Genomic DNA, 72089 nt, shown 5'->3' with positions numbered 1-72089 from the left:
CCAACCCTATCCTGAAAACTAACCCCATCCTTAATCCTAACCCCAACCAAACTCTAACCTTAACCCTAACCCTAACACTAACACTAACCCTTACTCAACCCCTAACCCTAACCCTAACCTGAACCCTAACCCTAAGTTGAACCCTAACCCTAACCCTAAGCTGAACCCATCTGTAACCCTAACCCGAACCCTAACCCTATCACTAACCCTAACCCCTAACCTCTTACCCTAATCCTAATCCTAACCAAACCTGAACCCCCACCCTAACCTGAACCCTAACTCTAACCAGTAACCCTAACCTGAACCTGAACCTGAACCCAAACCCGAACCCTAACCCTACCCCTAACTGTAACCTCAATGGTAACCCTAAATCTAGCCCTAGCCCTAACCCTAACCTCTAACACTAACCCTAATCCTAACCAGCAACCTGAACCCTAACTCTAATTCCTAACCCCTAGTCCTTATCCTCTCTCACTCTCACTCTAGCCCTCAAACTAACCATCACCCTAAACCTTAACCCCTAACCCTAACACTTAACCCCTGAAGCCTAACCCCTAACCTTGAAACCTAACCTTCACTCTAACCCTTTGGGACCTAAACCTATGACATGTGTTTATTTGATAAATTTTGCTACAATGATTTCTCAAATTTTGTGTACCCATAATTTATGTGAACAACTCTCAGAACTGAGAATGTGGAAATAAAATGAACTTTATTAATGAGTTCCTGGGGCCTGGAGTTTGGCCGAGAGGTAGAGTGCTTGGTCTAGCGTGCACGAAGACCCGGGTTCGATTCCTCGGTACCATATACATAGGAAAAAAGAAGCCGGTAGTGGTGCTGAAGCTCAAGTGGTAGAGCTCTAGTCTTGAGAAAGTCCATGAGCTCAAGCCCAGGACTGGCAAAAAAAAAAAAGTACATTAATACGTTCCTGGTTAACGTTTATAAAGATCCTGGATCCCCTACCCAACCCTAAAACATGGTTTAGGATGTGGAAGTTGAATTTCCTTTCTTGTGAATGTCTTTGGACGGTGTGAGTCTCAAGACACTCAGTGATGGTGTGTTCTTGATGTATTGATCCACTCCTATCTGGAGCGTCCTCCCCTCCTGCCCAGATCTGCCCTGGACCCAGAACCCCGGACTCCCTCCTCCTGCACAGATCAGCGCTAAGCCCAGGCCCACCCCTCAGGCCCAGGTCCTTGGAGCAGCTGGCATTACTACACTGGGCTGTTGCTGGCCCCTAAAGCTGTCTTTGCAATCTTTGTAGGCAGCACGCTGGCCCCCGAGTCTCAATCTGTCTGAGCAAAAGGAACGGGGACCAGCTCCTAGTCAGACATCAAGTGCCAAAAATCAAAAGGTCCCTCCAGGAAGACTGGCATGGGATCAGGGCTGGGCCTGCAGGCCCCTCACATGCATTTGCTGAGTGGTCTGTGTAGGGATGAAAAATAATTACCCCCAGACCCCAAATTATTCCCCTTCCAGTAGGTGGAATAGAAACTCAGCTTGACTCATAGATAGGAGTTTCAAACCCAAGAAAGAACAGTTAATAAGTCACCTTATCTGAAAGGAACTTCTGGACCATAATCAACAGTTTGTGGTTTTTGCAACTGTAGAATGCCCCCCCCAACTTGCCTAGCAATTGTTTGTGATTTTTGCCTTTAAATAGACTGTGTAAAGCCTGACTATCTACTCCTCCCGGCCTCGCTGCCCAGTGCCTGCAGACGAGTTCCCTGACTGGCTTGTATCCTGCAATAAACCCTTGCTGTTGCATTTCGGACCCCTCGATCTTGGTGGTCTTCTTTGGGGGACCCCTCCTCTGGGCACAACATTTGCGGGCTTGTCCGGGGTCCCCCAGGAACCCCACCAGGACCCTCTGAGGCCCGAAAGGTTTGTTGCTCAGTAAATGGTAAGAGCGCTCGCTGTTTGTCTGTGTCTGCGTTGTTGCTGTTTTCACTTCCACTTTGTAGCGGTCAGTCAGTCGCATTTGTGTCTGGCAGGTCTCACTGGGATAGATGTGTCTGGACAGTGATCCTGGAGGGAACAGGAGATGTCCCGATCTCCACTCTGGGCAAAGGGTCCAATTTGGACCCCAAGCCATCTGGGGGCACTGGAAGGGTGTCCGTCTGGGCAAAGGGTCTTTGGACCCCAAGCTGTCTGGGGGCACCAAAGAGGTGTCCATCTGGTTTGATACAATGAGTGGAGTGTGTTTGGGCAGCTCCCGAGTGAGAATAAGGGGTGCCATTTGGTCCCAGGAACTTTCTGTGAAATTTGTCTCTTTGAATTTGTTGGTTGTTACCTGTTATGTGTTTGTCTCTAGTCTACTTCTTTTCGACTTCTTTAAGATGGGGAATAACACCTCTTCTCCCCTAGATCTGACCCTTACACGTTGGCAGGATTGTGCAAGAGATTGCCAGCAACAACAGTATAATAATTAAAAGGAAAATGTGGGTCACTCTCTGCTCTTCTCCCCTCAGGACAGGGGTGATACTGAGTCTTGCCAGAAATTAAAAACTCTTGCCCCCCTGATAGCAGTTTTTGCAGGTAGGATGGCCTTGGCCGGCTGGCTGCCAGACAATGGAAATCTCCATGGGGAGGCACACCCTGAGAGTTTTCAGGGCCCCAGGTGTCTTCCTTACTCTGACTGCTGCCAGGCATGCCATCAAAATTTGGGGGTACTTAAAGGTTTCTGCTTCTGTCTTGTTTTTGAGGTAAATTGGTACCAATCCTAAATATGGATCCTTGTGAGTTACTTTGGAGCTCAAAGTGGCAGAGTGCTAGCCTTGAGCTGGAGAGCTGAGGGACAGTGCCCAGGCCCTGAGTTCAAATCCAGCAACCAACCAAGTGAAATGCCAATGGGATGGTTATCCCTGTGTGGAGAGACACTACTGGGACAAAAGAAATAAAGCATCCAGATGCAGTAAGCCACTGCTTGGATGGCAGAGATGGTGTCAGATCCTAGAGTCACTTGTGCTTAGCCATTCAAAATTAATCAGAGCCGGGAGGTCAGAGAATAGTTTGTAAGTGTGCCTTACTACTGCCCATGTCTATTTACTCCATAACTGGGAAGGAACTTGTCAGGCATCTGTAATAGTAGGTAGTTTACAATCCTGAACCCCATGTTTGCTCAAAGCCCTAACTGAATGAATTTTCAATTGACACCAGCCACAAAATTCAGGAAAATTTGTGGACCTGAGGCTGTGTCCCTATTGATAGCATTGTTAGGGTCACAGAGCTTAAGATCCCCAGACAATCAGGAAAATGCCTTTGCAAATGGGTGTTAAGTAAACTACATTGTTGTAGCCAAAGAAAAAGTTTGTGTAGTTGTTAAATGTTTTATATGATCTCCAGTTTAGAGTAAAATATTGCTCCTAAAATGTAATCCTGGCAACCCCTTGGTACAATAGGCTAAGCTTTTTAGGCTAAGCACGAGACAACGCCCCTGAGTCAGCCTGAAGAAATTATAGAAGACGAATCTTCGCCATCAACCCACTTAAGATGAAGGGACCAGAGTCATTTTTGGAAAGTGAGATGGAAAAGAGTAGTAACAGATGTGCAAGAGTAGAGACTGCACTTGTGGGAATGGCTACAGGGTCAAGTCTTCTATACCTGTCTAGAGAATCCTAGCCTCGTTTAAAGGAAATCTGGTTACTAAAAGTTGTCACCCTGGTATTACTTTGGAATCTCAACACTATACTGTCCTAAAAACCAATGGGGTGCCAGCCTGCAAAAATGAGTGTGCTCAGGAAAAACAACTAGGAAATCATTGGAAGGCTTCACAAGGTCAGGCCTTAGGGTAAGCTTCTCTAACCAGTCTGTGCAGAAATTTGCAGGTGACCCAGCAGGAGGTGTGACATTCCATTGGAGCTGCTGAGAGACAAGGTTGATGCTACACATCCTGTCCTGCCTGATTCCACCACCCCACAGCTGCTTCCTAAGAGGACTGGAAATAAACCCTTGGTGGTGGGACATTCTATCTGTGCTAAGTTCAAAGTCCCCTAGGTTTTTGCAGTCATTATGGTGGCCCAGGATGGATGAAGGGAATTTTCCCTTCTGAACAGCCTAGAGGTGAGAGGTGCAAATGTAAATGAGGGCTATAGCCAAATAAAAAAGAGAGAAAGGTTAGTAAAGGTTTTGGGAGAGGAGTTGGAAAAAAATGGTTTATGAAGGATAAGAAAGGATCTGAAAGGAATTAAGTTATAGAAGGTTTGAGTATGTAGCCAATGGTATGAGTATGTCTTGAGTAAAGTTGGTATGCAGTTAATGCAGTAATATAAATAGAGTGCACTGATGTGGGGGGTTGCTATGCTTGGATGTATATTTCCTAATTGTGAGGGTTTTCTTGGGTGCAGAACTAGGAAGGCAAACTGTATGCTCCTCCAAACCAAAGAATGCTATCTACCGGAGTCTGATAACAATTGTTGGCACCCCCCAGCCAGGTGTTATCTCAGCTGGCACTGTTAACTATGATTTAATCCAATCCTTACAGGCCTTATGGGGACCCACAAAAATTGCCATCATGCACTGTCCCAGTCATCAAAAAGGGATTAACGCAGTGACCAGAGGATGATTCTGCCTCTGTCCCTACCCCCGGTTTGTTCAGACCAGGCGACTGGGTTCTCATCTGGAGACACAATCCTAAGATTCTGGAACCACGGTGAAAAGGGCGCTACGTGGTATTGCTGACGACCCCCACTGCTCTCAAAATAGACGGAGTCAAGCCTAGGTCCATTACTCGCAAGCCAGACCGGCAGATCCCTTTGCCCTGAAGGAAGATTATCGTGGAGATAGCTGGAAGGCCAGCAGACACCTCTCCAACCCTTTAAACTCTTTTCTTTTGTCTAGTTAATGGTAATCCACATCTCCCTTGGAACCAGATCTGGCAGGAGAATTTTGGAATCCCTGGGATAGGACCCGAACTCACTGTTTCTATGTCTGTCCAGCCCACTCCCCATCCCCAAGTCAGATTCAAAGTATGGAGGAGCGGGAGATTCATACTGCGCTAGCTGGGGGTGTGAGTTGACTGGACATATATGGTGGGCACCCCCCCAGTTAAATTGAATCCTCTATTTCCCACCTCCAAGAATCCCTTAGTTCCCTGATTGAAGTAGTTATGCAAAACAGGAGAGGACTAGATTTATTATTTCTACAGCAGAAAGGCCTCTGCGCAGCCCTCAGTGAGGAATGCTGTTTTTGTGTGGACCACTTGGGGGTAGTTAAACAAACTATGGCCAAGGTTAGGGAAGTTTTGCAGAAACAAAAAAAAAGGGAACTGGAGGCCCAGCAAAGCTGGTTTGAAGCCTGGTATAGTAAGTCTCCCTGGTTCACCACTCTTATGTCTAGCTTATTAGGAAGGACCCTTAGTGATATTGTTACTTTTACTAACTTTTGGACCTTGCATTCTTAACAGGCTTGTGCAATTTATGAAAGAAAGGCTAGGAACCATTCAGTTAATGGTCGGGAGGAATTACTCCCCTGTAGGTGAAATAAACGAGGAATATGATTTCATAGAACTGAAGGAATAGGATCCAGGATTGGCTCCTCCTCCTGCGGAACAGCTGAGGGGGAAGTGTAGGGATGAAAAATAATTACCCCAGACCCAAAATTATTCCCCTTTCAGTAGGTGGAATAGAAACGCAGCTTGACTCATAGATAGCAGTTTCGAACCCAGAGGATACATAAACAGAAAAGAACAGTTAATAAGTCACCTTATCTGAAAGGAACTTCTGGACATAATTAACAGTTGTTTGTGGTTTTCACAACTGTAGAATGCCCCCCCACCAACTTCCCTAGCAACTGTTTGTGGTTTTTGCCTTTAAATAGACTGTATAGCCTGACTATCAACTCCTCCTGGCCTCGCTGCCGAGTGCCTAAGGAAGAGTCCCCTGCCTGGCTTGTATCCCGCAATAAACCCTTGCTGTTGCATTTCGGATGCCTCGATCTCGGTGGTCTTCTTTGGGGGACCCCTCCTCTGGGCACAACAGTCTGCTCTGCAGACTGTCTTCACCTTCAACCCCCCCCACCATTTCCTTTCTACAGAGACTCCTCCAGGGGCAGGGAGCACCCTAGAGTCACTGAACACGGGGTGCCCTACCAGCCCTACCTGCCTGAAGAGCCCCTTGATACCTCCAAACACTGTTCTTCAAGGGCACCGAGCACAGGAATATAAGTGGCACGATCTAGTCCGGCTGTCCCAGAGCCACCCATCTCTACCCACCACAGACAGAAGGAGCAGACAGAAGGTGGTGCAGAGGCTGGAGCTGGGCGGGGCTGAGGCTGGAGCTGGGCGGGGCTGAGGCTAGAGCTGGGCGGGGCTGAAGCTGGAGCTGGGCGGGGCTGAGGCTGGAGTTGGGCGGGGCTGAGGCTGGAGCTGGGCGGGGCTGAAGCTGGAGTTGGGCGGGGCTGAAGCTGGAGTTGGGCGGGGCTGAGGCTGGAGCTGGGCGGGGCTGAAGCTGGAGCTGGGCGGGGCTGAAGCTGGAGTTGGGCAGCGCTGAGGCTGGAGCTGGAGCTGGGTGGGGCTGAAGCTGGAGCTGGGCGGGGCTGAAGCTGGAGTTGGGCGGGGCTGAAGCTGGAGCTGGGCGGGGCTGAGGCTGGAGCTGGGCGGGGCTGAGGCTGGAGACTGACACTTGGTGAGAAGTCAGGAGGAGGCCACAAGGGCGAGGCCAGGAGCCCCGGCACCTGGGGAGGAAGCCAGGGTCCAGGGCTCAGGGCGCAGCGAATTTGCACCTGGACCCAGTGGATCCCAGTTGGAAGCTCGGACGTCTATGGGCAGAGTCGAGAGTCCGGGCATCTCTGGTAGGGGGAGTCGAAGGCTGGGGACCCATTAGCGCTGATGGCGGAGTCCATTCTGACCCCAGGTCCTCCTGCCAGATCAGCCTCGGCCCTCCCCTTCCCCACAGATCTGCTCAGATACCTGGAGTCCTGCTCTCCTCCACAGATCCGCCAGGACCCTGGATGAACCCCCTCCCCTCCCGCCCCAGATCTGCCCCAAACCCTGGAGGCCCTTCCCCCCCTCACAGATCCACCCCTATCTGGAGCGTCCTCCCCTCCTGCCCAGATCTGCCCTGGACCTAGAACCCCAGACCCCCTCCTCCTGCACAGATCAGCGCTAAGCCCAGGCCCACCCCTCATGTCCAGGTCCTTGGAGCAGCTGGCATTAGTACACTGGGCTGCTGCCTGGGGCTGTTGCTGGCCCCTAAAGCTCCTGCTGAGCCGAAGAGCAGACCCTGAGCTGCATGGCCAGGTCCCGGATCCTAGGCAGCAAAGATGGAGTTTCTAGAGCTGAGGACCCAGCCCAAGACAGAACTGACCCAGACCAAGCAGGGAGCTCCTGGTGCCCCTCCTCTGAGGATAACAGACTCTGTGGGTCACCCACCACAGTGGACCTGAGCAGTGGTGACAGGACAGGAGACAGAGCAGACTGCTAATCTACAGGCTCTGACCCCGGCTTTCCCAGAGAATACTGCCTTCCAGGCTCCCCTCTGGCTTCCAGCCCTGCCTGATAGAAGCACAACCCCCCTCAAAGATCCCTGTCTGGCTCCCCCAACTTCCTACCACAAGATGACCAGACATCCTTCCATAAGGATGTGGCTGCTCTTTGGCTGACAGAAGATGAGAGCACCCCAGGGGGCTGGGACTATGTCATCTTTTGCCAGCCCTGGTCCATCTCTGCCATATCATACCTGGAGTTTCTGCAGCCACTCCGACTGCTAGGCACCAGACATGACCCCATTACACCTCTCACCCCACCACACTACCTCTGCTGCCTGGTAGAAGCCCTCGCTGCTACTGGTTCATTCCTCTTGAGCATCCTGGGATCCTGTGAGATATCTAGTTACACACACGTACACACCTGCCCTCTAGCTCTCAGTCCACCTTACTTAAGTCTCACAGTTAACTTTCTCCTCCTCAGGCTCCCAGATTTTTCAGGGCCCAGCCCACAACTGGCCAAGGCGCTGCAGACCAGCTGTGTCCCAAACTCCCAGACAGATGAAGACTCCCTTTCCCAGCAGTTTGAACTCCCTGATGCTACCACTCCCACAAAGAGGTAGCAAGAGGGAACTGTGAAGTTCAGCTTCCTATCTGTTGCTGGACCCCAGGTACTGAGAGTGAGGGTCAGGTGGAACAATAAAGACCTGGAAATAAGAGGTACAAAATTTGGAGCTTGGGGTGTGCTCAGTGGAAAAGCACTTACTAAGAATGCCTAATGCCTTGAAGTTGACCTCCAGTAACTGGGGAAAAAAACTGAGACTTATCTGCTCTGGGCCCTTAGGTAAGGGAGTAGCCCTCTAATTGTCAGCTACTTTGTAAAAGCACTGGATGCAACTAAACAGGCTGAGTGTTCTTGGTGAGACCATTCTGTGGTCTTACAAGATAGGGTCGTGGGGTGTGTGGGTTTGGATTGCTTAGTGACTGTGGGGACTGGTCTCTTTCCCCTCTCTGAGTTGCCTCCTTTAATCTCCTTTCATCAAGGAAAACACAAGGCCTTGCCAGCTCGAGCCTTCTTGTTGACCCCAGCTGAGAACCTTCAAACTTTTGTTAAATCCATCCTCTGTATGGGCAAGGGGACACGCTCCAGCCCAATGGCCACCTCTGGGAGGTCCTTGGCTACTGAAGACAGCCAAGGAAACGAGTGAGGACAAGGATGAGGGGCTAGCTGAGAAAGCCACGCTGTGGGCAAGTCCCGGAGGAAAGGGAGCCAGCCAGTGACACCTCCCTGGTCCCCGGCCTGCCTCAAGGTGAGGGAGATCTTGGATGTCATTTCCTTGCACTGCTTCCAGCACATGGTGGCCGTGGAGGTGAACACAAGAGAGGCATGTCTCCTGGATGCCCTAGGTGGGTACCTGGTGTATGGGGCTAAGGTCACACCAAGGGCATTTCATGTGCCCTGCCTTCCCCCTTCCCTGTCAGGGCTGTGAGTGGCTCATCCATACCATCAGAAAGCAGTCATGGAGCACCAGCTTCGTGCCTGCACTTCCACATAAGCTGCTCCCTGTTTGTCTTCACTAAAAGGCATCCACAGTAGATTTCCTGTCATGTTTTTGCTGGTGGAAACCCTTAGGTGACCCCTGTCACACCACTTCCACTGTCTGCAGGAATCCAAAGGCTGATCAACCAGGATCAAAGGCACTACTATGGTGTGGTGGCCAGCTGGTCACCTGCTCAGCACCGGTTCCTGTACACCTGCTGCATTACACACTTCTTGTCTTCCTTGGTGAGGGAGAGCAAGAGCAGTGGACTCAGGACATCCAGGCCTATCGCTAAATGCTAGATCCTTGGTGGCCCAGAGTGGATAGATGTTGAGAGTGGAGTCATGTTCAAATGCCCATTGCTGAGAAGGTCCCATCCCACACCATTCCAGCCAATGCATGGCAGTGAGCTCCCTGCCATGGGAGGAACAAGAAGGAGTACTTGCTGTGTGTCTTTGAGGACAGCCTGTTTTTATCTCCCAGGCACATGTGGAGATTAGTCTGGTCTTTTATGGGACTGAGCCAGTGCAGGCCATGTGAGGCCCTAAGCGGGTGGTCTTTTAGGGGATTCAGTCAAAACATGATGGTGAAGTGATCAGTCAGGTGACTGAGGGGGAATGGGAGCTGGTGGGTAGCCATGTGGGTGGGGCCAGGACAGAGGAAGTCCTCCAGTTGCAAGCCTGTGAAATCAGTCTTCCTCGGCATGGCTTTGTAACATTGCACTTGAACCCATTTCTTCCACTGCCGGGGGTATTAATAACCCAGATTTCCATTTGCATGTGTAAACAGCCTCATTCATTCTAAGCAGATGAGACATTTGTGATGCTGGAATTCTGGGTTGGGGAATGGTGATTGGGGTCCTTTGAGTTTTCAGTTTGGGGTTTTGCAGTTGGAACATTGTTGGGAGCCAGAGTGGAATCAAATTGTACCTTGATTTGCATCAGACAATGGCTTTATTGTCTTATTGTTTTATGGCCTTATTCTTTTTAAATGACCTGAGATTTACCATATGAATGTAACAGCTGGAAGTTCCCTGGTTTCAAGAAGGGATATAAGCCTGGAGTTGACAATAAACGAGGCTGCAGTTTTTACCTGGGCGGCAGACCTCCCGGACCCGATGTGTTTGTCTCTCTTCTATTTTTTCCAGTCCCTGCCTCCTATTTCAGGAACCCCAATTTGCTGCCAGTAGGCCCCGGCAGAACATCCTTGAAAGGCATGTCATTAAGAGCATTCCTATGTGTCTTTAGTGATATACCTGGGGAAAGGTTCTGCTTCACTTTCACCCTGCTGCACAGGTAAAAATAAACTAAAAGCAGAGAAGACATCCCACTGCCCCTGAGACCAGGAGGACCGGTGTTGATCCCCACCTGAGTGTAAGCTGGTGGGATGAGGAATGAGTACCCTATCCCTAACCCGAACCCTAAACCTAACACAAACTCTAAACGGATCCTAATCCTAGATCCACCCTAACCCCAACACTAAAACTAACCCATACACCTAACCCTAGTCCTAAACCTAACTCTGCCCTTAGCCCAAAATCTAATCCTGAACCTAAACATAACCCTAGCCCTATACCTGGCTAGTCCTGATATCCCAATCACAGAGAAGGTAAGAGCGTGGTATTCTGCTTCAGACAGTAAATGTATCATCAACATAGTTTTCATCCAGCACCAGATCTCTAGTCTTATGTGTTTGTTGAGTGGAAGAGTTCCCTTTGGGGTAGTAATAGGCCTTGTGAGAAAAGGCGGGAGACACCAGTAAGCTCATCCCTGACTCTTGTATCTTGAACCCCAAGCCTGAATCTTAGGTCTGACCTTAGACCCTTGGCTTTGAGCCAGTAAGGCTTAGAAGTTGTCTGGTACCAGGTCTTTCAGCAGGAATAAGGAAAGATGGTACTGTGAGCGAGGATATGTCACCACAGGGATTCCCAGTCCCCTTACCCGGTGTGAATGGAGACTGGTGAGTGTGGATGTGGATAAGCACTTGGGGGCCAGGAGTCACTCGAAGGCCATTGTTGGTCTGGCAGAAGTCCGAGCATTTGGGAGCTAGGTTCCCAGAACGGCTCATATTCCCTGAAGGGAAGAGCAAATTCCTGAGAGGACACGAGCCCCACATTGGGTGCTAAATGTTAGAGAATATGCAGACTGTGTCAATAACCACACAGATGTCCAGGCACACAGAACAAAACAAGAAGTTTAATGCCAGGGAGGAAGGGACCAGAAGACTCCTCACATATGTGTGCACATGAGAAGCAGCACCAGCTTGGATGCCCTAGGGTGGATGTGAGGACTCGGGGCTTCATCATGGTGGAATAGGATGATGGATGCTGTCCAAATGGTAGATGAGAGGTCTGCAGTTGCCCTGACCTGAAGGTCACTCCTGTGACCCAAATGGTTTATAGCTACCAAGGGGAGTGTCATTCGAGATAAAGGGGTGGGAGCTAGTTACTTACTGCCCTAATCAGGGTTGGCGTTGTTTGTGCAGGGCATGGTAAACTATAAGCTAAACTATGGGAAGGGAGGCCCTGGGTCCACACTATCACTAACCCTCACCATAACTACTCATCCTAAACCTAACAAATGAGACCATTTGCAGCGTGATCAATGTGTTGAAATTTTATTGAGCAAAGGATAGACTGATACTCGAGGAGTTCACCTCAAGATCAGGATCTCAGCGTGCAGCCTCGAGCAGGTCTGAAGTTATAAAAGCAAAAACCACACACAGGTTGCCAGGCAGATTCTGTTTAAGCAAGTAAGGAGTGACAGAAATAAAAGTTTGGAGTTAGCCTTGTAATTTTGGGTAACATAAACATATTTTTCTCAGGGCTTCCTTATTTATCTTAGTACAGCTAGAAGGCCATATAATATAGAATGTTTTCTTTCTTTGAATAATCTCAGATAGCCTTCAGGTCCTTCTAGCCTTGTTGTTGAAGCCCCTAATTTCTCAATTTTTACTAATATGGATTAACTTTCCAATTAACTATTAACTACTTACTTTATGTTGGAATTGGTCAGAGGTAAAAATGACTTACTTGTCTACATTTCTCCCTTTTACTTTTGTACCAAATAAAACCTCCTGTGGTTCTTTAATAAAGGTTCATATACTGAGATTGTAGGATCATTAATTTTACAGTTATCTCATCCTTCTATATAATTGACTAAAGCATTAAGGATACAGGGCTCAATAGCAATGCCAATTTGTGGGTTTATTACTAACATTTTTACAGCCTGAACTCTATCTTCAATATATTTTGTTAAGCAATTTACAAAACAAGAGCCAACAGTTGTAATAGGAAATAACAGTATAATAGGGCCCTTAAAAGCTGAAATCAAAGTAGCAGTAGCCCAAGGATACCAGGAAAACCAATGACAGATACCAATTTTCACCCTCTTGTACTGTTAAATTTACACATCTTTTTTTTTATAAGGGCCAGCATCCCCAAAGTCAATTATAAGGCCTGAAAGGGCTGAATTAAATTATGGTTAGTAATATTTAACCACAACCTGGGCTGTTTCTGACTTGGTGGGGAACACTTTTACAAACTCTGAAAAAAAACACACAGTGAAGTCAGTCTCCAAGAGAGCTTGGAGACGTAGCCCGGGACTGAACTCCTCCCAAGGGTCGAGTTGTCCCTGAGTTTACCTGCTGGCTCCCAGCTTTGCACTCAATAATTCCTTTAGAATTGAGAAATATACATCAAAACACACTACCCTTCAGGTGGACATAAGGAATAGCTCCACATCAGTGCACCAATCCTGACTCTATTTACATTACTGCAGTTTAACTGCATACCAACTTTACTCAAGACATATTCACACCATTGGCTACATACTCAAACCTTCTATGACTTCCATGAACATTCCATAGTTCTTAATTTCTCCCTTTTGAGCAGACATTTAAGACAATACTTTTTAAATCCCTTCTAATCTAAAGGAAACAATTTTTCTGTTTCCACAATTCTATTTCCGAAGTCTTTCTTTATAGAGTTTTATAAGTCCTGTCTTACAAAACTGAACACATTCTCCCCTCTTTCTTTTTACTTCTTCATCTCATTAACAACTTTCTGGCTGTGTCTGTGCTGGGCAGGATGGCCTTGGCTTCTTCCTCAATGGTGTCCTGAGTAAGGGCTGTTAAAGAGGCAAAAGACTGATGAGCTCAGGCAGATGAGCAATGTTTTGATGGGATTTTTAAGGTCTCTGCTGTCTCTGTGTTAGTCAGAGGCATCAGCATCTGATATGGCCTTGATCTCAGATTTTTTTTGCCAGTCCTGGGCTTTGAACTCAGGGCTTGGACTTTTGGGTTTTCTCAAGTCTATAGCTCTACCACTTGAGCCACAGCACCATTTCTGGCTTTTTTTCTATGTATGTGGTACCGAGGAATCGAACCCGAGTCTTTGTGCATGCTAGGCAGGCACTCTACCACTAAGCTAAACTCCTAGCCCCTCAGATTCTTTTTTACAATAATATTCATAATACCCCTGGGCCTCCTCAAGACCATTTTTTCTTTTTCTTTTACATTTATCACAGAAAGAATGTCTCATAAAAATCCTAGTTTCTGCAGATACAAAGCAGCCTTCACCAGGAAGCAGTTACAGATGATGGAGTCAGGATGACTCAGGATGTCTGTCAGGTCATCCTTGAACCTTTTCCAAGTGGGATGAGAAGCAGCAGCAGTAGTATCTCCCAGCAGCTCCAATAGATTGCCACATCTCCTGCTTGGTTGCCTGCAAATTTCTTCACAGACTAGTTAAAGATATTTAACCTAAGGCCTAACTTCAGTGAAATCTGATATTTTCCTGGTTGCTTTATCTGAATACATTGGCTTTTGTAGGCTAACACCCCATTTTTTAAAATGTATTATTAGGTAGAAGCCCCAGAGTAATTTACCAGGGTGATGACTCTTAGTAACCACTTTCTTTTAAATAAGGCTAGGATTTCCTAGGCAGACAGAGTGGACATGAGCCCATGACCATTGCTCACTAGTGCAGTCTCCATACTTGCACTCTTGTTACCACTGTTTCCCATTCCTCTTTAATTTATCCTGCCTCATTTCTAGGGGAGTTGGTAGGCGAAGACACAGCTTCTGTAACTTCTTCAAGCCAATCTTACCCAGCCAAAAACCTATAACTTCAACATATTTTACTAAGGGGTTACTAGGACCAGATGTCATTTAAAGCAATATTTTACTCCAAATTGGAAATTAGAAACAACCTTTAACTTTCAACAACTGCACAGATGCTTTTTGAGTGGGGCTACAGCAGTGTAGCCTATTTAGCACTTTAGTTTACAAAAGCTGTTTTCTAACTGGGGAATCTGAGCTCTGTGACTATAACAATACATAAGTTACCTGTGCAAGCCTTTGTAAAGATCATGGGGACATAATCTCACATCCACAATCCACAACTGGGGAAATGTTAACTAAAAAGAGCCCAGGCCCAGATGGTTTCACTACAGAATTCTACAAGACTTTTTTTTTTTGCCAGTCCTGGGCTTGAGCTCAGGGCCTGAGCACTGTCCTTGCATTTTTCTCAAGACTAGAACTCTACCACATGAGCCTCAGCACCACTTCTGGTTTTTTCTAAGTATGTGGAACCAGGGAATTGAACCCGGGTCTTTGTGCATGCTAGGCAAGCACTCTACCGCTAGGCCAAACTCCCAGCCCCTCTACAAGACTTTTAAAGATGAATTAATACCTATACTCTTGAAACTCTTCCAAGAAATAGAAGCAGAAGGAGCCATACCAAACTCATTTTATGATGCTAATGTCACACTAATAGCCAAACCAGGGAAAGACCCAACAACAACAAAAAAGAGAACTACAGATATATCTCTCTAATGAACACAGACACAAAGCTCCTCAATAAAATACTAGCCAACAGAATCCAGAAACAAATATTAAAAATTACACAGTACAATCAAGTAAGATTCATCCCATGATGCAAGGCTCGTTTAACATTTGCGAATCAGTTAATGTAATACATCATATCAATACAGCTAAGGTTATGAATTATATAATTTCTCTGGATGCCAAGAAGGCATTTGACAAAATACAACATCCATTCATGTTGAAAGCACCAGAAAAAATAAGAATAGGAGGTACGTTCCTTAAAATAATTAAAGCCATATATGACAAACCTATAGCCAGTATCATTACTAAATGGAGAAAGAATAGAACCATTTACCTTAAAATCAGGAATTAGACAGGAATGCCCACTCTCTCCACTTCTCTTCAGTATAGTGCTGGAACCCTTAGCCAGAACAATAAGGCAAGAGAAAGACATCAAAGACATCCACATAGGGAAAGAAGAAATTAAACTACCCCATTTGTAGATGACATGATCCTATACCTGAACTGTTGGGAGCTGTGTAAAATCATGTCCTAATCACTCTCTGCTGAGGCTTGTAATGCCTCCGAAGCGCAGGTCACTTCGGCATGGTGGGGAGTCACTGAGGAACCTCACAGGAGTCTCTGGCCAGAGCGGTATAAGGGCGAGGCAATAAGGGGTTCGGAAAAAGAACTGGGATAAGGGGTTTAGAAAAGAATCAGAATAATGGGTTCAGATGTTTCTAAGAACTGGATGGTTAGAGTTATAAAAGAGTTTTACTTAAAGCTAATGGTACTGCAGTAAAAGGAGCCACGGTTGAGGCTTATGTGGATACGATAGCAAAAGGAAGTCCTTGGTTTTTAAAAGAAGGACTTCTTAATGTGCCACAAGGGGATCTACATAAATTAGATTTGGAGAAAGCACTGAAACAGGGAGACCTCCCCCGAGGAACATTTCCTATGTGGCAACTTATACGGGAATGTTTACTTTTATCCAAACAAACCGTTAAAAAACAGGTGCAAAGAAGCGCAGAGACGCTTGGATGTCTACTTGAGAGAGAATCGAGTAAGCAGGAGGAGGAAGAATTAAGTGGTAGTGATTTAGAAAGTCTGTGCTCGGGTGCGGAATTACAAAATAGGGGGGTGGGGTTTTCCAGTGTTTCAGGATTAAAATCGGGTGAGATTTCATCAACCAATAGATTTTAAAACTGTTAAGCAGCTAAAGGAATCAGTTATGGCTTATGGACCCCAAGCGCCTTTCACTATTAGTATGTTAGACTCAGTGGCAAATTTAAATTTGGTTCCTGATGATTGGAAAAAATTATGTAAGGCAGTGCTGAGTGGAGGACAATATTTGATTTGGAAGACTGGCTGGCAGGAGTTTTCTTTAGAAATGACATGTAGTAATGCTGCGGCTGGTTTCCCACAAAGAAATATTGAAATGCTTACAGGAGAGGGTCAATATGCCGCATTAGAGGCACAGCTCCAGTATGAACCAGGAACATATGCACAGACTGTGATTATACAGGTGAAATTAAAATTATGGTGAGTTCTCCCCATGGTATCTTGGTCATCAGTCCAGGAGATAGAATAGCCCAATTAATCTTACTTCCAGGTATGCATATGCCTCAAAACAGAATCCAAGGGATTTGGGCCAACTGGGAAAGAACAAATGGTTTGTTGGGTGCAGGATTGTTCAATAGGGCCTCTGCTCAAATTACTTGTGCAAAGAATGACCATTGAGGGTCTCCTTGATACTGGGGCAGACATATCATTATCGATGCTCAACATTGGCCTAAGCAATGGCCTCTTCAGAAGGCTGATTGCACGTTGAGAGGGTTAGGATTTTCACAAAGTCCTGATCTGAGTGCTCAAGTTTTATCCTGGCAGGATGAGGAGGGACATAAAGGCACTCTTCAGCCTTATGTGTTGGCATCATTGCCTATCACGTTATGGGGCAGAGATATATTACAGCAAATGGGAGTACATCTTACCACAGAACCTGTCAAAGACAAAGAATCCTGGATGGCAAAACTGAATCAGGAGATTATCCAGGTAAGAGGGCTTGGACAATGATGCATAAACAGGGTTACCTGGAAGGGAAAGGTCTAGGAAAACATCTTCAAGGAAATCCTCAGCCTCTGCCCATGACTCAAAAAAATGACCACTGAGGAGTTGGTTATCCTTTTTATTAAGGACCACTGCAAAATCACCATTAAAAATAACATGGAAATCTGATAATCCTATTTGGGTCCCTCAGTGGCCCTTGTCAAAGAAAAAACTCCAAGCAGCCCAAAAGTTAGTACAAGCACAATTGCAAGCTGGCCACATTGAGCCTTCTGCTTCTCCTTGGAATGCCCCTATTTTTGTAATAGAAATCTGGAAAATGGTGACTTCTTCATAATTTGAGGGTTATTAATAATTATATGCAACTTATGGGTAAATTATTACCCCTTATACATTTCAACAATTGGAATATTTAATTGGAAATACCAGTGAATGGGCCATTATATGATGCTCTACTCAAGCCTGCTTTGATAATCATCCTCCCAAATCTAGTTTATTATCATTCTGTTTAGAACATCCTGTTATATTTCCCACTGTAGTTAAAAAGGATCCCATCCCAAAGGCTTTGACAGTATTTACAGATGGATCTTCTCTTGGCATTGCTGCTGTGATTACTAGAAGTACAGTACTTACACATGTTTACCCCTCATAAGTCTGCTCAGTTAGTAGAACTGGAAGCTATCATTGTAGCCTTACAATGCTATCCTTATGTTCCTTTAAATATTTTTTCTAATAGCTTATGTATTGTTCAACTTTTTCCTTCTCTGGAAACTGCTGGATCTATCTCACCACAAACTCTCACCTTTTCTATGTTTTTCCAAATTCAGAAAATTTTGTGGAAATGTAGTGATCCTGTTTTTATTGGGCATATATGAACTCACACAGGATTGCCAGGCCTGCTAAGGGAAATCAATTAGCTGACTTGGCTACAAAAACTATTTTCATTTTTTCAGTAATGGAACAGGCTACTCATTTTCATTCTCAATTCCATGTTAATAGTATGACCCTTAAACAGCGCTTTAATATTACAAAGGAGCAAGCCCGAATGATTGTTAGACAATATCAAAAGTGTGCTCACTCCCTTCCAGTGCCTCATCAGGGTATAAATCCAAAATGTTTACAACCCAATCACATTTGGCAAATGGATGTTACTTATGTGCCTAGCTTTGGTACTCTGCATGTGCATGGATCTATTGATACCTGTTCTGGATTAATATTTGCTTCCTCTCATGCTGGAGAAAAGGTTAAGGATGTCATATCTCATGTGCTGCATGCATGTGCATCTGTGGGGATGCCTAAAAGTATAAAAACAGATAATGGTCCGGCATATACACCTGCCTCCTTTGGTCAGTTTTGTGCTACTTTAAATATTGTTCATAAAACAGGTATTCCTTATAATCCTCAAGGACAAGGAATAGTAGAGCGTGCACATCTGACATTAAAATTGTTGCTTTTAAAACAAAAAGGGGGAGACTGGAAGACTCCCAAGTATAGACTTGCTATAGCTCTTTTTACTTTAAACTTTCTAACTCTTGATGCTGAAGGACGTTCTGCAGGAGATAGACATTTTAATCCTTCTAGAAGTCATAAACCTTTAGTATTGTGGAAATATAGTCTCTCTGGAAACTGGAAAGGACCAGACCCAGTCCTCATGTGGGGGCGAGGAAGTGTTTGTGTTTTTCCACAGGATGCTGACAGTCCCATTTGGGTGCCGGAGAGACTGACACGTCAGATGGTGGAGACTCCTCGGAAGCATGTCGGTCAAGATGAAGACTCTTCTACGAGTGCGGTTCCCCGAGTGAATCCACGCAGCAATGATACACAACCCTATCAATGTCGCTGAGGATCACACTGCTGGGACCTGAACAGTCTTGGCCACTTCCTCTAACCAATACTTCTTCAGTATTCCTATCCTTGTTTTCCACTAATTCTTCCATTGCCCTGCTATTCCCTATGACACAGTTTGCTTGTGTGATAGTCTTTGTTTTTCTATTGGTTTCCATCTCTATGTTGTTTTGTTAGTTAATGTTGGAATGCTTCCCTGTTTTCTCTAGCTGTAGTCAGAACCCCTCAGTATATACCAGTATATACCAGTGCCTGTACAGGTGGAGGAGAATGCTTTCCCACTCATCAGTAAAAAAGACTTTGATATTTTCCTGGCCATGGTGGTGACCATTGCCACATTTGTAGCTGCTGTTATTGCCGCGAGTATTGCCCTTGCCACTGAGGTTCCTACAGAGAATGCTTTGAATACTGCATTGCAAACCCCAGAATCCATTAATCTGCATGTGAGGACTGGAATTGTTATGCTTGATCAATGAGTTGATTTATTGCAAGAACACTTGAATATTCTGGAGCAGGTGATGAGCACCTTTTTTGTAGCTGCTTATTCCAGATTTTGCTTGACAGGAGTATCATATAACGTTTTCAGTTGAGTGACTAATCTGTCTAAAGAACTTGGACATAACATGAAATGTTCAGTTTGATAACTTGATGACCTCTCTATGTGCACAAATAATTATTGTTAATCAGACACATGTTAATATTCTAACTTTGGGTGATTGGTTATCTTTACTTAAGACTATTTGGGGACTTGATCAAAGATGGGAAGGACTGATTGGTTTGGATTTATTTTTATGTGCTAATATGTCTATATTTCTTGCCTACGAAGTAAACACAGAAAGTGAAAGTTAATGCGACAGGCATCTGCTCCCATGGAAATAGGTACATCCCCTCAGGTCTGGCTTGCTTAAATGGATGCCTGGTAGTCAAAGATGGGCAAGTCCCAGCTATTAGCCTATCAACCTAAGACAGGAGCCAAGTAAAGAGTACTTGGTGATCCCATGACAGGTAAGACTAATGAGCTTGGAGACATCTAAGACAAGCACAGTCGATCTGATATGGTGGTAGCCCCACATATCCTAGGTTTTGTCCTTTTTCTAAGATAAAGACGGGGGAGATGTTGGGAGCCGTGTAAAGCCATGTCCTAATCACTCTCTGCTGAGACTTGTAATAGGGGTAAGACCTTTTTGTCCTACTTACCTTTTGTGCTGATAGGTACACCGAATATTAGGAGGAGGGATTTGGGGAATAGAGAGAGAGATTTCCTGCCTTAATGAAGCTGTATGGCGTCTCTGTTCATGCTCTAGGGTAAGAAGCCTGAGTATGGGAGGACAGTGGGCCTTCTCCTCTCATGGCTTGGCCTGGTTGGGGTGTGTTTTTCCCCATCCCCCCTACTAGTAAAGAGGGACCGGGGACGAAGGACCTCAACACTGAACGACCCAATAAATTCCACCCCCAAACTCCTAGAACTAATAAACCACTTTAGCAAAATGGCAGGATACAAAATTAACCTGCAAAAACCAGTAGCCTTTCTGTATGCCAACAATACACAAAAAGAAAGACAAATCAAGAAAATGATCCCATTTGCAATAGCCCCCAAAGAATAAAATATTTAGGAATGAACTTAACCAAAGATGTAAAGGAATTATTTAATGAAAACTATAAAAGCCTAATAAAAGAAATTAAAGAGGATATCAGGAAATGGAAAGACATCCCATGCTCAGGGGTAAGTAGAACCAGTATAGAGAAAAATTGCCATACTGCCAAAATTGATATACAAATTCAATGCAATCCCCATCAAAATCCCAAAGACATTCTTTACTGAAATAGAAGGTGTAATCCAAAGATTCATATGGAACAACAAAGACCTAGAATAGCCAAAACAATTCTAGGCAAAAAGAGCAATGCAGGTGGTATTACAATACCAGACTTCAAACTCTACTGTAGAGCCATAATAACAAAAACTGCTTGGTATTGGCACAAAAATAGACCAGAAGATCAATGGGTCAGAATAGAAGATCCAGAAATAAAACCACATACCTATAGTCAACTTATATTATACAAAGGAGCCAAAGATATACAGTAGAACAAACACAGTCTATTCAATTATTGGTGCTGGCAAAACTGGGCAGCCACATGCAGAAAACTAAAAATTGATCCTAGCCTTTTGCCATGCACAAGCATTAACTGAAAATGGATCAAAGACCTCAGTATCAGACCTGAAAACTTGAAACTGTTACATGATAGAGTAGGAGAGACACTGGAACTCATAGTCACAGGTAAAAACTCCCTGAGCAGAGTCCCATGGGCACAGTCTCCCAGATTGGTGAGAGACATGACAAATGGGACTACCTAAAAAAAAGTTTCTGCACAGGTACTAAAGTAGAAAGACAGCCAACCAACTGAGAAAAGATATTTACCAACACTACATCAGGCAAATGCTTAATATCCAGTATCTACAGGGAACTCAAGAATCTAATCCTCCCCAAACCCAACAAACCAATGACTAAATGGGCAAGGGAACTAATGAGAAACTTACCAAAAGAAGAGTTTAAAATGGCAGAAAAACCTATGAGAAAATGCTCATCAACCATGGTCATAAAGAAAATGCAAATAAAAACAACCCAAAGGGGGGCCGGGAGTTTGGCCTAGTGGTAGAGTGCTTGCCTAGCATGCATGAAGACCCGGGTTCGATTCCTCGGTACCCCACATACATAGCAAAAAGCCAGAAGTGGTGCTGTGGCTCAAGTGGTAGAGCTCTAGCCTTGAGAAAGTCCAAGGACAGTGCTCAGGCCCCAAGCTCAAGCCCAGGACTGGAAAAAAAAGAATAATAATAAAAAAAAAACAACCCAAAGATACCACCTTACCCCAATAAGAATGGCCAAGATTTTTGAACTCAGACAAGGACAAATGCTGGTAGGGTTGTGAAGAAAGAGGAACCCTACTGCACTGCTGGTGGGAATGTAAACTAGTTCAGCCACTCTGGAAGGCAGTTTGGAGATTTCTTTAAAAACTGAAAATAGACTTTCCCTACAATCATGTCATACCACTCCAAGGATACCCCGAGCATCATAACTCAGGATATTCATCTCTGCAGTATTCACAATACCCTAACAATGGAACAACCCAGATGCCCTACTGCAAATGAATGGGTACAAAAAATGTGGTATATATGTACAATGTAATTCTACATAATCAATAGACAAGATAAAATAATGGCATTCGCTGAGAAGTGGATGAAGCCAGAGCGAATCATGTTGAGGGATATAAGTCAAGACCAAATGAACAAAAGACCCACAGTATCCTTAATATGTGGATATTAGATCTGAAGAGTACAAGAGCAATGACTCAATGTTCGGGTACCCAAGTTATGGACATGGTCTTGGAGATATAAACATAACTAAATAGACAAAAATCTATGATGGGCTATATACTCTACAGGCATATTTTATTACATACATTAATATGTACATACATTAATATGACATGCAATCCCTCAGGTAAAATTTTATGTTCTAAAATCTAACTGCCACTGATTGTATGTAGAGATTCCCTTCTTAAATACTTGTTTGTTAAGCATGACATTTGAAATATGATGTAAAAATCAATGTTACAAAGAGTACAAGAGTGAGGACTCTCTTTGCATACTCAATGCTATGGACATGGTAATGGAAATATAAACCTAACTATATAGACATAAAAACGTATGACTCTATAGACATAATGTTTTATTTCATAAACTAATATGTACCTATGACATACAAACCCTCAGGCCAATTTTGATTAAGTTCTAAAAACTAAGTGCCAGTGATTGTATATAGAGATTCCCTCCTTGAACACTTGTCTGTTAAACTTGTCATTCGAAATATGATGTAAAAATCAATGTTAATAAATTCTTTAATTTAAACAAACAATTTTAATGGGTCAAATCATGAGAAAAGCACAAAGAACAAAAAAGTCTAAGTACACAGAGGATATTTATTGTAAAAGTTGCTTGTTTTCTTTTTTTAGTGTTATGTATAGAGAGGTTACTGTTACATTCACCAGATAGTAGGTGCATTATTTCTCACACGTTGATACCTCTTTTCTCGAGTTTTTGAAAGTTGTTTGTTTTCAATAATTTATTTTCTCCTGTAAATTCATTATTAATGTTCATAAAGAAAATACTTTTCACATGGAATTCTGCTGATTCCATGAAGGCATTTAAGCAATCCACACTCTAAACTTAAACACCACGTATGTAGTTCTTCTTTAAAAGGAGTAGTTATTGGCCATGTGCCAGGGGCTCACAGCTATAATCCTAGCTACTCAGGAGGTTAAGATCTGAGCATCACAGGTCATAGCCAGCCCAGATAGGAACATCCATAAGATTCTTATCTCTGATTAACTACCAAGAAATTGTAAGTGGAGTACCAACCTTGAGGAAAAAAGCTAAGGGACATTGTCCAGGCCCTGAGTTATAGGTCCACTACCACATACACACACACACACACACACACACACACACACACACAGTAGTTTTTTTTTGCTGTTTATTTTTAGAAAGACTGTAGAGAAAGCAGAGGATTTTTTGTGGGGTTGGCATGTAAAATAACTTTAAATGTCTTGCTTAAAAAATAAATCAATAAAAGAGAAGAAAACCTGCTTTTGCGGTGTCCCATAAGTTCCTTTGTGATGTATCTTGATTGTCATTACATTGAAGAAAGTTTTGTATTTCTTCTTTGATTTCTTCTGTAATCCAGGGGTTGTTCAGCTTCTAAGTGTTCAAATATTTTTCCCCTTTACAATCTTGTTTAGAACTAGTCTGATTCCAATGTGATCAGATAGAATACAGGGGATTATATCAGTCCTCTTGTATCTGCTTAAGTTTTCTGTGTGAACTATTATATGATTTATTTTGGAGTCCATTCCATGTGCTGCTGAGAAAAATCTATAGTGTTTTGCCATTGGGTAGAAGACTCTGTGTATGTCTGTTAAACCCAGCTGGGTTATGGTGTCATTTAACTCAGAAGTGTCTTTGCTTATCTTTTGCTGAGCTGATCTGTCTTTTGGTAAGAGTGGAGTATTGAAGTCTCCCACTATGAGTCTGTCTTGACCTGTAACTCTAAGAGAGTTTGCTTGACATACTTAGGTGCTTCCATGTTGTGGGAGTAAATGTTTAACTGTAATATTCTGGTTATGAATTGTACCCTTTACTAATATGTAGTGGCTACCTTTATCTTTATGTACTGATTTTACTGGGAAGTTAATTTTGTCAGAGATTAAAATTTTTTTTGCACGGTGCGGTGCGATGGAGTGGAAAACTCTTTTCCATCCCTTCACTTGGTGTTTGTTTCTGTCTTTGGCACTGAGGTGGGTCTCCTGGAGATGGCCTATTGATGGATCTTGTTTCTTAATCTAATTTGCTATTCTGTGTCTTTTGATTGGCTTGTTCAGCCCTTTCACATTTAGGGATATCATGGAGAAGTGATTAGCATTTTTTTCAGTATTTATTTTTCCTTCTGTGTTTCTCTCTCTCTCTTTTCCCCCCCTTTGTGTTGATTGATTTATGGGTGATAGCTTCTTGTTGGGAGTTCTTTCTGTTCTGCTCCTTGTTCTTGATTAGTTAATATTTTTTGTAATGCTGGTTTAGTGTGAATATATTCATATAGCTTCTCTTTGGAATGAAATAGTCTTGTTTCTCCCTCAAGTGTAAATGCTAGTTTCACTGTATATATCAGTCTGGGTTGGCAGTTGTTAGTCGTTAGTTCGTGAATGGTATTTTTCCATTTTTTTTTTTGCCAGTCCTTGGCTTGAGCTCAGAGCCTGAGCACTGTTCTTGGACTTTCTACAACTTGAGCCTCAGCACCACTTTTGGCTCTTTTCTATGTATACAGTACCAAGCAATTAAACCTGGGTCATTGTGCATGCTCGGCAAGCACTCTAACACTAGGCCAAATTCCCAGCTCCTTCCAAGCTTTTCTTGCATTTAGGGTTTGCATGGAGAGGTCTACAGTGATTCTAATTTTTACCATTGTAGTATATCTTTCTTTGCTTTTGTAGCATTTAGGATGATCTCTTTACTATTCAGGTCTAATATTTTTACTATGATGTGTCTGGAAGAGTTCCTTCTGGGGTCCTGCTTATTGGGTGTCCTGAATATTTCTGTGACAGGCTTGAGATTTTCCCTTTTGAAGTTAGGGAAATTCTCTGCTATAACCTTGGTGAATAAGTGTTGCTTTCCGTTTGTTTGAAACTCCTCCCCTTCATCAATTGATGCGAAGATTAGATTTCTTGGCTGCGTCTCCTAATACCTGGACTTCTCTTTGGTGAATTATGACTGATTTCTCCAGACTGATGACTCTCTGTTCCAGCTCTTGTGTTTTATCTTCCATTCCTAATATCCTATTCTCCATCTCAGTCAATCTTGTTGCTTAGCACTTCCATTTTAGTTTGCATTGTGGACATTGAGCCCATCACGTCTGCTCTGAGGGTATTCATCTTTTCCTCTAAGGAAGTATAAGCTTTGTCTATTTTTGTCTTCACTCCTCCTTAAAATTGAGGAACTCCTGGGTAATTTCCTGTTTATATTCCTGGAATTGTTTTTGGAGTTCTGCTTTAATCTCTTTAGTCATGTCCACAATCATCTCCTTGAATAGAGTAATGTCTTGAGTCTTTTCAGGTGTCATTTTTTGGATGGTGGCTTCTCTCCCATCCCTTCACTCTTGTTTCCTTTGGGGATTTGTGCGGGACTTTGATTATTTATGCATTTCGTAAAATGTCTATGTGATTTCCACATTGGAAATTCAGGGCTTGCTAACTATTGTTGTAGGTTTGCTCTGTGGTCAATACGTGGTGGTCTTTACTTTGTTTGGGGATGGTGGCTCTCTCTGGGTAACTGGGTTCTAAGCCCAATTAATTCCATTGCTGACTTCAGGTAGGTGGGTCCAGGTGTGGATTTGCACTTTTGATGATTCCGGGGTCAGGAGGAGTGTACAGCTGATTTCCCATAGTGGCTCACAATTATCTGTGTGAGTGTTTTGGATTTGGCTGGATAGAGCCGCTGTTGGGGCTTGTCTACAGGTTCTCAACAGCAGGGACTCGCTGTTGATGGGCACCTTTGGTTCTATTGCAGTGGGGCAGACTGCTGATTCCTGGTATGGTGGGGTGGCTGTTGTTGGCATGCCCGCCTGTTCCAAATGCTGAATGGCAGTTGCTTTTTGAGTGTGTGCTTGGACCTTAGCTGGGTAACACAGCTGTGATTGTCTTGTACACCTGGTGACCAGCAGAAGGGTCCTGCTGTAGGAGAACTCTTTTGTTTTTTCTGCCCTTAGGCAGGTATGTTCTCAGTTCCTAATAGGGGGTGTGTTCTCAATTCTCAATAGGAGTGAGTGGCTATTGCTGACATGCCCACTGGTTCCCAGTGGAGACACGTATTTGCTGGCTGTTCCCACACTTGAGAGTTAGATAGCACTGCTATAGCAGGGTGGATTGTACTCCTGTTTCTGGGTCTGAGCATGCAGACTTTGCTGATGTGCCCACAAGTACCCAAAGGCTGTGTGCAGCTGCGCACCTAGGTCTCAGCTAGCTCATCCGCTTGTTTGCTGGTTCTGTTCTCAGGGGCGGGGTCCAGCTGAGGACGTGGGCTCTGAGGGCTCTGGTTCTCAGAGTGCAAGTTTTGCCCTTTTCTGGTCTGCCCTCCAGTTTCCCACTGTGTTCGGGGGTGCTATCCCCGCTCTTTCTGTTTTTCTCTACTAGGGAAGAATGCACCCCTGATTTCTGCTGGAAGGACAGAGCCATTTTGGGCTGTGAGTCTTTCTGTGTCTCAGTTGGGAGGCCCCCATGGTCCTGGGTTGCCAGAAGCTCCCAGCAGTAGGGCACCCCACTAGGTTTTGGCTCATTCAGATGCATGCATGCGCACACACCCTCACCCTCTGTTGGAGGGTCTTAGTGCTTCTCAGTCTCCAGTTTCAGTGGCCTGGGGGGGGGATCGTTGTGCATGTGCAAGCAAGAACACCTCCACACCTGTTGGGGTGATGGGTTCTAGAGCCTGCCTGTCAGTCTCCAGCCAATGGCCTGGGGGAGGGGGCTGTTGGGATAAGTGGTAAGATTCTGAATTTCTTGTCCCCCCAACCCTTGCCACTCTTTCTTGTATAGGATTGAGAGGGGTCTGGTTAAGTTCTGTAGCTCACCACCAGCTCTGCTTTCCTGAAGCGTTTGGGGGAATTCAGTGGACTACTTACTCATCGGGGTTTGGCTGTGAGCTATTTCCTGGTGTTCGCCTCTCCGGTGGTGTCAGCTGCTTCCTGTGCTGTTTGTGCCTGGGCTGAGTGAGATTCCTGCATCTGGATTCTGCAGCTTGCTGGAATTCAGGGGTTCCTGGCCCTGGAATCCACTGGTGACTGTCTGCGCTGCTTTTGTAGCTCCAAGGTTCCGTGGCAAGGGGTGGGAGAGGGGTCCTCGCGTTTCAGATTCTTTGAGAGCATTGGATATAAGCTTTATGTGTGTTTCTTTTCCAGTTTGTATACTTCTTCTTTGCTTCTTAAATTTATAGTTATTGATTTCTTAAGAAATTCTGGGATTCCCTGATTCTCTCTTTTTGTGGAAGAGAGCTAGGCTCAGTCCCTTTGTTTCGGCACCATCTTTTTCCTTCTGTATCCCATATTATGTCTTTTTAAAAGTACCTGCCAACAATAATAATAGACAACTATTATCATTACTACTTATTTGCAGCTCTAATCCTAATGACTTAAGAGGCTTGGATCTATGGATCTTGTTTTAAAGTCAGACTGGTAAGATGAATCAGTTTTGTTTTCTGTTGATCTGCTGGTATTGGGGCTTGAATTGAGGGCCTCATCACTGTCTATAGGCTTCTTTTCCTTAAGGATATTGCTCTACTACTTGAGCCACACAGTGCCATGGCCAGCTTTTCTGATTAGTTTATTAAAGATAAGAATCTCACAGACTTGCTCAGGTAGGTTTCTATTTTTTAGTCTTTATTAAAAATAGGATGAACAACGTAGTTACAATTATATAAATAAATTACCGAGCACATTTGTAAACACTTACCCCATCCCTCATTTTCTCCCTCTTACTCCTCCCTCCTCCTTTCCCACTCCTCCCCAAGCAGTAAGGTTTATATTCAACATAGTCTCTACTGAGTATCAGTCTTGCAATAATTCATCCACTTGTCCTGATGTTTCTGTGATTACCTTCACCTTCCAAATATCAAATAACCACATATACAAAACACAAAGTACTTCAGACTGGCTTCTGTTGTCCTCAGATCTCAGCCTCCAAAGTACCAAATCAGACATTACTATCGTCAATTAGCCAGTAATAAGACAGCCTAAATGTGTGGTGTAAGTGGTAGAATGCTAGCCTTGGGGGAAAAGATTAAAGGAAAGTGTGAGACCCCCCCCCAGAATAAAACAATAAATTAAATAAGAAGATGGACCAAAAATTAGTATTTTAAATAGTTTCAGAATTAACTTCTATACCTGCATTCTTCCACCTATACACCAAGATTTGAGTTTAGTCCCCAGGGTTGTTCAAGCCATACCAAACAAAAAATGCACCCTATGAATTATATCTAATAAGACATACATAATTCTCCATAAAGAAAGTTAAACATTACACAAATAGTTGAAATGTAGTTGAAAAGAGAACAATCATATATAGGAATACTAAGTATCAAGTAGATATTATTAACCATGAAAGCAATCTATACATTGAATGCAATTTTATGAAAATTCTTATCACAACATTTTATAATTCTGAGGCATCATAGATTAGGAAAAATAAGACCTGGGGAATGGCATCCAGATAGTCAGAAACAAGACATTTAGAAACACTATAAGCACTGTTGGCTTCACTGTAGCAGTGAGAAACAATAGAATGCATCATCATGACAAGCATCTGTTTTATGGTAAAATGCATTTTTTCAGAAGAAATGCACTAAAGAGTGAGCCACCAAACAATCTAGAACTCAGAAGGTGTAATACCAGGAATGGTTAAGAGAAAAGATGAATTACCTCTGTGCATGAGTTTGTGACAGACCTTACCTTTATCATATAAATACCCCTGTTGGGCCAGGAGTTTAGACTAGTGGTAGAGTGCTTGCCTAGCATGCACAAAGACCTGGGTTTGATTCCTCGGTACCACATATATAGCAAAAAGCCTGAAATGGCGCTGTGGCTCAAATGGTAGAGCTCTCTCTTTGAAAAAGTCCAAGGGCAGTGCCCAGGCCCTGAGTTCAAGGCCAAGGTCTGGAAAAAAATAAAAAAATAAATACCCCTGTTGTCAAAGAGCTCTGTGCCTTTTCAACTGAGAGCATGCACACTGCATTTGATCGTATATACATATATCTGCTTGTGCATTTATCTTTTTTCTTGCCTACTCAGTAAAGCTCTGCCAAGTTTCCTTAACATGGTGCCATGTCTGGAAATTCCCAACAGGTTATTGGTGCCTTCTAATGCTAGGAATGAGTCCTAGGACCCTATACTTAAGCAACATCTTCAGCCTTCTCCATGTCTTTTTTTTTCTTGCCAGTCCTCAGGTTGGAATTCACTGTTTGGGTATTGGCTCTGTTCTTTTTATTAAATTTATTTGTTTTGGTTTTTTGGCTTTTCCTTTTGTTTTCATGTTTGTTTGTTGCTCAAGGGTCGCACTTTACTACTTGGGTAATGTGCTACTCGTAATTTTTATTGGGCTTTTTTCTTTGCCAGTCCTGGGGCTTGAACTCAGGGCTTGGGCACTGTCCTTAGACACTTTGTCCTCGAGGCCAGCACTCTGCCACTTGATGGGCTGTTTTGTGAGGTAAAAGTTTCAAGAATTTCCTGCTCAGGGCTAACTTTGAACCATGATCCACTTAGACTCTTGAGTAACTAGGATTATAGATGTGAGCCTGTGGCTCACAGGCATTTTTTATATTAACATCAATTGCTTTTACACAGGGTGAACACTACCTTATGATTCCATTATGATAATCATAGTAATCTTAGGACAGGGCAAGTACTGACCAATTTGATCAGAGTGTCAACTCCATACATAAGCCATACCAGAAAGGATGGTGGAGCAGACTACATCCATGTGCTTCCTCTACTTGCATTCACTATAGCACAGGTCCATTTCAATTTGGCTCTACATGTGAGCATTCATGCAATCATGTGGACACAGGAACATGACCTCTCACTCACAATTCACTTACCATTGTGCAAGAGGGAAATGGGATTCCATGAGAAGGGAGCATCTGGGAAGGTACTGGCAACTAGGCCAACATGGAACAGGAATAAGAGGTCCAAGAAGTGAGGATAAAAAGGCCCTTGGGCATGATTAAACAATAGTTCATTAAGCACTGTTTGGGGAAGGAAACAGGAGGTTCAGCTCAGGCACACGACATTAAACTACATAGGCCATAGCTGGGAAGGCAAGCATGAATAACTCCATCCCTGACCTTCTTTCTCTTGGCTTGGCAACAACACACGCCCAGGTCAATCTGGCCCCAAGTACGTGGGCACAAGCCCTCACCAATGATTGGTTCTTTTAAATAGGAGAGGAAATCCACTTAACCCGAAATGTGGGCATCCAGGATGGCACCAGGACCTGGGCCGACTTGGAGCAGGAAGATGGAGGTTCATGAACTAATAACCAAGCAGCCTCCAGACATGACATACCTGTAGCAGGTGAAGCATTGGTTCAAGAGGGAAACAGCATCCCTATCTTCAAGCCTATACTGTCAGGTTACACCATCACAGCCAGAAAGGGATGCTGGGTCAACTCCAAGTTTCATCCTTCCTTATCTTGGGTCCACTATAGTGCAAAACCCATTCTGGTCAGGAATATATGTTTATGTGAACATATGTACACAAGTATCAACCTCTCATACATGGTTCAGTTCCCACAAGTGGTCCCACAGGTGATCAAGAGAAACTACTCATCATGAATCAGGAGCATCTGGCATGGCACCTTCATCTGGAACAAACAAATCAGGAAAATGAAGTAGGTAAGGTGAAGTTGAAACGGCCCTCAGGCATGACCTCTCTGCAACAGGTGAAGCACAAGTTGAATAGGGTAAGAGATAACACATAACCCAAGGGTAAGCAGGTATACTCTGCAAGAGAGGAATGGAAGAATCTATAGCAGGCTTTCCTTCCCTTGGGAGCAAAATAGAAAGCAAAGAGGCAAATCTGGCCACATATACATGTGCTACACACACACACACACACACACACACACACACATACACACACACACACACACACACACACAAATATACAACCCCGCTCAGCAATTGGTTCCCACAAAGGGTGAAATGGGTCTAGTTACCTTCAAACTTGGGCATCTAGGAAGACACAGGCATCCATGCCTACAGGAAGGGACCAGGAGGATGATAGTCTTCAAAGGGAAGAACAGGCCACAGAGTGCTTGCTTAGCATGCACAAAGACCTGGGTTCAATTCCTTTGTATCACATGACGACTATTTTAAAATATATTATTGTTGGAGGAATGTGATAAGGACATAAAACTGCTTTTTATAAGCTATTTGTTTATGCAATACTCGCTTTGGAAGTCTGGACTTCTATGTCCTATGACATATTCTTTTTTGTCAAAGTAAACAAGAAAAAGGGATTTCACAAATGTCTGAGCTGTTGTCCAATATCTGAATATAAACTTAGGATATAGTATTGCTTGAGATAGTGTGTGTGTATTTGTACACATGTGTATAAAGTTTAGTGCTTAATACCACCATCATAATAAGACAATGCAGCACCATTTTCCTCATCCCCTTCCCAACTTCACAAAATATTTGATAACAGTATCAAACTAATTCTTATTCTATAAACAATAAACACTTGTAAATAAGTCTATCCTTACTTTATTATAATACTTCTTTGATTTTCCCAACTCTAAATACTTGTGGTTTTCCACATGACAGCACAGAGGGGCTTCAAGAGCAAAGAGAAAATTAGGACGCAGAAACCTAACAATGTCCTAGGGCATTGATATAAGAAAAAACATTCAAGAAGCACAGTGCAGGCTGAGAGGGCCCTGAGAGGCAAAATGATCTGTGAAAATGAGAGGAATAGTGACAAGGCAAGTATCTGACCTAGGAATGGTTCCTTGAACCTGAGACCAGGACAGCATCTATGCCTATCAAAGGATGTTTGGATTTGACAAAAAAAGGTGTGCTGTTTCCTATGCCCACATGTGTATATTGTGATGGGAGGGAGACTTCACCACAGTCTTATCTTTAGGGAAGATTGATGTAAGCAAGGAACTTAGGTCATTGGGCCCTGAGAGGTGACCCTACCTCCCTCACAATGGAATAGAATATGGAACCCTGATAGCTAGGCAACTATAACTGATAGTTCAAGCCAGCTCACTTGGCCTGTGGCTCAGAAACAAGAAAGATATTCCTGTGCTGTTTCTGAAAGTCAGAAGACTTGGATCTCAGGCATGAGAGGTATGATTGCCTTACTCAAAGATGCAGACATTGAATCAGTGCCATCCAGAAATCCATTGTCTCAGAGCTTTGTTTGGGGGTTGGGGACAAGGGAAATACATGACAACTCAGGTGAGGTATATTAATTATAGGAAATCTATTTGACCCAATCCTACCCACCTTTTTGTGTGCTTTGAAGTGTCCATACTGAGATATTTCCATTCCATCGCAATGACTCAATTTGAAATGTGCTCCCATTTCCATGTTTGAGAGATCCATTCTTTTTACCAGCTTTATGTGAAAATGAATCAGCCCAGACCCTGAATATGCCTTATACGGAGGATGGAGGAAGGCCTGCTGGAAATGCTGCTGTAAAAACTGATCCCTACCTACCAGAAGGGCTATCTCTTTTACGTTGAAAATTTCTGCACAACTACAGACTTTGGGAGACAATGGAGCAACTGCTCCAAAATATTAAATAATATTTTGTTTCAAAAATGAGTGTTTCCCCTTCTATCCCTGGGCTGCTCAGCCCCTCCCGGCAGAGTCTTGGAGTACTTGGCACACCCTGAGACGGTTTCACTGGGTTCTTCACATGAGAGTTTAGCATGAGACCAAGAAGAGCACAAGGTGTGTAGTGAGGGACCAGGATGATATATTTCAATTCATCTAGCTTTCCTGCAAAGCAACATAGTTGCTAAAAATGTTGCCATGACAGGCAGTAAATTTGCAGACAAAGAACAAAGCGCTGGGCCTAAGCCAAAATTTTGCTCCCCCTCCAATGATTTGCGGTTTCCTGAAAGTCTCTGCCATCCCATAATATTAGCTCCCCTAGCAACGGCGGACCACAGAAATACAGAGAATATGAACATAAAACAATGGGTCCTGGAAAACTTCAGAACCAATCAAAATAGGACTGATCTCTGTTCAAATTCTATTCAACCAGGATATACTGTAATGGGACTTCCCCTAAACCTCCTACCCTCGCTAATAAAAACCCCCTCACTACTCCATTCAGGACTCACTCCCAGCTGGCCCTGCTACTTTAGGATGTGCTGGTGTGAGTCCAGGCTAGAGCTTACCCTGCCGTAAAGACCCTTTTCCTTTCTGCAAAAGGAGGTCTTTGGGTATACCTTTATCTGGAGGATTGTCCCTCCAGGAACCCCTAGACTCCCGGGACTCCCAAGCCGGAGGGTCTTCACCGATTTTCCTTTGTTTTGTCTTCTCATGAGTGCCCTTGTGTTGTTTTTTCCTTTCTAGGCCTGTATGGTGAGATAAGATTAGCAGAGGACCCATAGGGACACGCTGAGGGTCGCTAACAGGGAGTTTGCGGTGACGTCCCAAGCTCTCCTGGGGGGGTCAAGAGTTAAGGACCCTGAGGTTTTGTCCTGAGATTTCGTCTCTGTACTTTGAGACTCACCTTCCTGGTGTTGGGGAGATGGGAAGCTCTCCTGAGGTTTTGTCTGGAGACGTTGTCTCCTGTGTTTCTGGGACTCAACCTCTTGGTGTTTTAAAGTCTTGTTTGTTGGAGGCTGTTCAGATCTTATTTTAAGTGGGGTACTTAGTGACTGTGTTTTTGTATATTTGTGTGACTGGACTTAGAATTGTGGGAGATGGAACAGACGGTGACGACTCCTTTGAATTTAATGACTGATCATTTCAAGGAAGTTAAGGGCAGAGCACACGATTTATGTGCTGAGATTAAAAAGGGAAAACCACTTTTTGCAGCTCTGAATGGCCCACCTTTAACGTTGGCTGGCCATCGGAAGGAACATTTGACTTGGCAACTGTCCGGGCTGTAAAAGAGTCATCTACAGGCGGGGAGTTTGGCCTAGTGGTTAAAGTGCTTGCCTAGCATGCACAAAGACCCTCGGTACCCCACATACGTAGAAAAAAGCCGGAAGTGGTGCTGAGGCTCAAGTGCTAGAGCTCTAGCCTTGAGAAAGTCCAAGAACAGTGCTCAGGCCCTGAGCTCAAGCCCAGGACTGGCACACACACACACAAAAGCCATCCCCAGGCCTGGAAGGCGGGGCCATCCAGATCAAGTCCCCTATATTCTGGTCTGGCAGGACCTGATTGAAGACCCCCCCACACTCCCGTTTGGCTAAAAACCATTTTCATCCTCACAGGTCCAACCGAGTACTGCGGTTTGGTTAAGGAAACACCTAAACCCCCTAAGCCCTCTTCTCCCCCCCAGCCCTCAGGGCGCCTTTACCCTGTCTTCCAGGGTGGAGCGGAGGAAGACATGATATTTCCTCCCCGGACCAGGTGCCGACCCAGGCCGAGATCTCCATGGCCCCACAGCCCCCGCAGGCCGCAGCTGCTGTGCAACCTCCTCCGGCGAAGCCCAAGGCCCCGCGGGTGGCGGGGACCCATGTGCAACCCCTGAGGGTGGGGCTTCCTCCAGCACTTCCGGTGGCTGCTCCGCCTCCTCCAGCACCTCCGGTTCCGGTTCCTGATCCATCGCCCTTCCGGTGGCTCTAACCATTTCCCCCCCTTAGCCGGCGTTTCTCGTTTCCGGTTTGGTAGCCCGACCCCTTGGAGAGGCCGGCGCTCTGGATACCACTGTGAGAGGATCTCAATAATAGGCCCTTCAGGAGAGAGAGGAGCAGAAGAGCGCCAGACAGTGACCGCGGGGACACCTAGCGGCGACCGAGGTAGGGAGCCTCGACCTGGGGAAAAATTACACGGAAATCGGGGTGCGTACTGTAAAAAGTTTGGGCGCTGTGCCAAGGAATGCCCGGCTAGACTAAAGATCAATGGGGCAAACCAATAAAAAACCGACCAATATCAATGGCAAACTCGGGAGATTACAGGATTAGAGGAGTCAGGGTTTGGCACCCCTCCCGAGCCCTGGATTAACTTCAAAGTGGGGAGACTCCAGTTGACTTCTTAGTCGACACTGTAGCCTAAAATTCGGTTCTACTCCAACCCCACGGAAGACTTTTGAGAAAAACTTCTTGGGTACAAGGGGAACAGGAATGAATCAATACCCATGGACTACCCAAAGGACAGAAGATCTTGGCATGGGCCAGGTATCCCCTTCCTTTATGGTAATTGCAGAGTGCCCATACCCCTTGTTAGGGTGAGACCTGCTTACTAAAATTGGGGCAAAGATTAGTTTGGGACTGGAAAGGACCTCCATCTCAGATCCCCAAGGGCTCCCCCTACACATCCTGATTTAATTTGGAAGATGAATATTGGCTCCTTCAACCCTGGGACTCATATAAGGAAAACTTGGCGGTGGAGCCTAAACATCCCTTTTTGGCAAGCCCTTATGAGGTTGACATTAATTTCTGGATGGAGCAGTATCCAAAGGCCAGGGCAGAAATGGGGGGGGGCAGAATGGGAATGGCTTTTGATAGAGTTCCTATTATCATAGATATAGAACCCTTTGCTGAACTTTTGTGTGGGTTCGACAGTACCCCATATCCCTCAAAATGGGACTTCCCCTCACATCTAGTGTCTCCTAAAGGAAGAATCACTGAGGCCTTACCATTCAGCATGGAAAACCCCTTTATTACCTGTAAAAAAGCCTGATTCCAATGACTTTAGACCAGTCAAGACCCAAAAGAAGTTAATAAACAGGCTAAAAATATGCACCCAAATGTTCCTAACCTATATACTTTACTTGGCTCCTTGTCCCCTGAAAGAATTTGGTGTACAGTGTTAGATTTAAAGGATGCATTACTCTTGGTGGAGCAAAGCCAGGAGATATTTGTCTTTGAGTGGACAGAGCCCAAGGGGAAAATTCATGGCCAACTGATAGGGCATACCTACCACAAGGATTTAAAAATTCACCAACCATCTTTGATAAAGCACTCTATGAAGACCTGATTGAGTACCGTGTTACAAACCAGGGATCATCCTTTTGCAGTATGTAGATGATTTATTAATTGTAGCCCCAGACTTGGACACTTGCTACTGGGGAACTAAAACACTCCTGGAGACCTCAGGAACTAAAAGACTACTGGAAAAAAAAAAACCCAAAATCTGTCAAACTGAGGTAACCTACCTGGGCTATCTATTAAAAGGAGGACAATGGTGGCTGACTGAAGCAAGAAAAGCTACTGTCCTAAAAATTCCTAAGCCCAAAATCAGTGTCAAGTACGAGAATTTTTGGGACAAGCCCTTATACACAGCCACTAATGAAGGGAAAGCTTTCACTTGGACAGATGAGATGGATAATTCTTTCTCTAAAATAAAGACAGCTCTTCTCTTAGCCTTAGCCCTGGGGCTACCTGATGTGACCAAACCATTTCACCTTTCATTGATGAGAAAAACGGTATTGCAAAGGAAGTCCTCACTCAGTACCTAGGCCCATGGCGGAGACCCTGTAGCATCCGGTTGGACTCCGTGCCTCTGAATGATTGCTGCCACTGTCATGATTGCCAAAGATGCCAACAAGTTGATATTAGGGCAAGAACTGGTTGTGACCATCCCTCATGCAATAGAAGGAGTGCTAAAGCAGCCTCCTCTTAGGTGGATTAGTAATGCACGGATGGCCCATTATCAAGGACTATTGTTTAACCCACCCTAGGTTATTCTCCAGAGTCCTACTTACCTAAACCCAGCTACCCTGCTACCAGATCCTGACTTAGATGCGCCACTACCTGATTGTACTGAAATCTTGCCCCAAGTACATGGAACCAGAAAAGACCTGTAGGACCAGCCACTACATAAGGCAGATTTCATCTGACACAGGTATGTGGGGACGGCTGTAGTTACAGAGACAGAGGTAATCTGGGCCCAGGCACTGCCAATGGGTACATCGGCCCAATGGGCCTAACTTATTGCACTGACTAAGGCTCTGGAACTGGAAAAGAACAAAAAATTAACTGTATATACTGATAGCTGTTAAGTGTTTGCCACCACCCATGTTCATGGCGCTATCTATCAGGAGAGGGGACTACTGACCACAGAGGGAAAGGCTATTAAAAACAAGAACGAAATCTTGGCCCCCTTGGGTACCCCTTAAACTGGCCACAGCCCCATTGCCTGGGCCACCAGAAAGGAAATATACTGGCAGCCCAAGGAAACAAATTAGCAGACCAAATAGCAAGAAATATCACTTTACAAACTCAAATAATGCTTCCAGTGAGTCTTCCAGATCCAGGACCTCCACACCTAGCTGAAAAACCCAATTATTCTACACAAGACCTTGAATGGATACAATGATTTCCCATGACATAGTGCTTTGACAGTTAATGGAGGTCTGCAAATTGCATTTTGGGAAGTGGACTTCACAGAGGAAAACCAGGAAAGTATGCCTATAGATACCTTTTAGTTTTTATAGACACTTTTTCAGGTTGGCCAGAAGCATCCTGCACCAAGCATGAAACTGCACAGGAGGTGGTTAAAAAGATACTGGAGAACATTATGCCCAGGTATGGATTTTCAACTATCATAGGATCAGATAATGGATGGGCCTTCTTACTCAAGGATTAATGTCTGTTATTGAGGGCAAATTGGAAACTACATTGTACTTACAGGCCCAAGGGTTCTGGTCAGATAGAAAGAATGAACAGAACCATAAAAGAGACCTTGACTAAATTAACCATGGAGACTGGCTCTCCCTCCCCTATGCCCTCTTTCGGGTTCGTAATTCTCCCTACAAACTTGGACTAGCCCTATTTGAAGTAATCTGATGATAGGGAACTACTTTTCTCCCTTGAAGTTCTTCAACAGGTGTGTCAAGACATTTTGCCTCGACTGAAAGCTCTCTACAAGTTGGGACCTCCACCTGAACTACACCGCTTCTGGCCTGGAGACTGGGTGTTGGTCAAATGACACTGTCAAAAGAACTTAGAACCTCAGTGGAAAGGACCTTATGTGATAGTCTTGAGCACCCCCACAGCAATCAAGGTTGATGGAATACCCACGTGGATGCACCACATCCAAGCCCAGCCAGTGGATCACTTCCCCGATGATGAGGCCTGGACAGCTGATAAAAACCCGACTAAACTTCTGAAGCTTAAAATAAGGTGGACCTGCAAGTACAGACATGATATCCTGTCTTTAATTTTATTTCTTGCTTTGTGCCACTACTTATATTAGTCTTCATCAACTTTTAAATCTTACTTGGCAAATTATAAAACTAAAAACTCAGGAAATACTAGTACCAGCACAGTATCTCCCCCCAATATATGGTTTCCTGAGCTGACCTTTCATTGGCAACTCTTAATTAAATGTTCTTGGTCCGAGAGAACCCTAATCCTAACATGAACCCTAACCCTAACCTTAACCAGAACCCGAACTCTAACACTAACCCTAATCTGAACATTAACCAGAACCCTAAACCAGAACCTAACCAGACCCTGAAATCGAACCCTAACCTTAACCCTAACCCAAACCGGAACCATAAACCTAACCTGAACCCCAACACTAGCCAGAAACTTAAACCTAACCTGAACCCTAACACTAACCCGAGCCCAAACCCTAACAATAACTCTAACTCGAACCCTACCCAGCATCATAACCTTGAGCATAACCCAAACCCGAACGCGGATCTGAAGCTGAAGCCGAACCCTAACACCAACCCTAACCTGAATCTTATCTCTAATCTGAACCAGAACTTTAAAACTAATCTGGAACCTAACCCTAACCAGAACCCTAACCCTAACACTAACCTGAATCCAAACCCTAACTGTAGCCCTAAACTGAACCCTAACTCTAACCCTAACTAGAACCAAACTAAACCTAATCCTCACCCTAACTGTAAACCTAAACCAAATCCTAACAATAACCCTACCCAGAACCCTAAACCCAAGGCTAAATAAAATCCTATCCCAAACTCTACCCCTAACCCTAAACCGAACTCTAACCCTTAATCCTAACCAGAACCCAACCCTAACCTTAACGCTAATGCGAACCTGAACCCTAACTCAATCCCAAATGAGAATTCTAAACCAACATGAAACTGGAATGCTAATCCAGACCCTAACCCTAATCCTAACGGAACCTGAACTCTAACCCTAACCCTAACCTGAAACCTACCCTAAACCTGAACCCTAACCCGAACTAGAAAATTAACCCTAACTTGAACCCAAACCCTAACCCAAACATTAACCTGAACTTGAATCTGAACCCTAAACCTAACCTTAACATGAACCCTAACACTAAACCTAACCAAAAACCAACCCTAATTATAACACTAACCAGAACCCAAACCCTAATCCTAACCAAGAACCTAACCAAAACCCAAACACTAACTTGAACCTGAACCCCAACCCTACCCCTACCCTACCCCTAAACAAAACTCTAACACTAATCCTAACCCTAACCTGAACACTAACCCCAACCCTAACCAGAAGCATAAGGTTATGGTGATGATTTTGTGTTAAGGTTAGGTTTAGGGCTCAGGTTCAAAACCAAACCCTAACAATAACACTACCCAGAACCCAAACCTCAAACTTAATCATAAGTCTAACTGGAACCCAAACACTAACTCGAACCCAAACCTGCACCCAAACCCTAGCCCTAATGCTAAGCCTAACCATAACACAAAACATAACCCTAATCAGAACCAAAACCAGAACCCAAACCTGAACCCTAACCCTAACCTGAACCCTAACCCTAACCCTAATCCGAGCCCTAACCCGAAACCTAACCCTCACCCTAACCCTAATCGGAAATCTCACCCTAACCCAAATGTTAACCCAAACCTGAACCCTAACCCTAACCCGATCCCAAACCCTAACCCAAACTTTAACCATAACCCTAATACAAACCAGAACCATAATTATAACCCTAACCCTAAACCTAATGGGAACACTAACACTAACCATAACACTAACTTGAAGCCGAAACCTAACCCTAACGTGAACCCTAACTCTAACCCTAACCCAAATTCTAACCTGAACTGTAAACATAACCTTAACTCTAAACCTCATGGGAACCCTAACACTAACCCCATATCCTAAAATGAAACCAATCCTAAACATAACCCAAATCCGAACCCCAAACCTAGATCGAACCCTAACACTAACCATAAACTGAAGTGTAATCATAACCCAAACCCTGACCCTAAAGCGAGCCGTAACCCAATCCCTGATTGGAACCTGAATCCTAAACTGAACCTAACACTAACCCTAACCCGAACCCGAACCCTAAAAATAACTCTAACCTTAACCTGAAACCTAAACCTAACCCTAACCCAAACCCTAATCCTGACCCTAACAGGAACACTGCTCTAACCTTAACCCTGAAGCAAACCTGAACCAGAACGCAAATCCCAACCGGAACCTGAACCCAAACCCAAACCCTAAACTGAACCCTAACCCAAACACGAACCCTAACCCTAACCCAAAATCTAACCCTAACCATAACCATAAACCTAATCCTAACCCTAACTCTTAACTCTAAACCTAACCCTACCCAAACAGAAAACTGAACCTGAACTGAAACCCTAACCCTAACCCAAACCTGAACCTGAACCCTAAACCCAACCTTAACCAGAACCCTAACCCTAATCTGAAACCTTACCCAAATGCAAACCCTACTATCTCTTACCCTAAAACTAACCAGAACCCTAAGCCTAATCCAAAACTGAACCTGAACCCGAACCCTAACCCTAACTTTAACACGAACCCTACCCCAAAACCAAAACATAACCCAGAATCTAACCCAAACCCAAATTCTAACCCTAACAATAACCTGAACTCTAATTCTAAGCCTAACCCTAACCGTAAGGCAAACACAATCAAAACCCTAACATGAACCCAGACCCTAACCCGAACCCAAACCCATCCCCTAACCCAAAGCCTAACTCGAAGCCCACCCCTAACCCTAACCCTGACCCTAACTGGAAACCTAAACCTAACCCGATCCCAAACCCGAACCCTAACCCATACACTAACCCTAACTCTAACCAGAACCATTATCCTAACTCAAACCCTAACCCTAATGCGAACTCTAACCCTAAACCTAGCCCTAAATCGAACCGTAACAATAACTAACTTGAACCACAACCTTAAACCGTATCCAAACCATAACCCAAACCCTAAATCTAACCTGAAGCTGAAAACTAACCTGAACCTTAATGTTAACCATAACCCAAACTCTAACTCTAACCCTAAGCCTAACCTGAACCCAAACCCAAACCAGAACAAGAACGCAAATCCCAACTGGAACTTGAACCCTAACCCTAACCTGAACCCTAACACTAATCAAAATCCTAACCCAAACCCTACTCTGAATTCAAATAATAACCCTAATCCAAACCCTAACACTAACCCTAACATTAACCTGAACCCTAATCTGAACCCTAAACCTAATATAAACCATAACCCTAACATGAACCCTAACACTAATGCTAACCCTAAACCTAACCGTAACCTGAACCCAAACCCTAACACTAACCCGACCTGAACCCTAATTCGATTTTGAACCCTTAACCTAATCCTAACACTAATCCTAACTCCAACCCTAACTGAACCCTAAACAAAACCTTAGCCCTAAGCCTAAACCTAGACTTAACCCTAACAACAACCTTAACCTTAACACAAAACCTAACCCTAACTCTTGCCCTAGCCCGAAAACTAACACTAACCCAAACCCTAACCCCAACCATGACCCTAAGCCTACACCTAACCCTAACCCTAACCCTAGACCTGACTCTTAACTCTAAACTTAACCGGAACCCTAACCCAAACTCGAACCTGAACCCTAACCCAATCCCTAACCCTAACTTTACCCTAACCCTAACCCCAGCACAAACCCTAACCTTAACCATAAACCAAATCTGAAAACTAACCCTAACCCTAACCAAACCGCAACCCTAATCCTAACCCAAACCCGAATCCTAACACTACCCCTAGTCTTAACCCTAACCCTAACCCTAAATCTAGCCCAACCCTAACCCTAGCCCTATAACCTGAACCGTAATCCTAAACCTAATCCCAACCATAGCCTGAACCCTAGATTTAACCCTAACCCTAACACAAAACCTAACCCTAACTCTAACCCTAAACTTAACCCTAGCCCTAACCCTAGCCAGAACCTGAACCCTATCCCAAACCCAAACCCGAACTCTAACCCTAACCCGATTCCGAACCGGAGCCCTAACCTTAACCCTAAACCTACCCAGAACCCGAACACGAACCATTACCCAAATAATAACCCTAACCCAAACCTTAAACAAAACCTGAAGCTACACCCTAACTCTAATCCTAACACTAACCCGAACCATAACCTGAACCCTAATCCTAACACTAACCCTAACACGAACGCTAATCCGAACTTGAACCCTTAACACTATTGCTAACCCTAAACTTAACCTGAACCCAAACCCAAACCCTAATCCTAACCCAACCTGAACCTTATCCAAACTCAAACCCTTACAATAACCCTAACCCTAAACCTAACTGCACCCTAACCTGAACCCTAAGCCTAACCCCAACCCTAAACCTAGACCTAAATCTAATAGTAATTCCAACCCTAACCCTAACATGAGCCCTAACTGTAACTTGAACCTTAACACTAACCCTTGCCATAGACCTAATCCTAACACTAACCCGAACCCTTACCCCAACCTTGACCATAATCCTACACTTAACCCTAATCCTAGAACTGACCCTAACCCTAACCCTAAACATAGATCTAACCCTAATATTAACCCTAACACGAAACCTAACCCTAACCTGAAATCTAACACTAACCCTTGCCCTAGCCCTAAACCTAATCCAAACCCTAACCCCAGCATTAACCCTAACCCTAACCCTATACCTAACCCAAACCCTAATCCTAGACCTGACCCCAACCCTAACCCTAGCCCTAACCCGAAACCTTGTGATAACCCTAACCCTAACCTGAATCCTAACCAGAACCCTAACCCTAACCCGAAGTCAAACCCTAACCCTAACACTAACCCGCACCCTAACCCTAACCTAAACTTGAAACCTAACCTTAATGCAAAGCAGAACCCAAATCCTAACCCTAGTCCTAACCCTAAAGCTAGACATAATCCTAACAATAACCCTAACCCTAACCTTAAACTAATATTAACCCTAACCCTAACACGAAACCTAACCCTAACCTGAAACCTAAACCAAACCCTTGCATTTACCATAACCATAAACCTATCCTGAACCCGAACCATAATCCTAACCCTTATCGAAATCTAACACTAACAATAAACTTAAAAAGAACCCTAACCTTAACCATTATCCTAACTCTAACCCTAACCATAACCATAACTATAACCATAAACCTACCTGGGACCTGAACTCTAACCCAAACATGAACCCTAACTATAACCCTAACCCCAAGACAAACCCGAACCCTAATGCTAACCAGAACCCTAATCCTAAACCTAACCCAAATCCTAATCCAAATCCTAATTCGAACCCTAACCCTACCCAAACCCTAGCCTTAATCCTAACCCTAACCCTAACCCTAAAAAAACCCTAAACCTACCACTAAACCTAACCCTAACCCCAAGACAAACCCGAACCCTAACGCTAACCAGAACCCTAATCCTAAACCTAACCCAAATCCTAATCCAAATCCTAATTCAAACCCTAACCCTACCCAAACCCTAGCCTTAATCCTAACCCTAACCCTAAAAAAACCCTAAACCTACCACTAAACCTAACCCTAACCCGATCCCTAACCTGAACCCGAATTCTAAGCCGAAACCAAACCCTAAATTTAACACTAACCCTCACCCTATCCTGAATCCGAACACAAACCATTACCTGAATAATAGCCCTAAACCAAACCCTAACACTAACCCTGAACTAACCTGAACCTGAACCAGAACAAGAATACGAATCCCAACCAGAACTCGAACCCTAACCCTAACCTGAATCTTAACACTAACCCAAATCCTAACTAGAACCCTAATGTGAACTTGAACAATAACCCTAACCCAAACCCTAATACTAATCCACACAGTAATCGAACCCTAAACCTAACAGGAACCATAATCCTAACCTGAAACCTTTCTATAACTCTAACCCAAACCCACAACCTAACCCTGACCTGAACCCTAATCAGAGCCTAACCATTGACCAAATCTTTACCTGAAGCCAAACCCTAACTGTAACCCTAACCCTAACCCTAGCCATAACCCTTACCTAACTCTAACCATAAACCAAAAATGAACCCAAACCCGAATCCAAATCCTAATCCTAACCCAAGCCCTAGGCCTAAACCTAACCCTATTCCTAATTTGAACCCTAGCCATAACCCTAACCCTAACTCAAACACTAACATTAACCTGAACCTGAACCTGAAACCTAACCCTATCAGAAACCCCAACACCAACCCTAATTCTAACCTGAACCATACCCATAATCCTAACCCTCCTTGAGGCCTAACACTAACCCTACACCCTAAAGTGAAACCAATCCAGAACCCTAACCCTAAATCAAACCCTAAACCTAGCCTGAATCCTTACACTAATCCTAATCATAACCTGAGGTGTAACCCTAACCTGAACCCTGACCCTAAAGTGAACCTTAACCAGATCAGTAATTGGAACCTGAACCCTAAATCTAACATGAAACCAAACCCGAACCCAAACCTTAAATCTAACCCGAAACTGAAACCAAACCCTAACCCATCCAGAACCCTAACCCTATCCTGAACTCGAACACGAACCATTACATGAATAACTGTAACCCAAACCGTATCCCTAACCTGAACCCAACCCTAACCCTAACCCAAACCCTAATCTAAACTCGAACCCAACACTAACCCAAACACTAACATTAACCCTAACCCTAATGCGAACTCTTACCAGAATGCTAAACCTAACCCTAGCCTGACCCCTAATTCTAACCTGAACCCTAACACTAACGCTAATCCCCTAATCCTCAATGTAACCCAAACCCTAACCATAACTGTGACTAGAGCCATACCACTAACCCGAATCAAAAAACTAACATGAACCCCAAACCTAACTCAACATCTAATCCTAACCTGAACCCTAAAACTAATGCTAACCCTAACCATAAAAATAAAACTACAGGGACAGGGGAGCATGCCTGGCCCATAGGAAGATTGTGACTGGAGTAAATAGCATGTAAATTTACATGCCAGGAACAAATGACTTCTTCAAATAGTCTCAGTTTTTCCTGTATTCAGAGGATGTTGACAAGAGACTAAAGCTGCTTTGCATGTCATAGTATAGAAGTTTCGAACAGCCTTGGAAAACTGGTAAAAAAAAAAAATCCGACTCCTAATCATAATATGAACCCTAACACTAATGATTAACCCTAATCCTAATCCCAACCAGAACCCTAAATATAACTCTGACTTCATAACTCTAACATGAACGCTAACCTTAACCTGAATTCAAAACCTAACCCGACCCCTAATCCTAACCTGAACCCTAACAGTAACGCTAACCCTAACCCTAACTTTAACGCTAATCCTAATCCTAACCCTAACTCGAACCCTAATCTGAACCCAAACCCTAATCCAAGCCCACAACCTAACCGAAGCCCAACCATTAATCCTAAGTGGAACCCTAACACTAATGCTAACCTTAACCCTAACATAAACCTGAACCCTAACTGTAACTCTTACCCAAACCATAACCCTAAGCCGAACCATAACCCTAAAACAAATCCTAACCCTAACCCTAAACTGAACCTGAACCAAAATCCTAACCCTAACGCTATCGCAAACCCTAAGCATAACCGTAACCCCAACCCAAGCCCTAACCCGAACCAGAACCCGAACAATAACCCAAACTTGAACCCTAACCCTAATCCAAACAGTAACCCTAACCAGAACCCTAACTGTAACCTGAATCTGAAACCTAACCCAAACCCTAATCCTAGCATTAACCCTAACCCTAACCCTGACAATACCTCTAACCCTATCACTAAACCGAACTGGAACCCTAACCCGAACCCCAACCAAACCCAAACCCTAACCAGAAGATGAATACGAACCCTAACCCTAACCTGAATCAAGAACCGAAACCTAATGCTAACTGCAGTCGTAACCACAAACCTAACCCTAAGCCTAACCAAAACCCTACGCCTTAACCTAACCCTATCTCTAACCCGAATCGTATCCATAACACTAACTCTAACACTAAGCAAACCCTAATCAGAACTCGAACCCTAACCTTAAATCGAACTCTAACCCTAACCCGAAACCTAAACCTAACCTGAACCCTAACCCTAACACTAATCTGAGAGCTAACCCTATACTCAAACCCTAACTGAACCCTAACCCTAATCCGAACAGTAACCCTAACCAGAACCCTAACTCTAACCCAAACCAGAATTGTAACCCTAAACCTAACACTAAACCGAACTCTAACCCTTACTCGAACCTGAAATAGAACTCGAGCCGAACTCTGAACCAAACCCCAACCCTAACTCTAACCATAACCTTAACCCTAAACCAAATCCTAACCCTTACCATAACCCGAACTTGAACCCAAAATCTAACCCTAATCGGAAACTGAAACCAAACCTGAACCCGAATCCTAACCCAAACACAAACCCTAAACCCAAACCTAAACCAAACCCTAACCCAAACCATACCTGAACCCTAATTGTAACCCAATTCTCAACCTTAACACTAACCCAAACCCTAACATAATCTTAACCTGAACCCTAACCCTAAACCTAACCTGAACCCAAACCCTAACCCAAACCCAAACCCAAACTTGAACCCTAACCATAACCACAACCTTAACCCTAACCAACTCGACCGCTAACCTGAACCCAAAACCTAATCTGAACATAAACCCATCCCAAACACTACCACTAACCCTACCCTGAACCCAAACCCTGAGCCTAACTGAAACTCTGACCCCAAACCTAATCCTAATTCTAAACTGAACTGTAACCATAACCCTAATGCTAACCCTAAATGGTCCACTAACACTAACCTGACACCCTAAAGTGAAACCAATTCTAAACCTGAACCCTAACCCAAAAGCTAAACCTAACCCTACACCTAGACCTAACAATAACCTTCACTCTAGCATGAACCCTAACCCTAACCCTTGCCCTAATCTGAACCTTAACATAAACCCTAACCCTAAACCAAACCTAAAACCGAACCCTAACCCTAACCCAACCCTAACCCTAACAAGTACACTAATTCTAACACTAGCCCTAACACTAGCCCTAACCCTAACCCGAACCCGAACACTAACTCTAACGCTAACACTATCCCGAACCCTAACCCGAGCCCAAACCTGTCTCTAGCCCTAGCCCTAACCCTGACCATAAACCTAGCCCTAACCCGAAACCTAATCCTAAACCTAACCCCAACCCTAGCCTGAACTGTAACCCTAACCCTAACTCTAATGCTAACCTAGCCCTAACCCAAACCATAACCCTAACTTATCCTGAACCTTAACCCTAACCTGAACACTAAATGTAACCTTAACCGTAATCATAAACTGAACCCTAACCATAACTGAACCCGAACCCAAACTGTAACCCTAACTTAATCTGAACCCTAACCTGAACCAGAACCTGAACCCTAACACTAACCTGAACCCTGAATCTAACCTTAACTGTAATCTTAAACTGAACCCTAACTGTAACCCAAAACCAAAACCTTACTAAACAGAACCCAAATCCTAACCCTAACCATAACCCTAACCGGAACCCAAACCATAATCCTAACACTAACCAGAACCCTGGCCCTAACCCTAACTAACCTGAACCTAAACCTGAAATGTAACCCTCACCCTAACATGAAACCTAATCCTAACCCTAACCTGAACCTGAAACCTAAACCTCACCTTAACACGAAACCTAACCCTAACCCGAAACCAAACACTAACCCTAACCCGAACCCAAACTCTAACCATAACAATAACCAAACCTTAATCTAACTCGAACCCAAACCTGCACATGAACCCTAACCCTAAACCTAATACTAAACCTCACCCAAGAAATAACCCTAATTAGAACCCAAACCCTAACCCAAAACAGAACCCAAACGGTAACACTAACCCCTCCTGAAACTTAACCAGAACCCTAACCTAATCCTAACCAAACCTGAACTCTAACCCTAACCCTAACCAGAACACTAATAAGAACTCTAATTCTAACATGTACCCTAACCCTAACCCTAATCCTAACCCGAACCCAAACCCAAACCCTAACCCTAACCCTAAACATAGACCTAACTCTAACAATAACACTAACCCCAACCCTAACACTAACCCTAATCCTAACCTGAACAGTAAACATAACCCTTGCCCAAGCCCTAACCCTAACTCGAACCATAACCCTAACCATAACCCTAACCTTAGATCTAACCCTAACCCGCACCTGAGCCCTAACCCTAACCAGAACCTGAAGCCAAAATCTAACCCGAACCCTAGTTCTAACCCTAACCTGAACCCGAACCCAAACAATAAGCCATATTCGAACCCGAACAATACCCCAACTCTAACCTGAATCCTAACTGTAATCCAAATCGCAACCCTAACCTGAACCCTAACCCTAGGCCAATCCTGAACCCGAACCATAACCCAAATAGCAACCTGAACCCAAACCTGAAAACGAACCGTAACCCGAACCCTAATCCAAACCCTAAACCAAAACTTAACACTAACCTGAACTATAATCCTAGCCTGATTCCTAAACTTAATGCTAACACGAACCATAGCCCTAACTCAAACCCTAGCCCTAACCCTAAACTGAACCCGAACTCTAATCTGATTCCAAAACCTACACCAAACCTGAACCCTAACCCTAACCCGAACTATAACATTAACATTAACTCTAACTCAAACTCGAACCCTAAACCTAACCTTAACCCGAACCCGAACCAAACCTAACCCTAAACCAAATCCCAAACTTAACCATAACCCTAACCATAACTCTAACCAAAACCCGAAGACAAATCATAACCTTAACCCTAATGCTAATCCTAACCTTAACAGAAACCTAACACTAATCCTAACCTGAATCCTAAACCTAACATGAACCCTAACTATTCCTAACCCTAATCCTAACCTGAACCGTAACCCTAACCCTAAACCTAAAGGGAAGGCGAGCGCTAAACCTAACCCTAAACCTAACCTTAACCTGAGCCCTAATAATAACTGTAACCCAAATCATCACCCTAAACTATACCCTCACCCAAACTCATACCCTAAGCCTAACCCCAAACCAAACCTTAATCAGAATCCTAACCCTAACCTAACCCTAAGCCAAACCCTAACACTGAGCCTAACCCGAACCAAACATGAACCTGAACACAAATCCAAACCCGAACCCTAACCATAAACATAAAGTTAACTGTAACCCTAACCCTAACCTTAAACCTAACACTGAACCTAACCCTAACCTAAACCTGAAACTGAACTCGAACCCAAACCCTAACACTAACCTTAACCGGTACCCTAACCCGAACCCTAATGTGAACTTGAATCCTAATCCTAACCCAAACCCTAACACTAACCCAAGCTCTAACCCAAAACTTATCACTAAACCTAACCCGAACCCTAACTGAACCCTAACCCAAACCATAACCATAACCTTAACCCTAATCCAAACAGTAACTCTAACCAGAAACCTAACCCTAATGCAAACCCAAACCCAAATCCTAACCTTATCCCTAACCTTAACGCTAATGAGATATGGAATCACAATTTGAACTCAATCCCAACCCGAATCTGAACCCTAACCCCAACACTAAACCAAACTCTAACTCGATCACGAACCCCAAACATATCTCTAATCTGAACCCAAACCCTAATCCTAACCATAACCCGAACCCTAACCCTAATCCTAACCCAAAGCCTAAACCTAACCCTAACCTCAACCTGAGCCCAAACACTAACCCTAACCCTAACTCAGGCCCTAACCCTAACCTATCCATAACCCTAACCCTAACCTGAACCCGAACCCAAAACATAGTAATAACCCTAACACTAAGCCTAACCTGAACCAGAATCCTAACCCTAACACTAATCCTAATCCTAAACATAACCAAACCCAAGACTGAACCCAAACATGAACCTGAACCCTAATCTTAACCCAAATCCTAAACCTAATCGGAACCCTAACTCGAACAGAACCCTAAGCCTAAAACAAACCCTAACTCTAACACTCACCCTAACCTGAACCCCAACCCTAACACTAACCCTAACACCAACCCTAACCCGAACCTGAATCCTAACCCATACAAGAACTCTATCCCTAACACTAGCCTAAACCCCTAACCCAAAACTGAAACCTAAACCTAACCCAAACCTAAACCATAACCATAACCTGAAAACTAAACCTAAACCTGACATTCAACCTAAACCTAAATCTCACCCTAACCCTCACCAAAAACCCTACCCAACCCTAATCTAATCTGTACCTAACCCAAACCTTAACCCTAACCTGAACAAGAAACCTAACCAAACACCAACCCTAATCCCAATCATAACCCTAAACCTAAACCTAACCCAAACCCTAACCCAAATCAGAACTCTAACCCTAACCCTAAATCTAACTCTAACCCTACACCTAATCCTAAATGAAACCTAACCCTAACCTGAACCAGAACCCTAATCTTAAACCTAACTCTAACTCTCATCCTAAATCTAATCCTAAACAGAAACCTAACATGACCCTAAACTGAACCCAAACCCTAACCCTAACCCTAACCCTACCCCTAAACCGAAACCTAACCCTAAACTGAACCCAACCATGAACCAGAACCCTAACCCTAATGCAAATTCTAAACCTAACCGGAACCCTAATTCAAACCAGAATCCAAAGCCTAGCCTGAACCCTAACCTAAACCTAACCCGATCCTATCCCTAACCCTAACCGAATCCCAAACTTTAAAACAAACCAGAACCCTAACTTTAACCTGAATAGTAACACTTAACCAAACCTTAAACCCTAACTGGAACTGGAACCCTAACCTGAGCCATACCCTATACTAACCCTAACCCCCACCCTAACACTAACCAGAAAACTAGACCTAATCCTAACCCTAATCCTAATGCTTTCCCCAATCCTAATCCTAACCCTAAACCTAACCCTAACTCTAACCCAAATCCTAACGCTAAACCTAAACCTAACTCTAACCTTAAAAACTAACCCTAAACCTTACTCTTAGACTAACTCTAACCTGAACCCTAACTGTAACACTAAACCTAACACCAACCCTACCCCAAACCAGAACCCTAAACCTAAACATAACACAAACCCAAACCCGAACCCAAACCTTGAAATCTAACCTTAAGCATAACCCTAACCCGAACCCTAACCCTAAATATAACCCTAAACCTAATCCTAAACTTATCCTGAACTCTAACTCTAACACAAACCCAAACCCTAACCCTAACACCAAACCTGACCCAAATGATATCCCTAACCTTAACCCTAAAACAAACCCGAAACCGAACTGTGGCCCGAACCCTAACAAAAAACTGAACCCTAACACTAACCCTAAACCTAACTCTAACCCTCAACCTAACCCTAACCCTCACCCTAATCCAACACTTAAACCAAACCTGAGCCCTAACCCTAACCTGAACTTGAAGCCTAACCCTAACACTAACCTTAACACCAAACTTAACTCTAACCAGAACCCAAACTGGACCACTAACCCCAACTCTAAACCCAAAACTAAACTTAAGCTGACCCCAAACCCTAACCCAATTTTGAAAACGAACCCATACCCCTAACTAGAACCCTAATCCAAACATTAACACTATCCCGAACCCTAAACCATACCCTAACTATAAGCAGAACCTTAAATAGAACCCTAACCATAACCCTCACCCTAACCCAAACCACAACCGTAACCTAACACAAACACTAGCCTTAACCCGAATAGTAACCCTCACCCTAACCCAAAACCCTAACCAGAACTGGAACCCTAACCCGAAGCCGAAGCCTAACACTAACCCTAACCTGAACCCTAACACTAACCAGAAAACTAGATCTAACGCTAATCCTAATGCTTACCCCAATCCTAAAACTAACCCGAAAGCTAACCCTAAATCAAATCCTAACCCTAGCCCTAAACTTAACTCTAACCCCAACCCCAAAACTAAGTCTAAATCTAACTCTTACTCTTAGCATATCCCTAATCTAAACCCTAACCTACCACCAACCCTACCTCAAACCAGAACTCTAAACCTAAACATAAGACAAACCCTAATCTGAACCCAAACCTGAAATCTAACCCTAAGTGTAACACCAACCCTAACCCTAACCCTAAAACCTTAAAAATAACCTTAAAACTCAACCTAACCCTAAACCTCCCCATAACCCGTACTCCAACCCTAACCCTAACCATAACCCTAACCCAAACTGAAACCTAACCAGAACCCTGACCCTAACCCTAAACTGAACCCTAACTCTAACACCAAACCTAACCCAACCAGAACCGTAACCCTAATCCTAACCCTAACCCTATACTGAACCCAAACCCGATTTCTAACCCAAACCCTAAAATAACCAAACCCTCACCCTAAACTGAACCCTAAACTTAACCTGAACCCTAACCTTAACACTAAACCAAACTCGAAACATAGCCCTAACCAGAACTCAAACCCTAAAATTAACCCTAACCCTAACCTAAACCGAACCATAACCCTAATCCTACCCCTAAACTTACCCTAATCCTAACCCTCAACCTAACCCTAAACCTCACCCTAGCCCTAACCCCAACCCTTACCCTATCCCTAACCTAAACCTAACCGACCCTAACTCTAAACCTAATCCAAACCCAAACATTAAAACAAACCAGAACCTGACGCCAACACTAACCCTTACCTTAACCCTAACACAAATACTAACCCAAAGCCTAAACTGAAGCCTAACCCTAACCGGCCATCTAACCCGAAGCAGAAACCTAACCCTAACACTAACCCTAAACCTAATCCTAACTCTAACACTACCCCTGAATGTAACCCTAACCAAAACCTGACTCAAACCTAACCTGAACCCTAAACCTAGCACTAACCCTAACACCAAGACTAAAATCCAGACCCTCACATGAAAATTAACACTAACCCTAACTTGAACCCGAAACAGAACCTGAACCCTAACCCTAATCCTAAATCAAAACTTAAACCTAAGCTGAACCCGAACCCAAACTCAAACTCTAACCAAAACCTTGACAAAACCCCTAACCCTAACCTAACCCTAACTGAAACCTTGCCCTAACCCTAACACCAAACCTAACCTGAAACAGAACCCTAATCCTAACCCTAAAACTAACCCTAACCCGAAATCAATCCCGAGCTCTACCCAAGCCATAACAAAAACCCGAACCCTAAACCTAAACCTAACCATAACCCTCAACCTAATCCTAACACTCACCCTAATCCAAACCAGAACCAGAACCTGAACCCTGACCCTAACCCTAACCTAAGCCATATCCGAACCCTAATAATAACCTGAACTAACCCTAACCCTAACCCTAAATCTAACACTAACTCTAATGTCGGGGTTTTTAGTCCTTCGTCCCTCCCGACCTGCAAGAGGGATAGAGAGAACACGCCCCAACCAGGACTAGCCGAAAGAGGAAAGGGTTGGCTGATGCCCCCCAGCCCTCCTTAGTCGGAGGACAATCACACCCGTCAGGGAGGCCCGTCAAGGCAGGAATTCATTTATTGAGGAAGTACATTTAGCTAATATAGGATGCAGGAGGCAGTCAGCATAAAGGTGGGCAGGGCAGGGGGGAGGTAGATAAAAAAGGGGAATCAGGTGCCATCCAGGAGGGCGGAAGTGTTCGGGGCCAATCCCAGAGGTAGCCTTACTTTACATCACAAACCTTAGCCAAGCCTTCCAACCAGGTGACAGGCAGGTTGGATCCTAAAACCAGGAAATGAGCACTGGGCCACGAGGTAGGCCTCCTTTTCTACAACATAGGTTTCCATTTCCCTGATGTGAGGTGCCCCACACTCTAAACCAAACCCTTAACAAAACTGAAACCTAACCCTAATCCTAACCTGAACACGAACCCTAAACCTAACCCTAACCTGAACACGAACCCTAAACCTAACCCTAACCTTTAAGCCAAATGTAACCTTACCCTAACCCAAAACCTAATTGGAACCCTAACCAGCACCCAAACCCTAACCTTATACTAACATTATCCTAAATCTAACCGGAACCCTAACCCTAACCTGAACCCTAACCCTAACACTAGCCCTAAAACCAACCCTAACACTAACCTAATCCTAATCCTGAACCAAAATCTAACTCGAACCCGAGCTGGAATCAGAACCCTAACCCTCATCTTAAATCAAAACCTAAACTGAAGCTGTACCCAAGACCTAGACCACTCTCAAAACCAAATCCTAACCCTAACGAGAACCCTAATCCTAACCTGAACACGAATCTTAACATTAACACTAACCTAAACCCTAAACCTAACCCTAACCAGAAACAGAAGCTTAAACAAAACCTGAGCAATAACCCTAACACTAACCCTAACCCAAACCCCACACAGAAATCTAACCAGAACCCTAACCTTAAACCAAATTGTAACCCTCACCCAAATCCTAAACCTGGAGGTGAACCCTAACACTAACCCTAACACTAACCAGAAAACTGGACCTAATCCTAACCCTAACTCTAACGCTTTCCCCAATCCTAACCCTAACCCTAACCTTAAACCTAACTCTAAACCTAACCCCCAAACTAACCCTAAACTTAACCCTTACCCTTACCCAACCCTAACCTGAACCCCAACCCTAACACTAAACCTAAGATCAACCCTACCCCAAACCAGAATCCTAAACCTAAACACAAAACTTAAGCCTAAACCGAACCCAAACCTGAAATCTAACCTTAAGCCTAACAGGAACCTGAACTTTAACCTGAACTCGAAACCTAACCCTAACCCTTACCATAACTGAAACCTAAATCAAACCTTGACCCTTACCCTAAACTGAACCCTTACCCTATACCAAACCTACCTAACCTGAACCAGAATCCTAAACCTAACCTTACCCCTAACCCAAACACAAACACAAACCCTAACCCGAACTCTAACAAAAACCCAAACCTTAATCCTAAACCTAAACCCAACCCTCAACCTAACACTAACATTCACTCAAATCCAAAACCAAACGGAACCCTAACCCTAACCCTAACCTAAACCAAACCCGAACACTAATCCTACCCTGAACTCAAACCCCAACACTAACCCTAACTCTAGCCCTAAACTAAACCTAACCCTAATCCACAACCTAATCCTAAACCTCACCCTAACCCGATCCCTAACATTAACACGAACTCTAACCTTTGCCCTAACATAAACCTAACCCGACCCTAACCCTAACCCGAACCCGAACCATAAAACAAACCAGAACCTTCACCCTAACACTAACCCTCATATTAACCCTAACCCAAATCCTTACCATAACCCAAGCCGAAACCTAACCTAACCCAAAACCTAATCCAAAATGTACACCTAATCCTAAAACTAACCCTAACATTAACCCTAACCCTAAACCTAAACCTAATCCAAATATGAGCCCGAACGCTAAACTTAACAACCCTAACCCCAAATCTAATTCTAACCCTAACCCCAAATGGAACTCTAATTCTAACCATAAAACCAAACCTAAAAGTAACTGTTAATCTTACTCTAACCCAATCCGAAACCATCACTCAAACCCTAACCCTAACACTAACACTAACCTAAATCTAACCTAAACCATAACCCGAACACTAACACTAACCCTAAATCTAAGCCAAACTCAAACTGTAACCCAATCTCGAACCCTCACCCTCACCCTAACCAGAACCCTAATCCTAACCCGAACACTAATCCTAGCACTAACATTAACCCAAAACCTAAACCTAACACTAACCATGCCCAGAAACTTAAACTGAACCCAAACCTGAATCCTAGCCCTAACAATAACCCTAATTCAAACCCCAACCCTAAAGCTAACCTGAACCCTAATAGTAGCCCTCACCCTAACTATAAACCCTAACCGGAACTAGAACCCTAATCTGAAGCCGAACCCTAATACTAACCAGGAAACTGGTTACCCTAATGCTTTCCCTAATTCTAACCTTCACCTTAAACCTAACCCTAACTTGAACCCTAAACCTAAACCTAACTCCAACCCTAACACCCAATCTAACCCTAAACCTTACCCTTATCCTTACCCTAACCCTAACCTGAATCCTAATCATAACACTTAACCCAACACCAACCCTACCTGGATCCAGAACCCTAAACCTAGACCTAACCCGAACCCAAATCTGAAATCTAACCCTAAGCGTAACACTAACCCGAACCCAAACCCTAAACCTAACCCTAAAACTCACCCAAACAGTAACCCTCACTCAAGCCGGAACCCTAACACTAACCCTAACCATTACCCTAACCCCAACCCTAACTGAAACCTAACCCATACCCTGACCTTAACACTAAACTGAACCCTAACCAGAACTCAAACCCTAACAGTAACCCTAAACCTCACCCTAAACAGAAACCTAACCCTAACCCTAAACCAAACCCTAACCCTACCCTAAACTAAGCCTAACCTTAACTCTAAACCGAAACTGAAATCGAACCCTAACTCTATCCCTAACCCAAACCCTAACCATAACCTTACCCTAATCCTCATCCAAACCTGATTGGAAACCATCACCTGAACCCTAACCCTAACCTAAATCAAACCCTAACCCAAACCTGAACCCGAACCCTAACACTAACCCTAACCATATTCCTAACTCTGAACCAAAACATAACCCTAATCCTAACCCTAACCCTAATCCTCATCCTAGCCTGAACGGAAACCATCACCTGAACCCTAACCCTAACCCTAACTCGAATCCTAACCATATTCCTAACCCTGAACCAAAGCATAACCCTAACCCGAACCCGAAACCAAACCCTAACCCTAACACTAAACCAAAACCTAAACTGAACCCAAACCCTAATCCTAATACTAACCTTAACCCTAACCACAATCCTAACCCTGAACAGAAACATAACCCTAAGCCTAACTCAAACCCTAACCCTAAACCCAACTCTAACCATAATCCCAAAACTAACCCTAACCTGAACCCTAAACCTAACACTAAACCTAACACCAATCCAATCCTGAACCAGAAACCTAAACCTAAACATAACACAATCCTTAACCATAAATTGAACACAAACCTGAAATCTAACCCTAATTCTAATCCTAACCCTAACCCAAATCCTAACCCAAACCCGAACCCTAACTCTAACCTAAACCTAACCCGACCCTAACCCTAACCCAAACCTGAACCCTAAAACAAAGCAGAACCTTCAGCCTAACACTAACATTAACCCAAACCCAAATTGTAACCTTAAGCCTAAACCAAAACCTAACCCAAACCCAAAACCTAACCTGATACAGAATCCCAACCCTAACCCTAACCCTAAACATAACCCTAACATAAACCTAACCCAAAACTTAACCCTAACCCCAACCTGAACCCTACACTAACCATAACACCAAGCCTAACCTGAACCAGAATCTTAAACCTAACCCTAAACTGAACCTGAACCTGAACATGAACCAGAACCCTAACCCTAATCCTAACCTGAACCATAACTCGAACCAAAACCCTCACCCTAACGCTAACCCTAAACCCAAACCATAACTCAAACCAAAACCCTCACCCTAACACTAGTCCTAACCCTAAGCCTAAACTGAAACTGAAACTTAACCTTATCCCGAACCCTAATCTTAACCATAACCCTAACCATAAACCAAACCTAACTGTAACCCATAACCTTACCCTAACCTTCATCCTAACCCAAACTGTAACCATCACCTGAACACTAAAACTTAACCGACACTGGAACCCTAACCTGAAGCCAAATACTAATACTAACACGTAACTGAACACTACCACTAACCAGAGAATTAGACCTAACCTTAACCCTAACCTTATGGCTTCCCCCAATCCTAACCCTAACCCTAAACCTAACTTGTACCCTAACCCTAACCCCCAAACTAAACCTAACTCAAACCCTGACCCTAACCCTAAACTAAATCCTAACCCTGAACCCAAACCAAACCCTAAACCTAACTCTAACCCTAACACCAAAACTAAAACTAACTCAAACCCTGACCCTAACCCTAAACTGAACCCTAACCCTAACACTAATCCTAACACCAAAGCAAACCCAAACCAGGACCCTAACACTAACCCTAACAATAACTCGACCCCAAACCCGAACTCTTACCAGAACCCGAACAAAAACCCAAACTCTAAACCTAAACCTAATGCTAACTCTCAGCCTAAGCCTAACCCGAACCCTAACTCGAACCCCAAACCATAACCGTAACCCTAACATTAACCTAAACCAAATCAGAAACATAACCCTAACCTGAACTCCAGCCATAACACTAACTATAACCTTAAACTGAAACCTAACCCTAGCCCTAAACTGAACCCTAAATCTAACCATACCCCTAAATTAAACCTAAGCATAACCCTCAACATAACCCTAAACCTCATCCAATTCTGAACCCTAACCTTAACTTGAACCCTAACCCTAACAATAAACTAACCCTAACCCAACCCTAAACCTTACCCAAACCCGAACGCCAAAACAAACCAGAACCCTCATCCTAACACTAACCCTAACCCTAACCCTAACCCAAATCTTAACTCTAAGCCTAAACCAAAACCTAACCCAAACCAGAAACCTAACCCTAACATGAACTCTAACCCTAATGCTAATCCTAACGTAACCCTAACTTAAACCTAAACCAAGCCCTGACCCTAACCCTAACCTTCCAGCCACACAAGCTACTAATTGTATCTTGGGGACAACCTACTCAATAACTGAGACCTCATCATATCTGATGAGGCACAATTAAGGCCAATAATTTTATTGAAAGATTTTATTAACACTGGATTTTACATCATATTTCAAATATCATGTTAAACAAACACATATTCTAGAATGGTATCTCTATACGTAATCACTGGCACATACATTTTAGCACATAATTAGAATTAAGCTGAGGGTTTATATGTCATAGATACATATCAGTCTATATAACATTATGTCTATAGAGTATATAGACCATCACAGATTTTTATGTCAATGTAGTTATTTTTATATCTCCAAGACCATGTCCATAACTTTGGGTACCCAAATATTGAGTCATCACTCTTGTACTGTTTGGATCTAATATCTACCTATTAAGGAGACTGTGTACCTTATGTTCTTTTGGTCTTGACTTATCTCACTCAACGTGATTCGCTGTAGTTTCATCCACTACCCAGCAAATGTCATTAGTTTATCTTGTCTGTTGGCTATGTAAAATTCCATTGTATATAAGTAAGTACTACATTTTCTGTATCCATTCATCTGCAGTAGGGTATATGGATTGTTTCCATTGCCTGGCTATTGTGAATAGTGCAGAGATGAACATAGCTGAGCAGGTGTCCTTATCATATCCTGGGTTATGATGCTCAGGAGAGATGCACACATCATGATATGGCACAATCATAGGGAAGGTCTATTTTTAGTTTTTTGAGAAATCTCCAAACTGCCTTCCAGAGTGGCTCTACTAGTTTACATTCCCACCAGCAGTGCAGTAGGATTCCTCTTTCTCCACAGCCCCACCAGCATTTGCCATTGTCTGAGTTCAGAATTCTGAGATCAGAATACTGGGCATTGTAGTTGGGTTAAGGTGGTATCTTAAGGTTGCTTATATTTGCATTTACTTTATGATCATGGATGATGAGCATTTTCTCATGTTTTTCTGCCATTTTAACCTCCTCTTTTAATAAGTCTCTCTTTAGTTTCCCAGTTAGTGATTGGTTTGTTGGGTTCGGTGTGGGGGATTATTTTCTTGCGTTCCCTGTAGATATTGGTTATTAAGCATTTGTCCTATGTATTATTGGTAAATATCTTTTCCCAATTGGTTGACTGTATACTTTAGTAGCTAAGCATTTGTGCAGAAACTTTTTATTTTTAGGCAGTCCCATTTATCGAGTCTCTCCAATCTGTTGTAACCCTGGGATTCTGTTCAGGAAGTTTTTGCCTGTGCCGGTGAGTTCCAGTGTCTCTCCTATTCTATCATGTAGCAGTTTCAGGGTTTCAGGTCTGATGTTGAGGTCTTTGATCCATTTTAAGTTAATGCTTGTGCATGGTGATAGGCTGTGATCAATTCTTAGTTTTCAGCATGTGGCTGTCCAGTTTTCCCATCGCCAATGATTGAAGAGACTGTGTTGATTGCACTGTATATCTCTGGCTCTTTTGTTGATTATAGGTATGTGGTTTTAGTTCTGGATCTTCTGTTCCACTGATCTTCTGGTCTATTTTTGTGCCATTACCATACTGTTTTTATTATTATGGCTCTGTAGTACAGTTTGAAGCCTGGTATTGTAATACCACATGCATCGTTCTTTTTGCCTGGAATAACTTTGGCTACTCCAGGTCTTTTGTTGTTCCACATGAACCTTTGGATTTTACCTTCTGTTTCAGTATAGAATGTCCTTGGGATCTTGATGGGGTTTTCATTGAAATTGGATATCAATTTTGACAGTATGGCCATTTTTCACTATGTTATTTCTCCCTATCCATGGGCATGATGTTTTTCCATTCCTTGTATCCTCTTTGATTTCTTTCTTTAGTCATTTATAATTTTTCCTGTTTAGTTACCAATTTTAAGGTAAATGGTTCTAGTCTTTCTCCATTTAGTATGATACTGGTTGTAGGTTTGTCACATATGGCTTTAATTATTTTAAAGAATGTTCCTCCTATTCCTATTTTCTGTAGGGCTTTCAACATTCATGGATGCTATATTTTGTTAAATGCCTTCTCAGCATCCAGAGAAATTATCATATGATTCATATGTAGTGTTTTAACCCATATGGACACATAATCTGTCGTGGTAACAATTCCTTCAGAAATTTCCTCTGGGTGTCCCTCAATTGATGAGTGGATCAACAAGATGTGGTATTTATACACAATGGAATTCTATGCTGCTGTCAGAAAGAACGACATCGCCCCATTTGTGGGGAAATGGAAAGACTTAGAAACAACCATATTAAGTGAAGTAAGCCAGACTCAAAGGAACATAGGCTCAATGGTTTCCCTCATTTGTCATAATCAGTAGAAACCTTGGGCTCTCCTAGCAGAGATTCACAATAGAGCAAAACCTAGATACATAAGACAATACAGTATGACGCTAAATGAAAGGACCTCTTTGATATAAAAACAAAAGCCATATAATGAGTGATTGTTGTCCTTAATGTACTATGTTATCTCTCATCTCTTTTGCTGTCCCTTGGTTATCTCATATTGTTACAGTATCTCACTTTGTTATCTGATATATTGGATATATTTGTATTTGGTTATTTGAAATTGAATAGGGAAGGGGGGAAAACCAAGATGGGTGGGAGTGGGGGAGGGAAATGGGAACCAAGACATGAGAAAGGGTATCAATGTATGTGAAGTAATGCACCTTCTATCTGGTGAATGTAATGTAACCCTTCTATTAATTACAATAAAAATATATGAAAAAAGAAGTTTCCTCTGGGGGGAAAATGCATGCTTTACAGTGAACATTTTAATGAGAACAATTATATTATAAAATATTATAAAAAATAATGAATCATAAAACAAGCCAGTAACATAGCTATAATATCACCAAGTATTGTGTACTTTTTGTGATTGTGTGTTTCCTGCTACTAGCTCTTTCCTGTTGGTTTCTAAGTACATTCCTCTGGTGCTTCTGAGTGATGCATTCTGTCATGTGAGACACTCTTGATGCCACTTCAGGAAAAGTCTATAGCTAAAGTGGAGGACTTAAACAACTACCTTTCTAATTAGCTCAGTAGACAGCTGTGGTTCTCTTCTGCTCTAAAACTGTATAAAACTGAACAAGGGTCTTAATCTCTTGACTCTGTCTTGGGTGTGCGTATTCCCACCTCCATCTCTGCCACTGAGAAAGCATCTACAGTGAACTTATTCAGTAACAAAATATGTTTCAGTTGATTTTCCCACTGTGGTTACCAAGTGCCTCTTTTTGGGAGATGAATTTAAAACTCTAATGGATGAGTACCCGTTTATAGACTTCCTAATTCCTGAAGAGGAGCAGGTTCTCCAAATGTGAGGTCATGAGTGTAGACCCCATTAGTTCATCTCCATGATCTCCACCTTAGCCGTTTGTGTCATTCGGCATCCTCTCATCTCCCCTTTAGGAAGTCTTTCAGAACTGGCACTTGATACTTGGCAAAATTATCCTTGTAGTCGTCCCTTCCATCTAAGATGAATTTCTTCTTTGCTGAGAGTGTAGACTGGTAATGCTTGAGAGAAAAGCCTTTCTCTAATACAAGCCTGTTCTTAGAAAAGGGGCTCAGGAGGCCTGGAGTTTGGCCTAGTGGTAGAGTGCATGCCTAGCATGCACGAAGACCCGGGTTCGATTCCTTGGTACCACATACTTAGAAAAAGCTAGAAGTGATGCTGAGGCTCAAGTGGTAGAGTTCTTGCCTTGAGAAAAATCCAAGGACAGTCCTCTGGCCCTGAGCTTAAGCCCAGGACTGGCAAAAAAGAAAAGAAAAGAAAAGAAAGGGGGCTCTGGGCTACTACTAATGCTGGAATGAAAGGATGTATATGACTTTTCAGGTAGTTAAGAACCCCTGTTTAACAAATGAGTATAAGGCTTGAGTGATACTAACACTAGTACTGTACAAATTTGCTAAAGAACCAGGTAGGTCCTGACATTTGGTAGACTAACATTTTGAAAAATGACAAATTATTAGAAAAATGCAGAGATGCAATACAAGAGAAAGTACCACCATAGTTACACTGTACAATAACTTAAACAGAAATGAAGCATAATCTATGGTAACATTAACAAGTAAGACATTAGATTTTTATTTTTGTCAGTCATAGGGCTTGAACTCATGGCTTTGGTACTGTCCCTGAGGCTCAAGGCTAGTCCTTTATCACTTTGAGCCACAGCTCTGCTTCCAGTTTTCTGTTGGTTAATTGGAGGTAAGAGTCTTATAAGCGTTCCCTTTGGATTGCTTTAAATGTTAGCAATCCTCAGATCTCAGCCTCCTGAATAGCTAAGATTACAGGTGTGAGCCAACAGTGCTAATCTACCTAGGTTTTTAATGGGACACATGAGCTTACTGAATTCAGGTTGGACTGTCAGCAATACTGCTAATATTTGATAATTCAACTATTTTTTTTTGCCAGTACTAGGGCTTGAGCTCAAGGCCTGAGCACTATCCCTGTGCTTTATCAAGGTTAGCAATCTACCATGTGAGCCCTAGCACCACTTCTGTTTTTTTTTTTTCTGTGTATATGGTAGTGAGGAATTGAACCCAGGGCTTCACACATGCTAGCCAAGCACTCTATCACCAAGCCACGCTCAACTAATTTTGTCTTAACTCATTAGAGGCTGGTTTAAAATTTTTTTTGCAAGTGTTGGGGCTTTAAATCAGGGTCTGGGTACTGTCCTTTGGCTTTCTCAAGGTCAAAAATTCTTATAGAGGCATGTTGCTCAGAGTGGAAGAGACTTGAATTCTATCAGAAGAGCATGAGATAAATCTAACTTATTCAAAATAGGACAAGAAGTGCTATTTAAAACTAATCTTCATTTTGAGGCAAGCTATTTTTATCCTATGTCTGTATTAAAGACAAATGGATACTAAATCTGAATTTCCTGTATGTGGCTATTTTGGTTAATAAATTACATGTAAATACACTGTCATTGATAATTTGCCACATTTTATTGTCTTAATTCTCCAAAGATTCAATTTCTTTTATTCTTATATTCAACTATATGTAAATGCTGCTATAGGACAGCTTCTGGAATCCACTAATATAGTTTGAGAGCTGGAGAGAATGTTTTGGCCTTTTATGTGCTTGTCCATTTGATTATGCTTTGAATAAAGGAAGGACATAAATGAACGACGTAACTGAATGAAGTCAATCACTTTTACGTTAGCGTCTCCTGTGGCTAAAGGACTAAAATTTTGAGAAATGCTTTAACCTTTTCACTAGGAGTTTAATAGTGATTTGAGTACTAGAAATAGAGCCTCATTTACTGCCATCCTCTGAAATTCAAGTGACTATACCTTAAAGATTTGTCATTGCTTCCTTTTCCTTCCATGTGTGTATATCGAATAGAGGTAGTTTAATTTATTCTTTCCCTATGTGAATCCCTTTGATGTTCTTCTCTTGCTTATTGCTCTGGCTAAGGGTTCCAGCACTATACTGAAGAGAAGTGGAGAGGTTTGTCATATAGGACTTTAATGATTTTAAGGAATGTACCTCCTATTCCTATTTTTTCGAGAGCTTTTAATATGAATGGATGCTGTATTTTTGTCAAATTCCATCTCAGCATCCAGAGAAATTGTGATTCTTAACTTTAGCTCTATTAATATGATGTATTACATTAATGGATTTGTGAATGTTAAACCAGCCTTGCATCTGTGGGATGAAGCTTACTTGATTATAATGTATAATTTTTAAAATTTGTTTCTGGATTCTGTTGGCTAGTATCTTATTGAGGAACTTTCTGTCTGTGTTCATTAGAGAGAGAGGTGTGTAGTTCTCTTTTTTGGTTGGGTCTTTCCATGATTTGGGGATGTGTATGACATTAGCTTCATAAAAGGAGGTTGGTATGGGTCTTTCTACTTCTATTTATCAAAGAGTTTCAAGAGTATAGGTATTAATTCATTTAAAAAGTCTTGTAGAATTAATCCACAGTGAAACTGTCTGGACCTGGGCTCTTTTTGGTTGGCATGTTGCTGATTGCTTCCATTATCTCATTGTATGAAATTGGTTTGTTCAGTTGGCTTCTCTCTTCTTGATTCAATGTGGGTAGCTTATATTTATTTAAGAAATCATCCATTTCTACTAAATTTTCCTGTTTATTTGAATATAGGTCCTGGAAGTACTTATTCATAATGTACTGAATTTCTTGAATGTCAGTCATCATTATTCCTGTAGGATCTCTAATCTTGTTTGAGTTTCCTCTACTTTTTTTGCTTACATTTGCCAGGGGTCTGTCAATTTCTTTTTCGGATATTGTAACAAATTTATTTCACATGTAACAAGAAGCATGTTGAGAAAGTTAAATATCCATCATCTAGATAGAGGTCATTTTAAAATCATACCACCAGGGGGGGAATATATATATATATATATATCATATATATATATATATATTTCACAGCATTGGCACAGCAAATAGGCTCTTATAATTTCAAGTAATAAGTTGGGGGAGAGAGACAGACAGACAGAGAGAGAGAGAGAGAGGGAAAGAGAGGGAGAGGGAGAGGGAGAGGGAGAGGGAGAGAGAGGGAGAGAGAGGGAGAGAGAGGGAGAGAGAGGGAGAGAGGGAGAGAGACAATTTGGGATGAGGTACATGTGGTCATCCACACACTTGGTCACATAACTGTCCAGCTGCCCTTTCACCTGAAGCTCCTTACTCCCTGCATCTATTGAATCTTTGGCTTTGTCATTCCAATGCATAGTGCATCGGGCCAGGCAATTCCTACTCACTGGTCACCAAGGCCTGTGCTTGAGCCAGCGGTGCATGGCAGGGCTCGATGAACTGATGTACCTGTTGCATGGACACCTGGTTATCTTCACAGCAGGTCGTGCTGCACCGGAACATAAGGCCCTGCATTGTTCTCTCTCTCCACACTCTTTACCATGGAGTCCACCGTGTTCTGCACCTAGAGCTTCTGCACCTCCACCATGGTGAGCCCGTGCTGCGCTGCGCAGGGCCGGCACCCACATGGACTCACCACTTTTCCTGCCCCCTGACACTGAGAGGGGGGGTCTGTCAATTTGGTTGACTCTTTCAAACAACCAGCTTTTTGATAATATATCAAGTTTATGTATAGTGGATTTTATTTCAATCTCTGATATTTCCAATTTTATTTTTGTTATTTCCTTCTAGGAGTTTTAGAAATAACCTTTTCTTGTTCCTCTAGGTGCTTCAATTTCTTCTTTAGGTTGTTTACATGAGCTTCTTCTGTCCTTTTTATATGGGCTCCTAGTATGATAAATTTGCCCCTGAAGATTGCTTTTGCTGTGTCCCACAAGTTCCTTTGTGGTGTATCTTGATTGTCATTACATTCAAGAAAGTTTTGAATTTCTTCTTTGATTTGTTATGTAACCCAGGAATTTTTCAGAAGTGTGTTGTTCAGCTTGCAAATGTTTGAATGTTTTTTTACCCTTTACTATGTTGTTTAGAATTAGTCTGATTCCATTGTGATCAGAGAGAATGCTTGTATCTGCTTAAATTTTCTGTGTGAACTGTTATATTATCTATTTTAAAGTATGTTCCTTGTGCTGCTGAGAAAAATGTATAGTGTTTTGCTGTTGAGTGGAAGACTGGACATCCGTTAAGCCCAGCTGGGCTATGGTGTCATTTAACTAAAAGGTGTCTTTGCTTGTCTTTTGCTTAGCTGATCTGTCCCTTGGTGAGAGTGGTGTATTGAAGTCTCCCACTATGACTGCATTTGAGTCTATCTTATCCTGTAACTCTGAGTTTGCCTGGATGTACTTAGGTAGTTCCATGTTTGGGGAGTAAATGTTCATAACTGTAATGTTCTGGTTATGAATTGACCCCCCCTACTAAAATGTAGTGGCCATCTTTATCTTTATGTACTGATTTTACTGAGAAATTAATTTTGTCAGAGATTACAATTGCTACCCCTGTCTTTTGCATGGTGCATTGGGCTGGAATGTAGCTCAGTAGCAAAGCGCTTGCCCAGCAAGTGCAACGTCCTGGGTTCAATTCCAACAGCTCAAAAAATTGAATCTCCATAGAAACAACCATCCCATTAAAAGATGGTCCAAAGACTTAAAGAGAGTCTTCTCTGAAGGAGAAATAAGATTGGCCTATAGACACATGGAGAAATGCTCAACATCTCTGGCCATAAAAGAAATGCAAATCAAAACAACTCTAAGATTCTACCTCACTCCAGTTAGAATGGCCAGGATCAAGAATACTAATAACAACAGATGCTGGAGGCTATGTGGCTAGGAGGGATCACTACTACACTGTTGGTGGGAGTGCAAACTCGTTCAACCACTATGGAAAGTAGTATGGCAGTTCCTCAAAAGACTAAACATAGAGCTCCCCTATGACCCAGCAATTCCACTACTTGGCATTTACCCAATTGTCCAGAAACAAGGACATACTAAGTCCACTATCACAACAATGTTCATTGCACCACTATTTACCATAGCAAAGATATGGAACCAACCCAGATGCCCCTCAGTTGATGAGTGGGTCAACAAGATGTGGTATTTATAAACAATGGAATTCTATGCTGCTGTCAGAAAGAACAACATCGCCCCATTTGTGAGGAAATGGAAAGACTTAGAAACAACCATATTAAGTGAAGTAAGCCAGACTCAAAGGAACATAGGCTCAATGGTTTCCCTCATTTGTCATAATCAGTAGAAACCTTGATCTCTCCTAGCAGAGATTCACAATAGAACAAAATCTAGATACATAAGGCCATATAGTATGATGCTAAATGAAAGGACCTCCAGGATATAGAAACAAAAGCCATATAATGAGTGATTGTTGTCCTTAATGTACTGTTATTTCTCATCTCTTTTGCTGTCCTTGGTTATCTCATATTGTTACAGTATTTCACCTGGTTATCTGATATATTGTATATATGCATATTTGGTTCTTTGAAGTCGGATAGGGAAGGGAGGAAAACAAGATGAGGGGTGGGAGTGGGGGGAGGGAAATGTGGACCAAGACATGAGAAAGGGTATCAATGCTTGTGAAGTAATGCACCTTCTATCTGATGAATACAATGTAACCTTTCTATTAATTACAATAAAAATATATGGAAAAATACCAAAAAAGTATAACATTGAAGATAAAAAATTGTATCTTCATAAATTTAGGTGGAATTTAATTATCTCGGGGAAGACAGTGTTCTTACTAAATTTAAAGACTTATGGAGTCAAAGGAAACTCGGAATTGGTTCTGGAGTATCTACACCATGATAAGCAACAAATTGAAATGGAAGTAATAGTTGTCAGCCTTTACAAACTGATTTACATATGCACATTTAGAAAAACTTAATTGCAAAAATTTGTGACAAATTTGATATGGGACCTAAAAAATTTAACATTGCAGTATATGATCCTCTCCTTTATTTCAATCACGACTCAGATATGTGTTAGCACCTTTAAAGAAGTACTTTAGCCATTAACTCAAATATCTTAAGAATATTAAATAATATTGCAAACAATAAAACCAAATGATGTAGTTTATTTTCAGGTTATACTGTAGACATATTTTTGTTTAATTCTGTAATTCCTTCTTGATGATACATAACAACGCATTGTCTATGCTCACCCTGTATCTTTCCATCTTTCCAAACTCACATAGTTGCATATTTCTTACACATTTCATTCAATTTTTACGTATTATAATCCTGTCATCTCTAAATAGTCGAATAAAGTTCCCTTCCTTCTTTAAAAAAAAAAATAGAGCAAACCATTTTTCTCTTTTTTGCCAGTCCTGGGCTTGAGCTCAGGGCTTGAGCACTGTCCTTGGACTTTCTCAAGGCTAGAGCTCTACCACTTGAGCCTCAGCACCACTTCCGGCTTTTTTCTATGTATGTGGTACCGAGGAATCGAACCTGGGTCTTCATGCATGCTAGGCAAACACTTAACCACTAGGCCAAACTCCCGGCCCCCAGAGCAAACCATTTTTAATAGGGTCTGCTTGCACCACAGTTGATGGCAAGGGCATATGTAATGGAGACTAGATCTTCCAGAAGGCTGTTTTCGTGAGTTTTTGTCTGAATCCCTCACTCAGCTGTTCCGCCACCTCATGGCTAAAATTATGTAGTCTAATTCAGGGGGGGCAATATGTTCATGCTTGTTTTTTTATTCAGCATAGTTACCTCTAGCCTCTTACCTGTGTCCCAGGATCTAGTCCTGAATTTCCTCAGAACCATATGGGAAACGATGGTGAATAGTACCTCAAGTACTAACCTGGATTTTAAGCTGATTTGTTCCTTTCCAAATGGAACACCATCTCCATATTGCTCATGTTCCTCTGTGTGAGGCTCTGTGTTAGTGCTGAGTATAATCTAGGCCGGGGGTTTCTGATGACCTGCTGACCATTCACAGCAATGCTCTTCTGCCATAAAGAGGAGTATCACTAGTTCAGATAATTCATGCAAAGGTGTGCCTAGGCAAACCTGGACTGGGCAAGTTCTACTGACTGTGCAAGTGGCTCTAGTCATGTAAGCTCTATTAAATAATTTCCCTCACACGCTGACATGGCTATCCCTGGAATAGCCTTTAATCTATAATCAGAGAACCAATTCTCTTATCTGTGAGATTCATCTGAATCAGAGGGTCTTGCACTTGATGAAAAGCTGCATTTGAGTGTTACATTGATTACTGAAGAAGGTCCATAGCTGCCTTGTCCATGTTGCAATCATTTTCCAAAAGTTTTTTTTTTCAGCAGAGCAAAGCCTAGTAATTCTTTGAAGCAAAGACCTTCTTTATGATTTTTTAATTTCATTTGAGGTAATGTGGGGTGGCTGGGTTAGAACTAATGAAACCGAGTAGATGTTAGAGGGGCAAGGTACTTGGGAGACTGTGGGAAAACTTACTGAAACCCTGGAAGAAGTTAAAAGGTACAAATTGTTATCCTACTAAGACAGGGTTTGAGGAGCTCTGACAAAAACTTGAATGTGTATCAGAGTTGTGTGTAGATTTGGGATATTGTGGCCAGTTTCCTGACTTGTTCAAGGTATGAAGAAATGTCTCCTAGGATATTTGTCTCGCTATAATGAGGAGTGCTGAATGCAGGTATGTGGCATGCATCTAAGGGCAGCACTCACAGAATGGAAAGGGAACAATTCTGTCCATTCAGGTTCTTTGGAGTTGAAAATGCAAAAGACGAATTGGAGGCAATACCTGTGCTGGAAAAAAAACTGAATGTATGTAGGCACAGGAACTCTTCATGCCTTATTGCTGGGTACATGTTCTTCCTATCCTGCTAACTCTAGAAGGTAAGCATCAGAGTGTAGTGTGGCAGTACCCTGCAATCTCAGATGAAGGGAAAAGTTACTCACTCTTACCTGCAATGATGTCTTTCTACTGAGGATTAATGTAACAACTTCATACTTTTGTTACTACTTCCACAATTCCCATACCCAAATCTTCATTTTAGATCTCACAGTTTTGCTTCCAGTCAGATACCCGGTCAGTTAGGCTACTGCCCATTGCCTAGATGTCTGTGCAAATCCTTTAGTCTCTTTATCGCTCACACAAGAAAAGATGCATTGTGTTCTTTCAAATTTATTTGAGGATACCAGGTATTAACTTGGATGAACTAGTAGTAGTTTTTATTCTGCAGATGTCAGTTTCTTCATAGGCTGCAGAGTAGAACTGAGATATGAGGAGGAGGACCAATAACTGTTCTGTTTTGGGGGGAAGGTGTTTAAAGTAGGACTAGAATTAAAATTCTTAGACTTACAAGGTTAGTATTTTCTTGAGTCACATCTTTGCCTGTCCTGGGCTTGGGCTCAGGGCCTGAGCACTGTCTTTGGATTTTCTCTAGACTAGTGCTCTACCACTTGAGCCACAGCACCACTTCTGGTGTTTTTTTTTTCTATGTATGTGATACTAAGGAATTGAACCGGGCCTTTGTGCATGCTAGGCAAGCAGTTAGCACTAGACCAAATTCTCAGCTCCTTTCCTGCCTTTTTTTTTTTTGCCAGTCCTGGGCTTGAGCTCAGGGCCTGAGCACTATCCTTGGACTTTCTCAAGGCTAGAGCTCTACCACTTGAGCCTCAGCTCCACTTCCAGCTTTTTTCTATGCATGTGGTACCAAGAATTCAACCCGGGTCTTTGTGCATGCTAGGCAAGCTCTCTACCTCTAGGTCAAACTCCCGGCCCAATTTCCTGCCTTTTTGATGGGCATTTTGAAGATGGAATCTTGTGGACCTGTCCCTTCAGGATGGACTTAAATTATGAACCTGCATTTCTTGTCAGCTTTAACTTGGTAAATTTATACAATAGGTTTACTAATTCAGATAGATCATCTAGACTATTAGCTAACTATATTAGTTATTAGGCTATTAGTTGACTATTAGCTCTCTTGTTTGCCTGTTGCTGGTATCTTCACATAGAATCACATAGAAAACTTAAGGAAGAGAACTTTGTTTTTGATGCTTTGGCATGGATTAATTTTTGTATAACTGTTAAAGTAGGGAGAAATCCAATGAAGACCCAAATTATTTTGGCTCCTCATAGAGGAAATGAGAGTTAAAGATATGAGGGGTAAAAACTTAAATAACACAAGCATCTAGGAAATCCAGCCTGGTATTCTTTTTTTTCTTGTAATTGACTTCATTATTGTTATAGAGGTGAAGTACAAAGGGATTACAATTCTATGAGTCAGGTAATGAGAACATGTTCTTCTTACCCTGTCCTCTGTTCCATCACTCTCTCCAAGGTCCTCCCCATGCTGTCCTCATCCAAATGTTGAATAGGTCACTTTCATCAGAGTCTAGTGGGTTCTGCTGCTGGACAGTCTCACCTTTTATCCTGGAGTTCTCTACCCTTCCTCCAACCCTAATGAAGATGTATACCTGAATATGTCATTGATAAGTTGAAAAAGACAGAATCTTCAAAAACTAAAAACTTAAAGGAGGAAAAAGTCTCTTGTACTGACAGAGAAATGGCACCTACACAATGGAATTCTGTGCTGCCATCAGAAAGAATGACATGGCCCCATTTGTAAGGAAATGGAAAGACTTGGAAAAATTGATATTAAGTGAAGTAATCCAGACCCAAAGGAACATAAGTTTCCCTCATTTATAATAATTAGTACAAACCTAGGACTTTCCTAGCAGAGGATTACAATAGCTCAAAACCTAGATACATTAGGCCATATAGGATGAGGCTAAATGAAAGGATCTCCAGGATATGGAAACAAGAGCTTCATGTGATTGTTGTCCTTAATGTACTATGTCATTTCTCTTCTCTTTTGTTGCCCTTTGTTTAATCTCATAGTGTTACAGTACCTG

The 72089-nt window shown here is 42.9% G+C and overlaps 1 long non-coding RNA gene and 1 pseudogene across 1 annotated transcript; one reads left to right on the top strand and one right to left on the bottom strand.

Annotated features, from left to right (window-relative positions):
* Positions 1 to 36659: 36659 nt before the first annotated feature.
* On the top strand, positions 36660 to 38119 carry LOC150060219 (uncharacterized). Its single transcript, XR_016536120.1, has 3 exons — positions 36660 to 36822; positions 37427 to 37505; positions 37796 to 38119. It is a non-coding gene; the product is annotated as an uncharacterized LOC150060219 (long non-coding RNA).
* Positions 38120 to 62222: 24103 nt separating this feature from the next.
* LOC150060218 (TIM double twin CX3C motif protein pseudogene) lies at positions 62223 to 65756 on the bottom strand (annotated as a pseudogene).
* Between the last annotated feature and the right edge of the window lie 6333 nt (positions 65757 to 72089).

This window comes from Megascapheus bottae, chromosome 7, assembly GCF_031878675.1.
Source record: "Megascapheus bottae isolate mThoBot1 chromosome 7, mThoBot2.hap1, whole genome shotgun sequence".
NCBI lineage: Eukaryota > Metazoa > Chordata > Mammalia > Rodentia > Geomyidae > Megascapheus > Megascapheus bottae.
Note: the sequence above shows the minus strand (reverse complement) of the source record. Positions and strands in the feature narration are given on the sequence as shown.